The sequence below is a fragment of the Magnolia sinica genome, chromosome 3, assembly GCF_029962835.1.
Source record: "Magnolia sinica isolate HGM2019 chromosome 3, MsV1, whole genome shotgun sequence".
NCBI classification, from domain to species: Eukaryota; Viridiplantae; Streptophyta; class Magnoliopsida; order Magnoliales; family Magnoliaceae; genus Magnolia; species Magnolia sinica.
The window spans coordinates 75,892,671-75,964,759 of record NC_080575.1 but is presented as its reverse complement, the minus strand read 5'-3'; the positions used below and the strand labels follow the sequence as shown (position 1 = coordinate 75,964,759).

The 72,089-nt window shown below is 39.1% G+C and overlaps 1 protein-coding gene, 1 long non-coding RNA gene and 1 pseudogene across 3 annotated transcripts; 2 read left to right on the top strand and 1 right to left on the bottom strand.

Annotated features, from left to right (window-relative positions):
• Window positions 1-34,853: 34,853 nt before the first annotated feature.
• Window positions 34,854-44,421, bottom strand: LOC131238932 (E3 ubiquitin ligase BIG BROTHER-related-like; annotated as a pseudogene).
• Window positions 44,422-51,135: 6,714 nt separating this feature from the next.
• LOC131238566 (uncharacterized) lies at window positions 51,136-51,961 on the top strand. The gene is made up of 3 exons (XR_009167927.1): window positions 51,136-51,172; window positions 51,307-51,393; window positions 51,714-51,961. It is a non-coding gene; the product is annotated as an uncharacterized LOC131238566 (long non-coding RNA).
• Window positions 51,962-53,150: 1,189 nt separating this feature from the next.
• Window positions 53,151-54,185, top strand: LOC131238565 (origin of replication complex subunit 6-like). Of its 2 annotated transcripts, XM_058236240.1 has the most exons (3): window positions 53,151-53,351; window positions 53,594-53,683; window positions 53,830-54,185. In XM_058236240.1, exons 1-3 carry the CDS (start codon window positions 53,226-53,228, stop codon window positions 53,836-53,838), a joined length of 225 nt encoding a protein of 74 aa, XP_058092223.1. In that variant the 5' UTR covers window positions 53,151-53,225; the 3' UTR covers window positions 53,839-54,185. The 2 variants fall into 2 exon arrangements, with proteins under 2 accessions (XP_058092223.1, XP_058092222.1); XM_058236239.1 differs by lacking the exon at window positions 53,830-54,185 and having other exon boundaries at window positions 53,594-53,819.
• The last annotated feature ends 17,904 nt before the right edge of the window (window positions 54,186-72,089 follow it).

Genomic DNA, 72,089 nt, shown 5'->3' with positions numbered 1-72,089 from the left:
TTCTCCTCTTTGCAAATATCCTCCATTGCTGAATTTTTTCCAGCCCTCTATCCTCTTCTTCTCCCCTAGATCTAACCATCAAAGATCCATCATCACCATTGAACCTCCTTCCTTGAAGCTTAAGGAGCATGGTGGTTGAAGAATCTTGAAGATCCAACAAGTGGGTGAGCATGTAGGATAGATTGCATGATTCTTATTGTCATAGATCTTTTGTTGCTTCATATGGAGAGTGTAGGACTCACCACATCAATGGTGAAGGTCCACCACTCCTTGGATAAGGTCTTTTTAGCCATCACTTGCATGCATGTGATCTTGATGGGGCCATTCTCCATGGACCCCATCTTGATGAGATTTCCTTTATTCCTCTCTTCTCCACTTTCTATGGTTTGGATGTAATGATTATGTGGCCCACCTGATGTGCCATGCAACCAGAATTTTTAAATTTTGGGACATCCAGGCCCAAGTTGTTGGACACCCAGGCCCAACTGTGCTGCCTAGTTTTACTGCTTGATTTGGAAAGCCTTTGGGCCTGATTTTATGGATTTTCTTGGGGAGGTGCTGGGCTTGGGAGTTGTGTGACACATCAGGGTGGACCCCACCTTATGGAATCTATGATTTATTTCCCATTTATTAAATTTTTAGGCTGATCTAGACAGCAACATGTTGCTGTCCAGATTGCTGGAATTTTTTTTTGCTGTAATGTATGTGTTGTAGGCCTTGTTTGTGGTCTCTTTTTTTCTGATTTCTTAGACTTCTTTTTGAGGTATGGACCCCACCTAAAAGTATGCTAAACCTCACCTTCAAATGTCCCTATTTGATCACCCAAAAGGGTGGGCCAAGGAGGGTGGACGGTCCAGATTTTTCTGGACTGTCCAGCTACACTGTTTGCTGGAAAATCATAAATATCAGCCTGATTTTGAAATGGTGGGCCACCTTTGTGGATCCCACCTTACTGTATACTTGTATAGGAAGGTTGGCCTTGCATTTTTTCAAATTTACATAGACCTGGGCCCACTTAAATGGAGTGCTAAAGTCAGGGACAGCAGCATTGCTGCAGCAGGAAAATAAAAATCTGGACCTTGCTGTCCATGAATTGCATGAGTTAAATAAAATTTTTTTACTATCCCAAAAATCCTAAATTTTTGTAGGGAGGTGTCCCACCTATGGTAGGACCTATCCACATAATTTCAGGCCAAGGAATCCTATTTGGGCATCCAAAAGGGGGGGCCAACATACTGGACTGCCAGAAATTTCTGCTGTGCAGTCCAGCAGCATAGTCCCATAAAAATAATATTAAAAAAATAATTTCTAAGAAGGTGGGTCATATTTCTGGATGTCAACTTGTTTTAGGCTTGATGAGGGACCTTGGGTCCAAATTTTAGGAATTTTGGAGGCCCAGAACCCACCCATTGGATGGCCCAAATTCAGGACAGTTATATTCCAGCAATATTTCACCCTGGATAGATTGTATTCTTTAAATTAATTTAAATACTTTTGAGTATCCTAAAATTATGAAAATTTACAGAGAGGTGGTCCACCCATGGTGGGACTCACCTACAAATTTTTGGGGCCAATGGAGCCCTGTGTACACCGTGACAAGTGCTGGAATGGCTCACCACGTCCAGGTGTCCCGATTCACCAGATTTTCTTGATGGTCTGATTTATTTAAATTAATTAAAATACTTCTGATCGTCCAAAAATCACAAAATTTTTAGGATTCGTGGTCCACCTATGGGAGGACCATCTTGTAAATTTTCATGGCCATCGGGCCCCTGTACTGATCGTGGTGTGGCTTGCAAACTTGGGTCAGTTTTGGGCCAGATACTCAGGCCCGTAGGACTACCCATCACGGGACGCCCCTACCTTGGGCTGTTGCTGGGCCTGTATTCCAGCGGCATGGCCCACTTCTAATATGTGTTGTGCATTCCCCTCTCATCCGGTGGGACCCACTATGATATGTGTGGGTCACCATGGGCCAGTAACCCATCTGAATTACATAAATTTCTGGATTTCCAGCAGGCCCAGGAAGTGGGTGGGCTGGAATTCCAACAAGGGGCCCAAATTTACTCCATAGTTGATTGTTTTGGAGCTGTTGTGGCCCACCAGATTTAAGAGAGTGTTGCACACACTCCTTTCCTTAATTCCTTAGATATTTTTGGGCATAATTAGTGGCTCTTAAGGCTCACCTTTGTGGTGATGTTGTGGGTTAGCCTTAACCAGATTTTTGGTAGTTTATAGGCCCAATGGGCTGGAGACCTATTTCTTGAGCCCAAGATCGTGCAGGGCCAGACCTTATTATTTCACGGGCCCAACGGGCCGTCTATAGGCTGACCGTGTGTATTTATTAGCCGTGATGCCCTCATGAAATGCTTAATTATGGGCTGACTTGCGGGGCCCACATAAATGTATAGTGTGAAGGGCCTTGCTAAGTCTTTGGGCTGATGTGGTAAGGCCCACACTATTAGTATATGCCTTGCATATGTGTATTCTTGGGTTTATGGGCTGCCCTCAAGCCCACCATAATGTATGAATTGGATGACTTTTGTTTTGGGCTATTTCTTTAGGGCCCATTATGTGATATAGTATATGCATGTTTGTGTTAGCAAGTAGGCCTTGTGGACTCAGTTCTTTTGGATAGGCCCACTGATCTTGAGCCTATACTCTCCTATCTATTGTGATGGGCTTAGGGGCAATGATACACAAGAAGTCAGGCCCTTGGCTGCCCATTAAACTGACCTTGTACTTAGGCCAAAAGTGAGGCCCAACTCACTTGTGTTAAATGTGAAACTTGCCCATGTAAATGAATTACTGGGCTGCCCATGAAGCCCACCACAATATGTGGAATTATGACCTTTGTGGTTGGGCCCAAACCTTACTTGAGGGCCCACTATATGGCTTATGAGTTGGGCTTGGTGTATGGCCTACTAGTCCACACATTGCTTAGGCCTTAGGTCTTTCATTATATGGGTAGTGGTGAGCTACCTCTTGGAAACCAGTTGAGGTTGGATGTCCTCCTGGGTGATCCTAAGGTAAGCTCATAGGTTTCTCTATGGGTGGTTAAAGGCCCACCATAGACCTTAGGCTATTTATTTAAGGCTCAATGTGCATGTATGTAGAACCTACCTTAATGCATGTTTGGTCCAGGCTGTCCAAGCCTTGGATCGCCCGATTGTGGAAGCACTCTCTGCCTTGGGTTGCTGCTGGACTCACAATCTAGTAGGAGGCCTACTTGATCTTTTCATTATATATACACACTCTCCATCTGGTAGGGTTCCCCCAGTGAGTATAGTTGGCCTTCATGAGATTATTTCCACATACTCAACTAATTTCTTGACCTTAGTAGGCCCAGGAAGTCAAACGGGCCAAAAGTTTATCAAAGGGCCTTCGATGTACAATTTTATGGTTACAACTTTATTTGGCTGTGGGGCTCACCACATTGAGAACTTGTGTACGTGTTACATGCTTATGCTTTCTTATAATCTTTGGGCTTAATCAGTGCATTCTTTTGGGTCACTTTTAGTGATCTTATGAGGACCCCATCTTAAGATCAGAATTTTGGGACATCCAGTGAGCCCAGATTGGGCAGGGACATCCCAACTTGGCCCAACCATACATTGGGCCGACTTGAACCATTTTGATGGACTTGTGGGCTGAGGTAAGGATAGTATTGGGCCCTCGGTTGCCTACTTAAATTGCTAATTATTGGGCTGATGTAGTGAGGCCCATTTCATCCAAACTTAAACCTATTTTTGGACCGTATATTGTGTACGCGGGCTGCCCACCAAGTCCAACTTAATGCATGGATTCTATGGCCATTGGGAATTGGGCCTTGGGCCTTAATTCCCCTCTTAGAGCCATGTTGTTAAAAGTGGTATTATATCTTTTTATGGCCTATTATGAGGAATATATGTATGTGATTACTTTTATTTTTATCTTAAATGTAGGCCTTGGGCCTTTTATCCATATAGTTCATGGTAGATATGCCTTTTTGGGGAATAGTGGTTAAATGTCCCCATTATGGACCCCTCTAGGTCTGATTGTATTTAAAAGTGATTGGATACTTATCTTAGACAGTTGCTAGGCTCATTTCTATATTACTTAGACCCGTAGTTGTATGCTTAGTCTTGTGGGCTACCCCAGGTAAATGGGCCCCCACTAGAGGTGGGATTCCTTATAGATATTGTCTAAGTACCTAGTCTTGATTCCTTCTTGGATAGGAGGAATGTAATTTACTTTGTATATCGTCGCATAATGCGCCTAGACCCATCTTTATGGCCCATGTGCATCATTGTATGCTTGGATGACACTGTGTGTGTGGTTATGATTGTGCCATTGGGCATTGCATGCTGTCTTCTCGAGGGACGTAATATTTCCTCTTGAGCATGTTGGATGCTTGGAATTGATGCATAGTTGATTGTGTGATTCATGCATCTGGCATTGCATAATATGAGCATTATCACCCTTGCTTCATCAGGGTTGTAGCCTCCATAGATACATCATGGATGGCCATGTTTGGACACCGGAAATGTTACTTGAGCATACTGGGTGCATAGGATGCCCATGGGTGAAATTCCCAAAACTTCCATGGTACCAAGGATCTGCTCCAACGCCGTGACCGGGTGGAATATATGAGCGCACGAGGGCCTTATACCATTAGGCCGCGACTCCCACTGTCGTGTAGTCGGTTGGATAGGGGTGTGGCCTTACTCGCCTGATGTAAGAGGGCATTGCTAGGCTGAGTCTGACCAGCTCGTGAATGGGTCCGCTACCGTCAGGCCTTGCTGGTGATTGGTTGTCCACAGGCGGGTAGTGAGGTCTCTTACGCTCGTTTGACTGTGCGGGGTCTGTAGAGCGGCAGTCATCCAGCAGTGTAATGGACCCCGGTGATTTCCTTATGATTGGAAATATACTTGACATATGGTTTGGTTATGAGCACTGGCATTACTTGCATCGCATTAGTATTGACTATGTAAGCCCCTTCATGCATTGCCTTAGTATGGCGTCCAGTACTCATTGCATCATATTCATGATAAGCCTTGGTAAGGCTAGTGATATTCTCATTGAGTATGTCTCCTTCCTGTATCTTCTATTATTCTTCTGTGCACTATTATCACACACTTACACCACCCTCTAAGCTTCTATAAGCTTATGCACGATTGATGCGTGCAGGAGATCCTAGGCAGGTGTCGCAGTGGCAGAGTTTGGATTAGAGCTGAGCTTGAGGACCCAGTATTGCATCCTTCCTTTCTTCCTTCTATTATCTTATGTATGTCCTTTTGGACCTCATGTAAACTTGTAAAAGTTCAAATTCTTAGTGGATTTTGTGATAAGTGCCTTTTATATTCTCAAATTTACTTGTTATGATCTTGGGTATGCTCGTATTGGAAATGGTTATATTGTTATGAAAATCCTCCTTGTAGGATCCCAGGATCGGAACCTGCTTCAGGAGCCGAAAATGGGGTACTACGGAGGCTGTTGCGGCCAGAACCGGCCATCGGGTTCCTTGTGAATCCGGTTACCGAGTCTGGGGCGTGACATAGGTTTAGGTTTCGGTTTTGGTTATAAGCTATAGGTTTAGGGAATTTAGAATAGGTTAAGGTTTAGGTTTAGGAAATCGGGTTCGAGTTCGGGATCGGGTTTATGTTTGGGTTTTCAGGTTTAGGTTTAGGTTTAGGTTAGGGAGTTGAGATTAGGATTAGGTGTAGGTTTAGGTTTAGGGATTTGAGAATACATTAGGTTTTAGGTTTAGGTTTAGGTTATATGTGTAGGTTTAGGTTATAAGCTATGGGCTTAAGGAATTTAGAATAGGTTAAGGAATAGGTTTAGGAAATTGTGTTCGTGTTCGGGATGGGGTTTAGGTTTGGGTTTTGAAGTTTAGGTTTAGGTTTAGGTTAGGGAGTTGAGATTTGGATTAGGTGTAGGTTTAGGTTTAGGGATTTGTGAATACATTAGGTTATATGTTATAGGTTTAGGTTTAGGTTTCGGTTTAGGTTTTAAGCTATAGGTTTAGGGAATTTAGAATAGGTTAAGGTTTAGGTTTAGAAAATTAGGTTCGGGTTCGGGATCTAGCTTAGGTTTGGGTTTTCATGTTTTGGTTTAGGTTAGGTAGTAGAGATTAGGATTATGTGTAGGTTTAGGTTTAGGGATTTGAGGATACATTAGGTTTTAGGTTTAGGTTTAGGTTATAGATTATAGGTTTAGGTTTAAGTTTAGGTTTTGGTTATTTGCTATAGCTTTAGGGAATTGAGAATAGGTTAAGGTTTAGGTTTAGGAAATCGGGTTCGGGTTTGGGATCGGGTTTAGGTTTGGGTTTTCAAGTTTAGGTTTAAGTTAAGGTTAGGGAGTTGAGATTAGGATTATGTGTAAGTTTAGGTTTATGGATTTGAGAATACATTAGGTTTTAGGTTTAGGTTAAGGTTATTGGTTATAGGTTATAGGTTTAGGGTTAGGTTTATGTTTTGGTTTCGGTTTAGTTTATAAGCTATAGGTTTAGGGAATTGAGAATAGGTTAAGGTTTAGGTTTAGGAAATCGGGTTCGGGTTCGGGATCGGGTTTAGGTTTGGGTTTTCAAGTTTAGGTTTAGGTTTAGTTTAGGGAGTTGAGATTAGGATTAGGTGTAGGTTTAGGTTTAGGGATTTGAGAATACATTTAGATTTTATGTTTACGCTTAGGATATAGGTTATAGGTTTAGGTTTAGGTTTAGGTTAAGGTATAGGTTTAGGTTATAAGCTATAGGTTTACGTAATTGAGAATAGGTTAAGGTTTAGGTTTAGGAAATAGGGTTCGGGTTCGGGATCGGGTTTGGGTTACAGTTTTCAAGTTTAGGTTTAGGTTTAGGTTTAGGCTAGGGAGTTGTGATTAGGATTAGGTGTAGGTTTAGGTTTAGGGATTTGAGAATACATTAGGTTTTAGGTTTAGGTTTAGGTTTAGGTTATAGGTTTTAGTTTTAGGTTTAGGTTTAGGTTTAGGTTTAGTTTTCGGTTTTGGTTATAAGCTATAGGTTTTGGGAATTGAGAATAGGTTAATGTTTAGGTTTTGCAAAACAGGTTCAGGTTCGAGATCGGGTTTATGTTTGGGTTTTCAAGTTTAGCTTTAGGTTTAGGTTAGCGAGTTGTGATTAGGATTAGGTGTAGGTTTAAGTTTAGGAATTTGAGAATACATTAGGTTTTAGGTTTAGGTTTAGGTTATAGGTTATAGGTTATAGGTTTAGGTTTAGGTTTAGGTTAAGGTATAGGTTTAGGTTATAAGCTATAGGTTTACGTAATTGAGAATAGGTTAAGGTTTAGGTTTAGGAAATAGGGTTCGGGTTCGGGATCGGGTTTGGGTTACAGTTTTCAAGTTTAGGTTTAGGTTTAGGTTTAGGCTAGGGAGTTGTGATTAGGATTAGGTGTAGGTTTAGGTTTAGGGATTTGAGAATACATTAGGTTTTAGGTTTAGGTTTAGGTTTAGGTTATAGGTTTTAGTTTTAGGTTTAGGTTTAGGTTTAGTTTTCGGTTTTGGTTATAAGCTATAGGTTTTGGGAATTGAGAATAGGTTAATGTTTAGGTTTTGCAAAACAGGTTCAGGTTCGAGATCGGGTTTATGTTTGGGTTTTCAAGTTTAGCTTTAGGTTTAGGTTAGCGAGTTGTGATTAGGATTAGGTGTAGGTTTAAGTTTAGGAATTTGAGAATACATTAGGTTTTAGGTTTAGGTTTAGGTTATATGGTATAGGTTTAAATTATAATCTATGGGTTTAGGGAACTGAGAATAGGTTAAGGTTTAGGTTTAGGAAATCGGGTTCGGGTTCGAGATCGGGTTTAGGTTTCAGTTTTCAAGTTTAGGTTTACGTTTAGGTTAGGGAGTTGAGATTAGGATTAGGTGTAGGTTGAGGTTTAAGGATTTAAGAATACATTTCAGTTTTAGGTTTAGGTTTAGGTTTTAGGCTAAGGTATAGGTTATAGGTTTAGGTCATAAGTGTAGGTTATAGGTTTAGGTTTTGGTTAGGTTATAGGTTAAGGTTTAAGGAATTGGGAATAGGTTGAGGTTTAGGTTTTGGAAATCGAGTTCATGTTCGGGATTGGGTTTAGGTTTTTGTTTTCCCGTTTAGGTTTAGGTTAGGTTAGGGAGTTGAGATTAGGATTAGGTGTAGGTTTAGGTTTAGGGATTTGAGAATACATTTTGGTTTTAGGTTTTGGTTTAGGTTATAGGTTATAGGTTTAGGTTTAGGTTTAGGTTGAGGTTTATGTTTATGTTTAGGTTTAGGTTATAAGCTATAGGTTTAGGGAATTGAGAATAGGTTAATGTTTAGGTTTAGGAAATCAGGTTCCAGTTCGGGATCGGGTTTAGGTTTGGGTTTTCAAGTTTAAGTTTAGGTTTAGGTTAGGGAGTTGAGATTAGGATTAGGTGGAGGTCTAGGTTTAAGGATTGGACAATACATTTAGGTTTTAGGTTTAGGTTTAGGTTATAGGTTATAGGTTTAGGTTTAGGTTTAGGTTAAGGTTTAGGTTTAGGTTTAGGTTTAGGTTATAAGCTATAGGTTTAGGGAGTTGAGAATAGGTTAAGGTTTAGGTTTAGAAAATCAGGTTTGGGTTCGGGATCGGGTTTAGGTTTGGGTTTAGGTTTAGGTTAGGGAGTTGAGATTAGGATTAGGTGTAGGTTTAGGTTTAAGAATTTGAGAATACATTATGCTTTAGGTTTAAGTTTAGGTTGTAGATTATACGTTTAGGTTTAGGTTCAGGTTTAGGTTATAAGCTATAGGTTTAGGGAATTGATAAATGGCTGAGGTTTAGGTTTAGGAAATCGGGTTTGGGTTCGGGGTCGGGTTTAGGTTTGGGTTTTCAAGTTTAGGTTTAGGTTTAGGTTAGGGAGTTGGGATTAGGATTAGGTGTAGGTTTACGTTTAGGGATTTGAGAATACGTTAGGTTTTGTGTTTTGGTTAAGGTTATAGGTTATAGGTTATAGATTTAGGTTTAAGTTTAGGTTTCGGTTTCGGTTATAAGCTATAGGTTACGGGAATTGAGAATAGGTTAAGGTTTAGGTTTAGGAAATCAGGTTCAGGTTTGAGATTGGGTTGAGGTTTGGGTTTTCAAGTTTAGGTTTAGGTTAGTTTAGGGAGTTGAGATTAGGATTAGGTGTAGGTTTAAGTTTAGGGATTTGAGAATACATTTAGGTTTTAGGTTTACGTTTAGGATTAGGTTATAGGTTATAGGTTTAGGGTTAGGTTTAGGTTAAGGTATAGGTTTAGGTTTCGGTTTAGGTTATGAGCTATAGGTTTAGGGAATTGAGAATTGGTTAAGGTTTAGGTTTAGGAAATCGGGTTCGGGTTCGGGATCGGGTTTAGGTTAGGGCTTTTAAGTTTAGGTTTTGGTTTAGGTTAGGGACTTGTGATTAGGATTAGGTGTAGGTTTAGGTTTAAGGATTTGAGAATACATTAGGTTTTAGGTTTAAGGTTTGGTTATAGGTTATAGGTTTAGGTTTAGGTTCAGGTTTAGGTTTTGGTTTAGGTTATAAGCTATAGGTTTAGAGAATTGAGAATAGGTTAAGGTTTAGGTTTCGGAAATCGGGTTCAAGTTCATGATTGGGTTTAGGTTAGGGTTTTCAAGTTTATGTTTAGGTTTAGTTTAGGGAGTTGAAATTAGGATTAGGAGTAGGATTAGGTTTAGGGATTTGAGAATACATTTAGGTTTTAGGTTTACGTTTATGTTTAGGTTATAGGTTATAGGTTTAGGTTTTGGTTTAGGTTAAGGAATAGGTTTTGGTTTCGGTATAGGTTAAAAGCTATAGGTTTAGGGAATTGAGAATAGGTTAAGGTTTAGGTTTAAGAAATCGGGTTCAGGTTCGGGATTGGGTTTTGGTTTGGGTTTTCAAGTTTATGTTTAGGTTTAGCTTAGGGAGTTGAGATTAGGATTAGGTGTAGGTTTAGGTTTAGGGTTTTGAGAATACATTAGGTTTTAAGTTTAGGTTTTGGTTTAGGTTTAGGTTATAAGCTATAGGTTTAGGGAATTGAGTATAGGTTAAGGTTTAGGTTTAGAAAATCGGGTTCAGGTTCGGGATCGGGTTTAGGTTTGGGTTTTCAAGTTTAGGTTTAGATTTAGTTTTGGGAGTTGAGATTAGGATTAGGTGTAAGTTTTGGTTTAGGGATTTGAGAATACATTTTGGTTTTAGGTTAACGTTTAGGTTTAGGTTAAAGGTTATAGGTTTAGGTTTAGGTTTATGTTTTGGTTTTGGTTATAAGTTATAGTTTTAAGGAATTGAGAATAGGTTAAGGTTTAGGTTTAAGAAATCGGGTTCGGGTTCGGGATCGGGTTTTGGTTCAGGTTTTCAAGTTTTGCTATAGGTTTAGGTTAGGGAGTTGAGATTAGGATTAGGTGTAGGTTTAGGTTTCGGGATTTGATAATACATTATGTTTAAGGATTAGGTTAAGGTTGTAGGTTATAGGTTTTATGTTTAGGGTTAGGTTTAGGTTTCGGTTTCGGTTTAAGTTATAAGTTATAGGTTTTGGGAATTAAGATTAGGTTAAGGTTTATGTTTAGGATATCGGGTTCGGGTTCTGGATCGGGTTTATGTTTGGGTTTTCAAGTTTATGTTTTGGTTTAGTTTAGGGAGTTGAGATTAGGATTAGGTGTTCGTTTAGGTTTACGGATTTGAGAATACATTTAGGTTTTAAGTTTAGGTATAGGTTATAGGTTATAGGTTTAGGTTTAGGTTTAGGTTAAGGTATAGGTTTAGGTTTCAATTTTGGTTATAAGCTATAGGTTTAGGGAATTGAGAATAGGTTAAGGTTTAGGATTAGGAAATCGAGTTCGGGTTCGGGATCGAGTTTAGGTTAGAGTTTTCAAGTTTAGGTTTATGTTTAGGTCAGGGAGTTGAGATTAGGATTAGGTGTAGGTTTAGGTTTAGGGATTGGAGAATACATTAGGTTTTAGGTTTAGGTTTAGGTTATAAGCTATAGGTTTAAGGAATTTAGAATAGGTTAAGGAATAGGTTTAGGAAATCGGGTTCGGGTTTGGGATCGGGTTTAGGTTTGGGTTTTCAAATTTAGGTTTAGGTTTAGGTTAGGGAGTTGACATTAGGATTAGGTGTAGGTTTAGGTTTAGGGATTTGAGAATACATTAGGTTTGAGGTTTAGGTTTAGGTTATAGGTTTAGGTTTCGGTTTAGGTTATAAGCTATAGGTTTAGGGAATTTAGAATATGTTAAAGTTTAAGTTTAGAAAATCAAGTTCGGGCTCTGGATCAAGTTTAGGTTTGGGTTTTCATGTTTAGGTTTAGGTTAGGGAGTAGAGATTAGGATTATGTGTAGGTTTAGGTTTAGGGATTTTTGAATACACTTGGTTTTAGGTTTAGGTTTAGGTTATAGATTATATGTTTAGGTTTAAGTTTAAGTTTTGGTTATATGTTATAGGTTTAGGGAATTGAGAATAGGTTAAGGTTTAGGTTTAGGAAATCGGGTTCGGGTTCGGGATCAGGTTAAGGTTTGGGATTTCAAGTTTATGTTTAAGTTTAGGTTAGGGAGTTGAGATTAGGATTAGGTGTAAGTTTAGGTTTAGGGATTTGAGAATACATTAGGTTTTAGGTTTAGGTTAAGGTTATCGGTTATAAGTTATAGGTTTAGGGTTAGGTTTAGGTTTTGGTTTTGGTTTAGTTTATAAGCTATAGGTTTAGGGAATTGAGAATAGGTTAAGGTTTAGGTTTAGGAAATCGGGTTCGGGTTCGAGATCGGGTTTAGGTTTGGGTTTTTAAGTTTAGGTTTAGGTTTAGTTTAGGGGGTTGAGATTAGGATTAGGTGTAGGTTTATGTTTTGGGATTTGAGAATACATTTAGGTTTTAAGTTTAGGTTTAGGATATAGGTTATAGGTTTAGGTTAAGGTATAGGTTTAGGTTATAAGCTATAGGTTTAGGGAATGGAGAATAGGTTAAGGTTTAGGTTTAGGAAATAGCGTTCGGGTTCGGGATCGGGTTTAGGTTACAGTTTTCAAGTTTATGTTTAGGTTTAGGATAGGGAGTTGAGATTAGGAATGGGTGTAGGTTTAGGTTTACGGATTTGAGAATACATTAGGTTTTAGGTTTGGTTTAGGTTATAGGTTTTGGTTTAGGTTTAGGTTATAAGGTATAGGTTTAGGGAATTAAGAATAGGTTAAGGTTTAGGTTTAGGAAATCGGGTTCGGGTTCGGGATCGGGTTTAGGTTTGAGTTTTCAAGTTTAGGTTTAGGTTTAGGTTTGGGAGTTGAGATTAGGATTAGGTGTAGGTTTAGGTTTAGAGATTTGAGAATACATTAGGTTTTAGTTTTAGGTTTAGGTTTTTGGTTATAGGTTTAGGTTTAGGTTTAAGTTTAGTTTTCGGTTTAGGTTATAAGCTATAAGTTTTGGGAATTGAGAATAGGTTAATGTTTAGGTTTAGGAAATCAGGTTCGGGTTCAGGATCGGGTTTAGGTTTGGGTTTTCGACTTTTTCTTTAGGTTTAGGTTAGCGTGTGGTGATTAGGATTAGGTGTAGGTTTAGGTTTTGGGATTTGAGAATACATTAGGTTTTAGGTTTAGGTTTAGGTTATCGGGTATAGGTTTAGGTTATAACCTATGGGTTTAGGGAATTTAGAATAGGTTAGGGTTTAGGTTTAAAAAATCAGGTTCGGGTTCGGGATCTAGTTTAGGTTTGGGTTTTCAAGTTAGGTTTAGGTTAGGGAGTAGAGATTAGGATTATGTGTAGGTTTAGGTTTAGGGATTTGAGAATACATTAGGTTTTAGGTTTAGGTTTAGGTTATAGATTATAGGTTTAGGTTTAGGTTTAGCTTTAGCTTATATGCTATAGGTTTAGGGAATTAAGAATAGGTTAAGGTTTAGGTTTAGGAAATTGGGTTCGGGTTTGGGATCTGGTTTAGGTTTAGGTTTTCAAGTTTAGTTTTAAGTTTAGGTTAGGGAGTTGAGATTAGGATTAGGTGTAAGTTTAGGTTTTGGGATTTGAGAATACATTAGGTTTTAGGTTTAGGTTAAGGTTATAGGTTATAGGTTATAGGTTTAGGGTTAGGTTTAGGTTTCGTTTTCGGTTTAGTTTATAGGCTATAGGTTTAGGGAATTGATAATAGGTTAAGGTTTAGGTTTAGGAAATTGGGTTCGGTTCGGGATCAGGTTTAGGTTTGGATTTTTAAGTTTAGGTTTAGGTTTAGGTTAGAGAGTTGAGATTAGGATTAGGTGTTGGTTTAGGTTTAGGGATTTGAGACTACATTAGGTTTTAGGTTTAGGTTTAGGTTATAGGTTTAGGTTTAGGTTATAAGCTATTGGTTTAAGGAATTGAGAATAGGTTAAGGAAATCGGGGTCGGGTTCGGGATCGGGTTTAGGTTTGGGTTTTCAAGTTTAGGTTTAGGTTTAGGTTAGGGAGTTGAGATTAGGATTAGGTGTAGGTTTAGGTTTAAGGATTTGAGAATACATTAGGTTTTTATTTTAGGTTTAGGTTATAGGTTATAGGTTTAGGTTTAGATTTAGGTTTAGGTTTCGGTTTAGGTTATAAGATATAGGTTTAGGGAATTTAGAATAGGTTAAGGTTTAGGTTTAGAAAATCTGGTTCGGGTTCGGGATCTTGTTTAAGTTTGGGTTGTCAAGTTTAGGTTTAGGTTAGGGAGTAGAGATTAGGATTATGTGTAGGTTAAGGTTTAGGGATTTGAGAATACATTAGGTTTTAGGTTTAGGTTTAGGTTATAGATTATAGGTTTAGGTTTAGGTTTAGGTTTAGGTTATATGCTATAGGTTTAGGGAATTGAGAATAGGTTAAGGTTTAGGTTTAGGAAATCGGGTTCGGGTTCGGGATCGGGTTTAGGTTTAGGTTTTCAAGTTTAGGTTTAAGTTTAGGTTAGGGAGTTGAGATTAGGATTAGGTGTAAGTTTAGGTTTTGGGATTTGAGAATACATTAGGTTTTAGGTTAAGGTTAAGGTTATAGGTTATAGGTTATCGGTTTAGGGTTAGGTTTAGGTTTCGGTTTCGGTTTAGTTTATAAGCTATAGGTTTAGGGAATTGAGAGTAGGTTAAGGTTTAGCTTTAGGAAATTGGGTTCGGGTTCGGGATCGGGTTTAGGTTTGGGTTTTCAAGTTTAGGTTTAGGTTTAGTTTAGGGAGTTGAGATTAGGATTAGGTGTAGGTTTACGTTTAGGGATTTGAGAATACATTTAGGTTTTAGGTTTAGGTTTAGGATATATGTTATAGGTTTATGTTTAGGTTTAAGTTAAGGTATAGGTTTAGGTTTCGATTTTGGTTATAAGCTATAGGTTTAGGAAATTGAGAATAGGTTAAGGTTTAGGTTTTAGGAATCGGGTTCGGGTTCGGGATCGGGTTTATGTTACAGTTTTCAAGTTTAGGTTTAGGTTTAGGATAGGGAGTTGAGATTAGGATTAGGTGTAGGCTTAGGTTTACGGATTTGAGAATACATTAGGTTTTAGGTTTTGGTTTAGGTTATAGGTTTAGGTTTAGGTTTAGGCTATAGGTTTAGGGAATTCAGAATAGGTTAAGGTTTAGGGTTAGGAAATCGGGTTCGGGTTCGGGATCGAGTTTAGGTTTGGGTTTTCAAGTTTAGGTTTAGGTTTAGGTTAGGGAGTTGAGATTAGGAGTAGGTGTAGGTTTATGTTTAGGGATTAGAGAATACATTAGGTTTTTGGTTTAGGTTTGGGTTATAGGTTATTGGTTTAGGTTCTGGTTGAGGTTTAGGTTTTGGTTTAGGTTATAAGTTATAGGTTTAGGGAATTGAGAATAGGTTAAGTTTTAGGTTTTGGAAATCGGGTTCAGGTTCGCGATCTAGTTTAGGTTTGGGTTTTCAAGTTTACGTTTAGGTTTAGTTTAGGGAGTTGAGATTAGGATTTGGTGTTGGTTTAGGTTTAGGGATTTGAGAATACATTTAGGTTTTAGGTTTACGTTTAGGTTTAGGTTATAGGTTATAGGTTTACGGTTAGGTTTCGGTTAAGGTATAGGTTTAGGTTTCAGTTTAGGTTATAAGATATAGGTTTAGGGAATTGAGAATTGGTTAAGGTTTAGGTTTAGGAAATCGGGTTCAGGTTCGGGATCTGGTTTAGGTTAGGGTTTTCAAGTTTAGGTTTAGTTTTAGGTTAGGGACTTGAGATTCGGATTAGGTGTAGGTTTAGGTTTAGGGATTTGAGATTACATTAGGTTTTAGGTTTAAGTTTTGGTTATAGGTTATAGGTTTAGGTTTAGGTTTAGGCTTAGGTTTCGGTTTAGGTTATAAGCTTTAGGTTTAGGGAATTGAGAATAGGTTAAGGTTTAGGTTTTGGAAATCGGGTTCAAGTACGTTATCGGGTTTAGGTTAGGGTTTTCAAGTTTAGGTTTAGGTTTAGTTTTGGGAGTTGAGATAAGGATTAGGTGTAGGTTTAGTTTTAGGGATTTCAGAATACATTTAGGTTTTCAATTTACGTTTCAGTTTTGGTTATAGGTTATAGGTTTAGGGTTAGGTTTAGTTTCAGGTATAGGTTTAGGTTTCAGTTTAGGTTATAAGCTATAGGTATAGGGAATTGAGAATTTGTTACGGTTTATGTTTAGGAAATCGGGTTCTGGTTCAAGATCGGGTTTAGGTTAGGGTTTTCAAGTTTTGGTTTAGGTTTAGGTTAGGGACTTGAGATTAGGATTAGGTGTAGGTTTAGGTTTTGGGATTTGAGAATACATTTAGGTTTTTGGTTTAGGTTTAGGTTATAGGTTATAAGTTTAGGTTTAGGTTTAAGTTAAGGTATAGGTTTAGGTTTCGGTTTAGTTTACAAGCTATAGGTTTAGGGAATTGGGAATAGGTAAAGGTTTAGGTTTAGTAAATCGGGTTCGGGTTCAAGATCGGGTTTAGGTTTGGGTTTTCAAGTTTAGGTTTAGGCTTAGGTTAGGGAGTTAAGATTAGGATTAGGTGGAGGTTTAGGTTTAGGGATTTGAGAATACATTAGGTTTTAGGTTTTGGTTTAGGTTATAGGTTGTAGGTTTAGGTTTAGGTTTAGGTTTCGGTTTAGGTTATAAGCTATAGGTTTAGGGAATTGAGAATAGGTTAAGGTTTAGGTTTAGGAAATCGGTTTCAGGTTTGGGATCATGTTTAGGATTGGGTTTTCAAGTTTAGGTTTAGGTTAGTGTAGGGAGTTGAGATTAGGATTCGGTGTAGGTTTAGGTTTTGGGATTTGAGAATACATTTAGGTTTTAGGTTTACGTTTAGGTTTAGGTTATAGGTTATAGGTTTAGGTTTAGGTTAAAGCATAGGTTTAGGTTTCGATTTAGGTTATAAGCTATAGGTTTAGGGAATTGAGAATAGGTTAAGGTTTAGGTTTAGGAAATTGGGTTTGGGTTCGGGATCGGGTTTAGGTTTGGGTTTTCAAGTTTAGGTTTAGGTTTTGGTTTAGGTTAGGGAGTTGAGATTAAGATTAGGTGTAGGTTTAGGTTTTGGGATTTGAGAATACATTAGGTTTTTTGTTTAAGTTTAGGTTATAGGTTATAGGTTTAGGTTTGGGTTTAGGTTTAGGTTTCGGTTTCGGTTATAAGCTATAGGTTTAGGGAATTGAGAATAGGTTAAGGTTTAGGTTTAGGAAATCGGGTTCAGGTTTGTGATCGGGTTTAGGTTTGGGTTTTCAAGTTTAGGTTTAGGTTTAGTTTAGGGAGTTGAGATTAGGATTAGGTGTAGGTTTCGGTTTAGGAATTTGAGAATACATTTAGGTTTTAAGTTTATGTTTAGGTTTTGGTTATAGGTTATAGGTTTAGGTAAAGGTATAGGTTTAGGTTATAAGCTATAGGTTTAGGGAATTGAGAATAGGTTAAGGTTTAGGTTTAGGAAATTGGGTTTGGGTTCGGGATCGGGTTTAGTTTTGGGTTTTCAAGTTTTGCTTTTGGTTTAGGTTAGGGAGTTGAGATTAGGATTAGGTGTAGGTTTAGGTTTAGGAATTTGAGAATACATTAGGTTTTAGGTTTGGGTTTAGGTTATAGGTTATAGGTTTAGGTTTAGGTTTAGGTTAAGGTATAGGTTTAGGTTATAAGCTATAGGTTTAAGGAATTGAGAATAGGTTAAGGTTTAGGTTTAGGAAATCGGATTTGGGTTCGGGATCAGGTTTAGGTTTGGGTTTTCATGTTTAGGTTTAGGTTTAGTTTAGGGAGTTGAGATTTGATTTGGTGTAGGTTTAGGTTTAGAGTTTTGAGAATACATTAGGTTTTAGGTTTAGGTTTAGGTTTAGGTTTCAGTTTAGTTTATAAGCTCTAGGTTTAGGGGATTTGGAATTGGTTAAGGTGTTGGTTTAGGAAATCGGGTTCAGGTTCGGGATCGGGTTTAGGTTTGGGTTTTCATGTTTAGGTTTAGGTTTAGGTTTAGTTTAGGGAGTAGAGATTAGGATTAGGTGTAGGTTTAGGTTTAGGGATTTGAGAATACATTTAGGTTTTAGGTTTATGTTTTGGTTTTGGTTATAAGTTTTAGGTTTTGGTTTAGGTTATAGGTTGTAGGTTTAGGTTTCGGTTTAGGTTATAAGCTATAGGTTTAGGGAATTGAGAATAGGTTAAGGTTTAGGTTTAGGAAATCGGGTTCAGGTTCGGGATCATGTTTAAGATTGGGTTTTCAAGTTCAGGTTTAGGTTAGTGTAGGGAGTTGAGATTAGGATTCGGTGTAGGTTTAGGTTTTGGGATTTGAGAATACATTTAGATTTTAGGTTTAAGTTTAGGTTTAGGTTATAGGTTATAGGTTTAGGTTTAGGTTAAAGCATAGGTTTAGGTTTCGATTTAGGTTATAAGCTATAGGTTTAGGGAATTGAGAATAGGTTAAGGTTTAGGTTTAGGAGATCGGGTTTGGGTTCGGGATCGGGTTTAGGTTTGGGTTTTCAAGTTTAGGTTTAGGTTTTGGTTTAGGTTAGGGAGTTGAGATTAGGATTAGGTGTAGGTTTAGGTTTTGGGATTTGAGAATACATTAGGTTTTTTGTTTAAGTTTAGGTTATAGGTTATAGGTTTAGGTTTGGGTTTAGGTTTAGGTTTCGGTTTCGGTTAAAAGCTATAGGTTTAGGGAATTGAGAATAGGTTAAGGTTTAGGTTTAGGAAATCGGGTTCAGGTTTGTGATCGGGTTTAGGTTTGGGTTTTCAACTTTAGGTTTAGGTTTAGTTTAGGGTGTTGAGATTAGGATTAGGTGTAGGTTTCGGTTTAGGAATTTGAGAATACATTTAGGTTTTAAGTTTATGTTTAGGTTTTGGTTATAGGTTATAGGTTTAGGTTATAAGCTACAGGTTTAGGGAATTGAGAATAGGTTAAGGTTTAGGTTTAGGACATTGGGTTCGGGTTCGGGATCGGGTTTAGTTTTGGGTTTTCAAGTTTTGGTTTTGGTTTAGGTTAGGGAGTTGAGATTAGGATTAGGTGTAGGTTTCGGTTTAGGGATTTGAGAATACATTAGGTTTTAGGTTTAGGTTTAGGTTATAGGTTATAGGTTTAGGTTTAGGTTTAGGTTAAGGTATAGGTTTAGGTTTCGGTTTAGGTTATAAGTTATAGGTTTAAGGAATTGAGAATAGGTTAAGGTTTAGGTTTAGGAAATCGGGTTTGGGTTCGGGATCAGGTTTAGGTTTGGGTTTTCAAGTTTAGGTTTAGGTTTAGTTTAGGGAGTTGAGATTTATATTTGGTGTAGGTTTAGGTTTAGAGTTTTGGGAATACATTAGGTTTTAGGTTTAGGTTTAGGTTTAGGTTTTGGTTTAGTTTATAAGCTCTAGGTTTAGGGGATTGAGAATTGGTTAAGGTGTTGGTTTAGGAAATCGGGTTCAGGTTCGGGATCGGGTTTAGGTTTGGGTTTTCATGTTTAGGTTTAGGTTTAGTTTAGGGAGTTGAGATTAGGATTAGGTGTAGGTTTAGGTTTAGGGATTTGAGAATACATTTAGGTTTTAGGTTTATGTTTTGGTTTTGGTGATAGGTTATAGGTTTAGGTTTAGGTTTATGTTAAGGTATAGGTTTTGGTTTCGGTTTAGGTTGTAAGCTATAGGTTTTGGGAATTGAGAATAGGTTAAGGGTTAGGTTTAGGAAATCGGGTTCGGGTTCGGTATTGGGTTTAGGTTTGGGTTTTCAAGTTTAGTTTTAGATTTAGGTTAGGGAGTTAAGATTAGGATTAGGTGTAGGTTTAGGTTTAGGGATTTGAGAATTCATTAGGTTTTAGGTTTAGGTTTAGGTTATAGGTTATAGGTTTTTGGTTAAGGTTTAGGTTATAGTTATAGGTTTTGGGATTTGAGAATAGGTTATAGGTCCAGGTTATAGGTTATAGGTTTAGGTTAAGGTTTAGGTTTTAGGTTTTTGGATTTGAGAATATGTTTAAGTTATAGGTTTAGGTTAGGTTGTAAGTTAAAGTTTAGGGAATTGAGTTTAGGTTATAGGTTTTGGTTATAGTTTTTAGGTTTAGGTTATAAGTTTTGGTTGTAGGTATAGGTTTTGGGATTTGAGAATAGCTTTAGGTTATAGGTTAAGGGTATGGTCCCTACAAATACAGATATGAACACGGCCTGCTCCAATTGGCCAGGCCCTTCCAATGCTGTCCATAGGAAATGGACCGCTTCATCATGGTCATAACAGCGGTTCCCATCTTCCAGGGACCCCCACTCAACATCCGAATAGCTCCGACGAACATCCGGGTCTGCTCCATCAATTTCGAGTAAATACATAAACATGACCTGTCCAAATAGCCAGGCCACTCCAATGCTGTCCATAGGAAATGGACAGCTTTATCCTGGTCATAACAGTGGTTCCCACCTTCCAGGGACCCCCTCTCCACTTTCGGATAGCTTCGACGCACATCCGGGTCTGCTCCATCAATTTCTAGCTAATACATTTAGAAACAACATAATTATATCTAAAAGCATCTGGATACCTGGGGAAGGCCTCCCATATTCGTATTGTTGGTTACTCATCCCTTTGTCTATAAGCCACAATTGACCAACACTTTCTATTGCTACCTGTACTCTGAAACCAACACAAATATAACTAGGAAACAATATAAGGAATAAGAAAAAATGAATTTACCTATACACATCATTAAATGTTTCCCTATAAGGAGGTGATATTATATCTTTGATAGCCACAACCTGTATAACAAAGAAAAATGCAACCGATACAGTATGTTACAATTCAAAGGAGAAAAAAAATTTGTGGCTGCACCGATATTCTAATACATTATGAACAGCTGCCTACGTACCCAAAAAGTCAGATTGGGATCAAGCCACTACGTAGTTCTTTTTAATTAACCAAGTTACTAAAGGTCATAAATTTCATATTTAACAAAGTATCACTGAATGTCGTATCAAATTATTTCTGGTTGGTGTATTTAAAAAAATTCAAATACACAATCAATGCATATTCTTGTTACATCTCGTACTGCAACAAGGGGGTTCGGGATCGGGTTTAGGTTTTGGTTTTCAAGTTTAGGTTTAGGTTTCGGTTTAGGTTAGGGAGTTGAGATTAGGATTAGGTGTAGGTTTAGGTTTAGGGATTTGAGAATACATTTAGGTTTTAGGTTTAGGTTTAGGTTATAAGTTATAGGTTTAGGTTTAGATTTAGGTTAAGGTATAAGTTTAGGTTTAGGTTTAGGTTTAGGTTATAAGCTATAGGTTTAGGGAATTAAGAATAGGTTAAGGTTTAGGTTTAGGAAATCGGGTTTGGGTTCGGGATCGGGTTTAGGTTTGGGTTTTCAAGTTTAGGTCTAGGTTTAGGTTAGGGAGTTGAGATTAGGATTAGGTGTAGGTTTAGGTTTAGGGATTTGATAATACATTTAGGTTTTAGGTTTAGGTTTTGGGATTTGAGAATTGTTTTAGGTTATAAGTATAGGTTTAGGTTGGGTTATAGGTTAAGGTTTAGGAATTTGAGTTTAGGTTATAGGTTATGGGTTATAGGGTTTAGGTTATAGGTTATAGGTTTAGGTTTAAGTTATAGGTTTAGGTTTTAGGTTTAGGTATAGGCTTAGGTTATAGGTTATAGGTTATATGTTTAGGTTAAAGTTTAGGGATTCGGGTTCAGGTTTGGGTTTGGGTTCGGGTTTAGGTTATAGGTTATAGGTTTTGGTTAAGGTTTAGGTTTTGGTTATGGGTTTTGGGATTTGAGAATAGGTTTAGGTTATAAATATAGGTTTAGGTTGGGTTATAGGTTAAGGTTTAGGTTTAGGTTATAGGTTTTGGGATTTGAGAATAAGTTTAGGTTATAAGTTTAGGTTTAGGTTTAGGTTATAGGTTTAAGTTAAGGTTTAGGTTTAGGTTATAGGTTTTGGTTTAGGTTATAGGTTATAGGTTTAGGTTTAGGTTAAGGTTTGGGTTATAGGTTAAGGTTTAGGTTATAGGTTATAGGTTTTAAGTATAGGTTTAGGTTTAGGTTACGGTCTAGGTTTCGGTTATAAGTATAGGTCTTGGGATTTGAGAATAGATTTAGGTTAAGGTAATAAGTTTAGGTTAAGGTTATAAGTATAGGTTATAGGTTAAGGTTAAGGTTTAGGTTTAAGTTATAAGTATAAGTTTGGGGATTTGAGAATAGGTTTAGGTTAAGGTTGTAAGTTTAGGTTAAGGTTATGAGTATAGGTTATAGGTTAAGGTTAAGGTCTAGGTTTAGGTTATAAGTATAAGTTTTGAGATTTGAGAATAGGTTTAGGTTAAGGTTGTAAGTTTAGGTTATAGGTTAAGGTTAAGGTTAAGGTTTAGGTTTCGGCTATAAGTATAGGTTTTGGGATTTGAGAATAGGTTTACGTTAAGGTTATAAGTTTAGGTTAAGGTTATAAGTATAGATTTAGGTTATAGGTATAGGTTTTGGGATTTGAGAATAGGTTTAAGTTAAGGTTGTAAGTTTAGGTTAAGGTTGTAAGTATATGTTATAAGTTAAGGTTAAGGTTTAGGTTTCGGCTATAAGTATAGGTTTCTAATACAACAAAAAAGCTCATCACTTGTCCATCCTCTGTTCATGAAACAAAATGAAGGTTCTTCTCGAAACAATGCTGGGTTTCAAAATCAATTTGAAAGCACTATATATAAGTGTGTTTTGCATAAATGATAAAAGCCATATATATAAGATCTTGATGTCACCAAGGAATATATTAAAATCAATTTGAAGGCATTGTGGATAAGTGCATTTTGCAGATAAGTATGATAAAAGGGTGTGAAATACCTACAGAGACTGTCCACACATCACACAAACATATCATGATAGTTTTACATTCAAATAAACCATTCCATTCATCCATCAATTAGATGGATCTAGCAAATATAGCTAGTAATGAGGGCTTGCACATTCATTCCGAGTAATCATATACAACAAATATATAGGAGACCATAGGTACCTGCAGATAACATAGTCTTCCCAGCAACCAACATTAAGCTTCTTCTGAGAACTATTTATCTGAAACTCCAGAAAAGAACTTTCTAAAAGAATTTTAAAAAACTCTACCAAGAACTAATTATCTGGATCTATGAAAGAACCAAAAAAGAGAGATCATGACCATGTAGTTCCCTAGAAAGCAAGAAACAACTCACAATGCCATTCCCTTAAAACCATGAAAGAACCAAAACTAAACAACAACAAAAAAATGATTGAAGAACCACTCTAGCACAGGCAACCCCCCTTCTTTGAAGAAACTAATGACAGATTTAGTTTCAAAGATGGTAGCTCATGCTTAAGGAATGAATACCATTTTCTTTATGCAGCAATATCTACAAAAATCTTATTAGAGTTGCTTGTTGTCACAAACCCTAGGCCGGGTAAAGTGTCCTATATAAAACCATCCTTGTAATAACCTTCTTCTTGGTTTTTATACCCTTTTGCTGCTGGTTTGTGAAATGGCTAAGCTATATATCCTAGAGGGGGGGGGGGGGGTGAACAGGACTATGCCAAATTAAAAATAAATACTGCGGAATATGAAACAAAGAATAGATAGCACTATACACCAATCACAGTATAGGAATGGAAAGCAACCTAAAATAGAAACAAAAATTGTTCTAAGGACAACCTTACACCAAAAACCAAAGTTTATGGTAGGACAACCTTATTTCTAGAACAAATAAAGAAACTAAAGCTCAATGTAATAAAGAGATAGCAAAAATATAATGCTAAAATGTAAATCTTAACTATTACAACATTCACCACTGAGCTTGAAATGAAATGATTACAACATTCACATCCACACATACATTCCACAATTCTGAATGATAAAAGATAGGAAATATAAATCACACATCTACAACACAAAGAATTATAGTGGTTCGCCTGTGTGTTCACCAACTGTTAAACAACAGCCACACAGAATGCTACTCCACTCCTAATATCCTCACACAGGAGATATTAGCATTCACTATCAAATAGGTTTTCACAGGTTCACCGAAAACCTTCACAATTGTGTCTTTTTCAAAGGGCTTAGACAATTCAAAAACCCTCACTTCTGAGTTTTCTAGCTCTCCTTAGATAACCAACAACTTTGAGATTTTTCCGGCTCAACTTCAAATAAAACCAAACAATGTAAATTACGTAAATTGTAAAATACCTGATTTTCTCCTTTGTTATAGCAGCCCAGAAGAACCAAGTCGGAGTAGAGATTTGAATGTCAAAGTTCATCAATGTCCAATACTCACTTTATAATGGTTTTAGGTTCTAATAGATTTTAAATTAAAACAAAAGGGCTAGCTCTAATTGATTTTGATTCCAAAAAAAGGGAAACAACCATTCCTCTTTTAAAATTAGATTGGAATGCAAGAACCAAAATCAATTAACAAAGTTAAAGAACGAGAATATTAAATATGCACACTTAACTTAAATGGAGCACCGACTTTATCTCTCAGAAGACCGAATTAAATCAACTTGAATTGCTTGTTTTATTTTGAGATTTATGCTCTATTTATAGGTGAGCAAAACACGCCTTCGACTGGTCTAAGGACTTCTACGACTGGTCGTAGAACCAACATATATTTGAAAATTCAGGCGTGATAAGATTTGGGAGTTTCACGACTGGTCGTAGGTGGCCGAATTTCAACGTTGATCTTTGAGTCGTAGGTCTATGACTAGTCGAAGATGCAGTCGACATTGTTCCTACGACTGGTCGAACAGTCCCCAGGACTAGTCGTAGTCTAACAGAAAATATCCAAATTTTGCAACAAACTTACGACTGATCCAGAAATTTTTTAGATAGGTCGAAGCAGTGCTAGGACTAGTCGAACAAAGTCCAGGACTAGTCTTAGAACTGACCAAACACACATATAAAAAATATATGAACTATGTATCCAGAATGACCTACTCTAAAGGTCAACCTAAGGTCAGTTATACCTCAGGAGTGAAGTAAGGACATTGAACATAGGAGACAAGTGACCTTTGAAAGTAGTGAAGCTTGAAGTCTTGATGGAGCTCAAACTTGAAAGCTTCTTGAGATCTTGAGGTCGAAAAGCTTCTTGAGATTCTTGACTTGTGAATAGTGCTTGTCAAATAAAGTTGATCTTGAGTAGAGCATTATTCTTCCCAGATGTAAGCTTCATAACAGTGTCTTTGGCACCACAAATTTGACAACACAAAGGGCTTTAAACTATGGCACTTACAGTCTCCCCCTTCGTTACATTAGTGACAAAACACACTTTCAAGATATGTTACATAACACAGAATATCTGATTAAAGAATCATGCACCAGTCATAACATAGAATATCTGATTAAAGAATCATGCACCAATTGTTATATTTGATCAAAGAATCATGCACCAGTTGTTATATCTGATTAAAGAATCATGCACCGACCGTTATCAACCGGCATCCTGCAGACTTGTAAGTCAATATTCAGTCCACCTCTTCACATACTCCCCCCGAGTAACATACTTATAAAACACCATACAATACAATCTCCCTCCTCATGACAACATCCATATCCATATCCATAACATATCCATAACATATCCATACTCCCCCTTTTTGTCATAATAAGACAAAGGAAGCACAAAATAGATGACTGAGGAGAAATAATCAATGAGAAATATGAGAGGTAACTAGTCAAGATATAAGAACATAGTATAAGCAACACACATAATTCATAGACTGAGCTAAGTTAAAGAGAGTGACAAACTCAAAAACTAGTTAGGTAATAAAGTTATTACAGACCAGTAAACTGAAAAATACTAATCTGACCCAGATGAAGGAGCAGGAATGGAAGGATTAAGTTGATGCATGCCTTTGTTCAAGTGCCTAAGATATTTGCGCATATATTTGAACTATAAATCATGAGCAACAGACATGTTTTCCATCTTAACATTTAAATTCTCAACTTTATCTTCCAATACACTCAAACATGCATCAAATGAAGAAGGCTCATAATCTGGATCATTTATAGAATCAGACTCAAGTTCTTCAAAAATATCATCCATGTTAATATCATCAGGAGGAAGATCACTAGATTCTTCCTCATGTTCAGCTTCAGCACTGCCAACACCAACACCTTGGCTAGGAAGGAAATCGAGCTTCATCTTATTGATACTGGAATTGTTAAATATCAGATGATGGATAGGGGCCTCTCCAACCGGCATGTCAACTGACATATGTGTAGCCAACACAGTCATCAAATATCCAAACGGAATGTCACTGTGACTAGGATGGAGTCGAAACTGATAATGAAGTGACAAATCAAGGATGGTAAACAAATGTTAACACTACTGACAACAGAATGAAGAATACGAACCATGAAGGATGCCAATTCAGATTTATTACCCAACCGAGGATACAAATTAGACACAAAGATTTTGTGAAGAACTCTGTATTTGGGTAACAGATATTTTGAAGGAAGCGCATTCCCTTTATGCGTCCATTGTACATCCAAATTGCATAAGTCCTTAGTCAGTATATGTTTTTCAGTGACAGAGGGTTTATCAGATAAAGTATGGATGAGAATACCCTCATCATTCACTGAAATATCCATAAGGGCTAAAATCAAATGATGATCAACTTCAAATGGCCCTTCTCTTGTAGAGATAGAAAAAGTTAAATTTTTCAGTGAGAAAGCACATATGCATGTAAACATGGATTGGGCAATGGACCGGTATGCTGGCCCACCCCAAAGTAATAAGTTATTCCAACCTACAGATTGGAGCATAGGAAAAATATCAAAAGGATCAACTGATTAATATCTACTGGATGCTCAACAATAACATTACGCAATCTGATGTCCCGAACATATGATGGATCATCCTCAGGAGCCCTAAGATGACGCTTAGTGATAGGAGCCGATCTGGAAGAAGAAGACGGACCACGGGACGTTGATTTTCTTCATCTAGAAGCCATATGTAATAATGATTTCAAAAATATAAAGAGTTACAACGGATTGAGAAAAGGGTTTTCTCACATCAGATTTTTCAAAAGAAAAATCCCAAATCTCAACTAAATTCGAAATAAACAACTCCAAGAGAGAATTAAAAACAATCTAGACACAAATATACAAGCAAAATGCAAATGGAGCATTAACCTTGAAGATTTTGGAAGATGGGTTTGACTAGTCGTGTGTCGGCTCGTTGGAGAGTGAAGTTGAAATGAAGAAGAAGATGATTTCCCCTAAATTTTATGTGAATCCACGCGATTAACAACTAGTCGTGGATATACACAACTGGTCGTAGCATGACTGGTCGTGGATACTCACGACTGGTTAAGTACAGGCTAAAAAATCTGATTTTTACATATTTTTCAAGATTTGAAAACTAAACTAGAAAATATATATACTATGATACAAATAGACATAATTAATCATTTTAAAATGCACATGCCAAGATCAAATTTCATTTTATTAAACCTGCTTTTTTTGAGCAGTTTAGTGAAAATATCAGCACGTTGATTCTCGGTAGGGATATATTCTAAAGATATAACCTTTTCTTCAACTAATTCCTGAATATAATGAAATCCAATATCAATGTGCTTAGTACGAGAATGCTGAATTGGATTTTTTGAAATATTTATGGCACTGAAATTATCACAATATAATAAATAGAATCCTGTTTAATTGCATAATCACTTAGCATACGTTTCATCTAAACAAGCTGTGTACATGCATTACCAGCTACGATATATTCAACTTCAGCTGTTGAAAGTGATATAGAACTTTGTTTCTTGCTAAACCAAGAAACTAAATAGTGTCCGATATAAAAACAACCACCACTGGTTGATTTTCGATCATCAAGATTACTAGCCCAATCAGCATTCGAGTATCCAACTAATTGAACACTAGTCTCATGTGGATACCAGAGACCGAGATTAACAGTACTTGCGACATATCTTATAATCCGCTTGACAGCAGTCAAGTGCGACTCTTTAGATTCCGACTGATATCTAGCTCAAATACAAACACTTAGCGTGATATCGAGTCTACTAGCAGTTAAATACAATAGACTACCAATCATACTCCGATATAATTTCGGATCCACATTTTTACTTGCAGAATCTTTTGAGAGTTTCAAGGTTGTACTCATAGGAGTATCAAAGTTCTTACCATTCTCAAATTCAAATCTCTTAATCAAGTTCATCGAATATTTAGATTGAGAAATGAACATTCCATCAGGTTTTTGTTTTACTTGTAACCCAAGGAAATAATTCAATTTCCCAACCAAGCTCATTTCAAACTGAGATTTCATCAAATCTGCAAACTCAATAGTCATGTCAGTACAGGTAGATCCATAAATGATATCATCAACATAGATTTGTACTAATAAGATGTGATCCTTATGTTTTTTAATAAATAGAGTTTTATCAACACATTCCATTTGAAAATTATGGCTTAATAGAAACTTTGTTAGTTTCTTGTACCATGCCCTAGGAGCTTGTTTTAAACTGTAAAGTGCCTTTTTAAGACGATACACATGATCAACATTTTTGGAGTCTTCAAAATCCATTGGCAGTTCAACATAAACTTCCTCATGTAGATCGCCATTTAAAAATACACTTTTCACATCCATTTGGTAAATCTTAAACTTTCTAAAATACATAATGGATATAAAGAGTTTGATTGATTCAAGATGTGCTACTGGTGCAAATGTTTCATCATAGTCAATACCTTCAATTTGAGTGTAATCTCGTACCACTAGTCTAGCCTTGTTTCTAATTATATTGCCAAGTTCATCAGACTTATTTTTAAAAATCTATTTGGTTCCAATGATGTGTTTATCTTTAGGTCTAGGTATGAGATACCAAACATCATTTCTCACAAATTGGTTAAGTTCTTCTTGCATCGTAACAATCCAGTTTTCATTAGTAAGAGCTTCTTTTACGTTAGATGGTTCTATCTGGGATGTAAAACATACGTAATTGCATATATCCTAAAGTTGTCTACGAGTACGAACACCAGTGAGAGGGTTTCCAAGAATCTGTGGTTGGATGATCTTTAACAGTCCTCAGTTCAGAATTAGTCTGATTAGATGAAATATCAGATTTATCAATTACTAGTACTTCATCATTATCTGAATTTGAAACTGGTGTGTTTAAGTGATCATCAATGACCACATTGATGGATTCTTGAATCACACCGGTCCTTTTCTTTAAAACCCTATAAGCTCGATTGTTTAAAGAGTATCCTAAAAAGATCCCTTCATCACTCTTCATATCAAACTTTCCCAGATATTCACGATCTCGTAAAATATAGCACTTGTTGCTAAAAACTCGAAAGTATTTGACAGTAGGCTTTTCATCGAACCACTTTTCGTAAGCTATTTTATTATTACCTTTACTAGTGTAAACCCGGTTAATAATATAGCAAGCTGTATTGACTGCTTCAGCCCAAAGATTCTTAAAGAGCTTCATATTATTCAACATGACATTACCCATTTCTTAAAGCACTCTAATTTTCCTTTCAACTATACCATTTTGTTATGGAGTTTTGGGTGCTGAGAATTCATGTAATATTCCCTGGTCGCTACAGAACTTCTCAAAACTGCTATTCTCAAATTTAGTTCCATGATCACTACGAATCTTACTGACTTGAGAACCTTTTTCAGTTTGAATCCTTTTGAGAACCTTTTTTACTTCTTCAAGGGTTTCTGATTTGTCCCTTAAGAAGTTAACCCATGTATATCTGGTAAAGTCATCTACTATTACCAAAATATATCTTTTGCCACCTCGACTTTTCATCCTGGTAGGTCTTACGAGATCCATATGGAGAAGCTCGAGTGGTCTTGATGTGGTATTGGAATTCACCTTTTTGTGTGAGTTCCTTGTTTGTTTGCCAATCTAGCATTCACCACATATTTTATCTAATTTTTGAAGTTTGGGTAGACCGCTTATAAGTTCCCATTTTCTCAATCTATGTAAATTACGGTAATGTACATGTCTAAGACGTTTGTGCCACAAATCAGTCTCGTCTATTTGGACCATGTAACATGATTGATTAGATGAGTTGGATTCGCTAACAATATAGCAGTTTTCAGACGTTCTACATCTAGTTAGTATTACTGAACCCTTGTTGTTTAGAATCTCATAGCTTCGATTAGAAAACCGTACACTATGGTTATTATCATAAATCTGAGATGTGCTTAGAAGATTATGTTTCAGTCCTTCAATATACAACACATTTTTAATCAAAGGAAGGTTATAGAGTTAAACTGTACCTTGGCCCATAATCTTGCAGTTGTTGCCATCTCCAAATGTGACTGAACTGTCAGTCATGTCTTTAAGATTGGTGAATAAAGCCTTGTTGCCTGTCATATGCCTGGAGCATCCACTATTTAGGTACCACTTAGAATGGCTTGTTGCTTTGAAAGCAGTGTGGGCAACCAAGCAAGTGACCTTTGGAACCCATTTTATAACCATTTTGGGTCTAGGAGGATAGTAGGTCTTCTTTCGATTGTAAGAGTTATAAGTATGATCTAGTGAGTTAGACTTTAAAAGCTCCTTAAGTAAATCAACTATCTTTTCTACCAAAGGACTTTGGCTTTGCTTTTTATAGTTGATATGTTATTTAGGTTTTTGAAAAGATTTAAAGTTTATAGAAAACATTTGATCTTTCCCTTTTGAGTTTAAGATCTCTCCCTTTACAAATGTTGGAGAAGTATTCTTTGGTTTAGGAGGAACACTCTTGTCATAGCCCAGACCGGATCGATTGCCACATTTTCTCGATCCAGATAAGAGTTTTTCTAATTTAGGATTACCTTCGGCATATTTCCAGGTTTCCTTTAAACTCAAGAGAGAAGAGACTTCATGTTTTAGTTGATCGCTTTCAGATTTAAGATTTTCAAACTGGGAGGTTTTAAAATCTAAATCGTTTTTTCTCTTTTCAAAATAGTCTGAAATATGGGACTTTTCTAAAACAAGAGATTCATAAATTTCTTTGAGTTTAGAAAATTTCTCTTTTTGAAGTTTCAATTTCACACCAATTTTACAACTTTCCTTGTATAGGGCATTGTAAGCATCTTGAAGATCATATTAATTTTCATATTTACTATTCAGATTTTCTTCATTAGTCGAGTCGTCATTATCTGAAAAAGTGAATTTGACTAGAGTCATAAGGGCTTTAACATCATACCCTGGCTCAGTTTTAGAATCTTCTGATTCAGAAGAGACTTCAGAATCAGAGGACTCATCCCAAGTAGCCATCATACTTTTCCTTTTTGACTTGCCCTTATTAGGACATTTGTTAGCCAAATGCCCATACTCATGGCAGTTGTAACATTGACTGTCTTTTAATGATTTTCTAGTTTTAGGTTTAGGTTTCTTTTTATCAAATGCTTTTTGAAAATCAACCCTCTTTTTACTTTTAAAATTTTTATAAAATCTCTTTGCCAAAAGAGCCATATCATCCTCAGAGTTTTCTAAGTCAGAGTTTAAAACATTTTCATGAAAACTATTTTTAGAAGTTTTTAAAGCAATAGATTTACCTTTTGGAGCTTTAAAGGTTAACTTATAAGTCTGTAATGAGCCAACTAATTCCTTAACCCTCATATTGTCCATATCATGAAGTTCCTGGATTGCGGTTTCTTTAGAATTGAACCGTTCAGGAAGTGAGTATAGTATTTTAGCACATATCTTGCTTTCAGGAATTTTATCGCCTAGACCCCACATAGAGTTTACAATGTCATTTAATCTGATATAGAAGTCCATGAACATTTCATTTTCTTCCATACGTATTTCCTCAAATTTAGTTGTGAGGATTTGTATCTTAGATTTCTTGACAATTGAAGTACCCTCGTGTGTCATTTCCAATATATCCCAAGCATGTTTTGCAGAATCACAGGATATAATTCTTTTGAATTCATCTGGTGATAGTGCACAAGTAATTGCATTTAGTGCTTTAGCATTTGCACTACTCTCAGTTTTCTGAAGTGTAGTCCAAGAGAAATACGGTGTAATTTTCATAGATTTTGAACCATCAATCCCGGTTACTTCAGTGGTAGGAGGGGTCCATTTATTCACTGTGGATAGCCACACACTTTCATCCATGGATTTGAGGAAGATTCTCATCCTGGCTTTCCAATAGGCATAGTTGCAGCCATCAAAGGGTGGAGGCCTAGTGACTGATAGGCTATCAAAATTTGACATCTTTTATATAGCCGAGATCGTTAGCTAATCCAAATAAAAAGCAATAAGAGCAAGCTATTAGGCTCTGATACCACTTGAAATGGCCAAGCTATATGTCCTAGAGGGGGGGTGAATAGGACTATGTTAAATTAAAAATAAATACTGTGGAATATGAAACAAAGAATAGATAGCACTATACACCAATCACAGTATAGAAATGGAAAGCAACCTAAAATAGAAACAAAAATTGTTCTAAGGACAACCTTACACCAAAAACCAAAGTTTATGGTAGGACAACCTTATTTCTAGAACAAATAGAGAAACTAAAGCTCAATGTAATAAAGAGATAGCAAAAATATAATGCTGAAATGTAAATCTTAACTATTATAACATTCACCACTGAGCTTGAAATGAAATGATTACAACATTCACATCCACACATACATTCCACAATTCTGAATGATAAAAGATAGGAAATATAAATCACACATCTACAACACAAAGAATTATAGTGGTTCGCCTGTGTGTTCACCAATTGTTAAACAACAGCCACACAGAATGCTACTCCACTCCTAATATCCTCACACAGGAGATATTAGCATTCACTATCAAATAGGTTTTCACAGGTTCACCGAAAACCTTCACAATTGTGTCTTTTTCAAAGGGCTTAGACAATTCAAAAACCCTCACTTCTGAGTTTTCTAGCTCTCCTCAGATAACCAACAACTTTGAGATTTTTCTGGCTTAACTTCAAATAAAACCAAACAATGTAAATTACGAAAATTGTAAAATACCTGATTTTCTCCTTCGTTATAGCAGCCCAGAAGAACCAAGTCGGAGTAGAGATTTGAATGTCAAAGTTCAATGTCCAATACTCACTTTATAATGGTTTTAGGTTCTAATAGATTTTAAATTAAAACAAAAGGGCTAGCTCTAATTGATTTTGATTCCAAAAAAAGGGAAACAACCATTCCTCTTTTAAAATTAGATTGGAATGCAAGAAACAAAATCAATTAACAAAGTTAAAGAAAGAGAATATTAAATATGAACACTTAACTTAAATGGAGCACCGACTTTATCTCTCAGAAGACCGAATTAAATCAACTTGAATTGCTTGTTTTATTCTGAGATTTGTGCTCTATTTATAGGTGAGCAAAACACGCCTTCGACTGGTCTAAGGACTTCTACGACTGGTCGTAGAACCAACAGATTTTTGAAAATTCGGACGCGATAAGATTTGGCAGTTTTACGTCTGGTCGTAGGTTTCCTTTGACTGGTCGTAGGTCTCCTTTGACTAGTCATAGGATCCATTCGACTGGTCATAGGTGGCCGAATTTCAACACTGATCTTTGACTCGTAGGTCTACGACTGGTCAAAGATGTAGTCGACACTGTTTCTACGACTGGTCGAACAGTCCCCAGGACTAGTCATAGCCTAACAGAAAATATCTAAATTTTGCAACAAACTTACGACTGATCCAAGAATTTCTTAGACAGCTAGTCGAACAAAGTCCAGGACTAGTCTTGGAACTGACCAAACACACATATAAAAAATATATGAATTATGTATCCAGAATGACCTACTCTAAAGGTCAACCTAAGGTCAGTCATACCTCAGGAGTGAAGTAAGGACATTGAACATAGGAGACAAGTGACCTTTGAAAGTAGTGAAGCTTGAAGCCTTGATGGAGCTCAAACTTGAAAGCTTCTTGAGATCTTGAGGTTGAACTTGAAAGCTTCTTAAGATTCTTGACTTGTGAACAGTGCTTGTCAAACAAAGTTGATCTTGAATAGAGCATTGTTGTTCGCAGATACAAGCTTCATAACAGTGTCTTTGGCACCTCAAATTTGACAACACAAAGGGCTATAAACTATGGCACTTATAGTACGAGTACCAGCTAATGTTAGCTACCCATACCAACAACTGTCAACTAATATTATTTCTAATCAAGGGATTCAAAGAGCCATGAAAAAGATTAAAGACATTAAGAAAAAGATGTTTTCAACAACTGTTATCAAGCCAAAGTGCCTCAATAGGGCCTTTCCTTTGCCTTTCAATACAGTGGAGATGGTTGAAATGAAAAAGAAAGAAAATAAATAAATAAAATCAAAACTCCAAACAATGAGATCTGAAAGGAAAACAAATCTAGGTGAACAACACTTGTCAAAGATCCAGGCCGTTCATCAAGAAGGGTGCATTGTAAAATAAAATACAGCAGCATACACTATGGATTCCAAAAAGAATGTGTCAATGAAAAGCCATTCGATCAACATATTGTAATGGAAGAAAACTCCAGCATACCCAACTCATTAAAAAATTAAAAAGAAAAAGAAAAATAATGAAAAATAATGATGAACATGTGAATCAAGTGTTTAAGAGTGGAGGTCAGTGAACCAACTCCTTGTCTACTCATTTGATTTTGCAATTTGGAGGACCCTAAAACTCTTTTGCATCAACTTGTCCTAGCCAAAAACGATAGCTGTTATTCAAAATTGGCTTCTATAATGATAGAGGCCGGATGCTCTAGAAGGAATATCACCAAAGGTTGCTTTGAATAATTCAGTGGGCTATGTTGTCTGATGGAATTTGCAGCCATAAGATGTGAAGACTTTGAAAAAGGTTGCCAGAAGTGATAGATGATAGATGGAGTAGGATCTAAAGGAAACTGAAAGTTTTCATAAAGAATCCGGTTCCCATGCATCATTTACCTCTCATATACCAATCTTCCATATAAGAATATACTCAGTTAATTAATATGCATGCACCAACATTGATCATGGACTAGTTGCAAATGAAAGGTTAGCAAATATGAGAAGCATATGAGAAATAGCTGCATGTTGAACACATTGAATATGCAAATTTTAGCATGATAAATTTATCATGGTCGATAACTTCAAATCACCGACACAATCAATAGCTTATCTTAAGACCATAACAGCTAGTAAATTCCTTCAATCTCATGCTGTCAATAAATTTTAGTTTTTTAAAATCGCTCTTTAGATAAAATTACATGCTCTATTCCATTGTTATTCATTCATCATTTTGATTAAAAAAATTGAGACCCATATTTTGAACTGCAATTGTACATAACAATTGGAAGTTGAAAGAGGCCCAAATATAACAATGATGATACTTTGAATTGAGTGGCCCCCTAAATAAATAGACCAGTCTCCACAAATTGCATAGATTGGATTATTCTACAGATCCAACTGGCGAGCTTTTCCCATGCTGTTATCCATTTAGAAGTCATCAGATAGGATAGATAAGATAACCCAATTGGTGATATCATCTACAGAGGCCCGACCACAGTAGAACCCATCCCACAAATGGTTCAGGTGCTAATGGTGTCCAATGCAAGTGTAGTGCAGCAGTCATGGAAATTCATGTCATGCAATCCAACCAGATTTTGTCTAATTTAAAATACCATAGTTCAAGTGAACTCACAAACATTGATGTCGGCAAGGGCCATCAAGCGAACAACAACTTCTCGCTCCTCTACATCCTGAAGGGCCCTCACATATGCCTCATGTGAGACCTGACCCGAGTTCACATGTGTGCATGTGTGTGTGTGAGTATGCATCTCATGTATTTTGGTCCCGCGGTCCTACCGGTCAAATTTCGGCGACCCGCGACTTTTGGATAGTGATTGCGGTCACCCTTGAGTTTGGTCATGAAGACCCAACTCGGATTGACCCAAGACCTATGCCATTGTGACCGCATCGTCGCCGCGGTTCTAGCGCCGCATCTCATGCATAAATCCGGCGTGTCCATCGAAAGTTATGGGCCGCGCATTATTTGGACCGTTGATTGCATTTTTGGTGGGACCCACCTGATTGCACATTTCCCCATGTGCACTATTCCCCATGAAAGCCACCTTTTGCCTAGCAATAATGGCTTCTTTTCTCAAGAAAACCATGATGAGATTAACTTCTCTAGGCAATGATGAGCCACCCTATCCCATGAGCAATGATTATTTTCTCTTTTCAAAACTCATCTTTTTCTAAGAAAGTAATCATTCATCTTTAAAAACTCTCTCATCTCCCTCTCTCCTTCTTCATTTCTCTCTTCTCCTCTTTGCAAATGTCCTCCATTGCTGAATTTTTCCAGCCCTCTTTCCTCTTCTTTCCCCCTAGATCTAACCATCAAAGATCCATCATCACCATTGAACCTCTTTCCTTGAAGCTTAAGGAGCATGGTAGTTGAAGAATCTTGAAGATCCAACAAGTGGGTGAGCATGTAGGATAGATTGCATGATTCTTATTGTCATAGATCTTTTGTTGCTTCATATGGAGAGTGTAGGACTCACCACATCAATGGTGAAGGTCCACCACTCCTTGGATAAGGTTTATTTTAGCCATCACTTGCATGCATGTGATCTTGATGGGGCCATTCTCCATGGACCCCATCTTGATGAGATTTCCTTTATTCCTCTCTTCTCCACTTTCTATGGTTTGGATGTAATGATTATGTGGCCCACCTGATGTGCCATGCAACCAGAATTTTTAAATTTTGGGACATCCAGGCCCAAGTTGTTGGACACCCAGGCCCTGCCTAGTTTTGCTGCTTGATTTGGAAAGCCTTTGGGCCTGATTTTATGGATTTTCTTGGGGAGGTGCTGGGCTTAAGAGTTGTGTGACACATCAGGGTGGACCCCACCTTGTGGAATCTATGATTTATTTCCCATTTATTAAATTTTTGGGCTGATCTAGACAGCAACATGTTGCTGTCCAGATTGCTGGAATTTTTTTATGCTGTAATGTATGTGTTGTAGGCCTTGTTTGTGGTCTCATTTTTCCTGATTTCTTAGACTTCTCTTTGAGGTATGGACCCCACCTAAAAGTATGCTAAACCTCAGCTTCAAATGTCCCTATTTGATCACCCAAAAGGGTGGGCCAAGGAGGGTGGACGGTCCAGATTTGTCAGGACAGTACAGCAACACTGTTAGCTGGAAACTCATAAATATCAGCCTGATTTTGAAATGCTGGGCCACCTTTGTGGACCCCACCTTACTGTATACTTGTATAGGAAGGTTGGCCTTGTATTTTTCCAAATTTACATAGACCTGGGCCCACTCAAATGGGGTGCTAAAGTCAGGGACAGCAGCATTGCTGCAGCAGGAAAATAAAAATCTGGACCTTGCTGTCCATAAATTGAATGAGTTAAATAAAATATTTTTACTATCCCAAAAATCCTAAATTTTTGTAGGGAGGTGTCCCACCCATAGTAGGACCTATCCACAAAATTTCAGGGCCAAGGAATCCTATTTGGGCATCCAAAAGGGTGGGCCAACATACTGGACTGCCAGAAATTTCTGCTGTGCAGTCCAGCAGCATAGTCCCATAAAAATAATATTAAAAAAATAATTTCTAAGAAGGTGGGCCATATTTCTGGATGCCAACTTGTTTTAGGCTTGATGAGGGACCTTGGGTCCAAATTTCAGAAATTTTGGAGGCCCAGAACCCACCCATTGGATGGCCCAAATAGGATTCCTTGGCCCTGAAATTTTGTGGATAGGTCCTACTATGGGTGGGACACCTCCCTACAAAAATTTAGGATTTTTGGGATAGTAAAAATATTTTATTTAACTCATTCAATTTATGGACAGCAAGGTCCAGATTTTTATTTTCCTGCTGCAGCAATGCTGCTGTCCCTGACTTTAGCACCCCATTTGAGTGGGCCCAGGTCTATGTAAATTTGGAAAAATACAAGGCCAACCTTCCTATACAAGTATACAGTAAGGTGGGGTCCACAAAGGTGGCCCAGCATTTCAAAATCAGGCTGATATTTATGAGTTTCCAGCAAACAGTGTAGCTAGACAGTCCAGAAAAATCTGGACCGTCCACCCTCCTTGGCCCACCCTTTTGGGTGATCAAATAGGGACATTTGAAGCTGAGGTTTAGCATACTTTTAGGTGGGGTCCATACCTCAAAGAGAAGTCTAAGAAATCAGGAAAAATGAGACCACAAACAAGGCCTACAACACATACATTACAGCATAAAAAAAATTCCAGCAATCTGGACAGCAACATGTTGCTGTCTAGATCAGCCCAAAAATTTAATAAATGGGAAATAAATCATAGATTCCACAAGGTGGGGTCCACCCTGATGTGTCACACAACTCCCAAGCTCAGCACCTCCCCAAGAAAATCCATAAAATCAGGCCCAAAGGCTTTCCAAATCAAGCAGCAAAACTAGGCAGCACAGTTGGGCCTGGGTGTCCAACAACTTGGGCCTGGATGTCCCAAAATTTAAAAATTCTGGTTGCATGGCACATCAGGTGGGCCACATAATCATTACATCCAAACCATAGAAAGTGGAGAAGAGAGGAATAAAGGAAATCTCATCAAGATGGGGTCCATGGAGAATGGCCCCATCAAGATCACATGCATGCAAGTGATGGCTAAAATAAACCTTATCCAAGGAGTGGTGGACCTTCACCATTGATGTGGTGAGTCCTACACTCTCCATATGAAGCAACAAAAGATCTATGACAATAAGAATCATGCAATCTATCCTACATGCTCACCCACTTGTTGGATCTTCAAGATTCTTCAACTACCATGCTCCTTAAGCTTCAAGGAAAGAGGTTCAATGGTGATGATGGATCTTTGATGGTTAGATCTAGGGGGAAAGAAGAGGAAAGAGGGCTGGAAAAATTCAGCAATGGAGGACATTTGCAAAGAGGAGAAGAGAGAAATGAAGAAGGAGAGAGGGAGATGAGAGAGTTTTTAAAGATGAATGATTACTTTCTTAGAAAAAGATGAGTTTTGAAAAGAGAAAATAATCATTGCTCATGGGATAGGGTGGCTCATCATTGCCTAGAGAAGCTAATCTCATCATGGTTTTCTTGAGAAAAGAAGCCATTATTGCTGGCAAAAGGTGGCTTTCATGGGGAATAGTGCACATGGGGAAATGTGCAATCAGGTGGGTCCCACCAAAAATGCAATCAACGGTCCAAATAATGCGCGGCACATAACTTTCGATGGACACGCCGGATTTATGCATGAGATGCGGCGCTAGAACCGCGGCGACGATACGGTCACAATGGCATAGGTCTTGGGTCAATCCGAGTCGGGTCTACGTGACCAAACTCAAGGGTGACTGCAATCACTATCCAAAAGTCGCGGGTCGCCGAAATTTGACCGGTAGGACCGCGGGACCAAAATACATGAGATGCATACTCACACACACACATGCACACATGCGAACTCGGGTCAGGTCTCACAATCCTCCCCACCAACAAAGAAATTTCGTCCTCGAAATTGACAAAACTGAGACAACAAAATGCATAAGCATCCTCATATATATCAATCGTCAATTAAAAGAAGGAAATGCAAGAAATACAAGCAATCAATCATCGAACAAATAGGGATAACGCTCTTTAATCTCGGCCCAACAACTAGGAGATCTGCACGGTCTACCATCACGTGCCTCAAAAGGAGCCATGCAGTCTCACTATATCCTCAATAAACACCTTGCAAGCCGATCCATAGACCAAGAAGCACACACTGGAATGAAATGAGCCAACTTCGTTAAACGATCAACGATAACCTAGATGGTATCGTGCCCGTGCTGAGTCCTCGACAAACCTGCGATGAAATCCATCAATATGTGCTCCCATTTCCATTCTGAAACACTCAACAGCTGCAAGGGACTAGGGGTCTCAGATGATCGGCCTTAACACGCTGGCAAGCATCACACTCGGCCATAAAACTAGCGACTAGGAAAAAAAATACTGGCTTGACAACAAAACAAGCCAACAAGCTCAACATCAGCAATACAAAACTATTCAGCGGGCAAGAACATCTCACTAACCAAAATGGAACACGATAATATCATCGGCCTAACACAGCGATCTTTCCAAAAATGTCGATACTGAGAATCCTCTACGGCAGACTCTAATAGCAATCTGATCAAACAAAAGCCCTTGGATACAAAAGGGGTACGATGCACCAAAACACAAGACATACATACGGAGACAAGAAAAATACCCATAACGACTCCCTTAATAACTAAGGGTCCTGCGAAGTCGCGCAAAATCAAGCTTGAGGTGGCTGGGGAGGTGTCTGTCCCCTCTGCATCTGAGGTCTCTACTGTTGTGGAGGTCTACACTGCAGTCTCGGCTGCTGTCGGGGTCTCGGTGGTGGGAGCCACTGTCGCTGCCGCAAGGGAAGAGGGCACTCGCGCCTCTGATGCCCTGTCTGCCCACATCCATAGCAAACGCCAGTAAATGCCCTAGAAGAAGAAGCTGCTGCATGCGATGCTGATGCTCTGGCGGCTCGATAGGCTATGCACCTCTGCTGCTGTCGACGCTGCCGGGAGCTACCGGAGGGGGCCAAATTCAGGACAGTTATATTCCAGCAATATTTCACCCTGGATAGATTGTATTCTTTAAATTAATTTAAATACTTCTGAGTATCCTAAAATCATGAAAATTTACAGAGAGGTGGTCCACCCATGGTGGGACTCACCTACAAATTTTTGGGGCCAATGGAGCCCTTTGTACACCGTGACAAGTGCTGGAATGGCTCACCACGTCCAGGTGTCCCGATTCACCAGATTTTCTTGATGGTCTGATTTATTTAAATTAATTAAAATACTTCTGATCGTCCAAAAATCACAAAATTTTGAGGATTCGTGGTCCACCTATGGGAAGACCATCTTGTAAATTTTCATGGCCATCGGGCCCCTGTACTGACCGTGGTGTGGCCTGCAAACTTGGGTCAGTTTTGGGCCAGATACTCAGGCCCGTAGGACTACCCACCACGGGACGCCCCTACCTTGGGCGGTTGCTGGGCCTGTATTCCAGCGGCATGGCCCACTTCTAATGTGTGTTGTGCATTCCCCTCTCATCCGGTGGGACTCACTGTGATATGTGTGGGTCACCATGAGCCAGTAACCCATCTGAATTAAATAAATTTCTGGATTCCAGCAGGCCCAGGAAGTGGGTGGGCTGGAATTCCAACAAGGGGCCCAAATTTGCTCCATAGTGGATTGTTTTGGAGTTGTTGTGGCCCACCAGATTTAAGGAAGTATTGCACACACTCCTTGCCTTATTTCCTTAGATATTTTTGGCCGTAATTAGTGGCTCTTAAGGCTCACCTTTGTGGTGATGTTGGGGGTTAGCCTTAACCAGATTTTTGAAAGTTTATAGACCCAATGGGCTGGAAACCTATTTCTTGAGCCCAAGATCGTGTAGGGCCTGACCTTATTGTTTCACGGGCCCAATGAGCCGTCTAGTGATGCCCTCATGAAATGCTTAATTATGGGCTGACTTGCGGGGCCCACATAAATGTATAGTGTGGAGGGCCTTGCTAAGTCTTTGGGCTGATGTGGCAAGGCCCACACTGTCAGTATAGGCCTTGCCTATGTGTATTCTTGGGTTTATGGGCTGCCCTCAAGCCCACCATAATGTATGAATTGGATGACTTTTGTTTTGGGCCATTTCTTTAGGGCCCATAATATGATATAGTATATGCATGTTTGTGTTAGCAAGTAGGCCTTGTGGACTCAGTTCCTTTGGATAGGCCCATTGATCTTGAGCCTATACTCTCCTATCTATTGTGAGAGGCTTAGGGGCAATGATACACAAGAAGTTGGACCCTTGGTTGCCCATTAAACTGACCCTGTACTTAGGCAAAAAATGAGGCCCAACTCACTTGTGTTAAATGTGAAACTTGCCCATGTAAATGAATTACTGGGCTGCCCATGAAGCCCACCACAATATGTGGAATTATGACCTTTGTGGTTGGGCCCAAACCTTACTTGAGGGCCCACTATATGGCTTATGAGTTGGGCTTGGTGTATGGCCTACTAGTCCACGCATTGCTTAGGCCTTAGATCTTTCATTATATGGGTAGTGGTGAGCTACCTCTTAGAAACCAGTTGAGGTTGGATGTCCTCCTGGGTGATCCTAAGGTAAGCTCATAGGTTTCTCTATGGGTGGTTAAAGGCCCACCATAGACCTTAGGCCATTTATTTAAGGCTCAATGTGCATGTATGTAGAACCTACCTTAATGCATGTTTGGTCCAGGCCGTCCAAGCCTTGGATCGCCCGGTTGTGGAAGCACTCTCTGCCTTGGGTTGCTGCTGGACTCACAATCCAGTAGCAGGCCCACTTGATCTTTTCATGATATATACACACTCTCCATCTGGTGTGGTCCCCCAGTGAGTATAGTTGGCCTTCATGAGATTATTTCCACACTCAACTAATTTCTAGACCTTAGCAGGCCCAGGAAGTCAAACGGGCCAAAAGTTTATCAAAGGGCCTTCAATGTACGATTTTATGGTTACAACTTTATTTGGCTGTGGGGCTCACCATATTGAGAACTTGTGTACGTGTTACATGCTTATGCTTTCTTATAATCCTTGGGCTTAATCAGTGCATTCTTTGGGTCACTTTTAGTGATCTTATGAGGACCCCATCTTAAGATCAGAATTTTGGGACATCTAGTGAGCCCAGATTGGGCAGGGACATCTCAGCTTGGCCCAACCATACATTGGGCCGACTTCCACCATTTTGATGGACTTGTGGGCTGAGGTAAGGATAGTATTGGGCCCTCGGTTGCCTACTTAAATTACTAATTATTGGGCTGATGTAGTGGGGCCCATTTCATCCAAACTTAAACCTATTTTTGGGCCGTATATTGTGTACGCGGGCTGCCCACCAAGTCCAACTTAATGCATGGATTCTATGGCCATTAGGAATTGAGCCTTGGGCCTTAATTCTCCTCTTAGAGCCCATGTTGTTAAAAGTGGTATTATATCTTTTTATGGCCTATTATGAGGACTATATGTATGTGGTTACTTTTATTTTTATCTTAAATGTAGGCCTTGGGCCTTTTATCCATATAGTTCATGGTAGATATGCCTTTTTGGGGAATGGTGGTTAAATGTCCCCATTATGGACCCCTCTAGGTCCGGTTGTATTTAAAAGTGATTGGATACTTATCTTAGACAGTTGCTAAGCTCATTTCTATATTACTTAGACCCGTAGTTGTATGCTTAGTCTTATGGGCTACCCCAGGTAAATGGGCCCCCACTAGAGGTGGGATTCCTTATGGATATTGTCTAAGTACCTAGTCTTGGTTCCTTCTTGGATAGGAGGAATGTAATTTACTTTGTATATCGCCGCATGATGCGCCTAGACCCATCTTGATGACCCATGTGCATCATTGTATGCTTGGATGACACTGTGTGTGTGGTTATGATTGTGCCATTGGGCATTGCATGCTGTCTTCCCGAGGGATGTAATATTCCCTCTTGAGCATGTTGGATGCTTGGAATTGATGCATAGTTGATTGTGTGATTCATGCATCTGGCATTGCATAATATATGAGCATTATCACCCTTGCTTCATCAGGGTTGTAGCCTCCACAGATACATCGTGGATGGCCATGTTTGGACACCGAAAATGTTACTTGAGCATACCGGGTGCATAGGATGCCCATGGGTGAAATTTTCAAAACTTCCATGGTACCAAGGATCTGCTCCAACGCCGTGACCGAGTGGAATATATGAGCGCACGAGGGCCTTATACTATTAGGCCGCGACTCCCACTGTCGTGTAGTCGGTTGGATAGGGGTGTGGCCTTACTCGCTTGATGTAAGAGGGCATTGCTAGGCTGAGTCTGACCAGCTCGTGAATGGGTCCGCTACCGTCAGGCCTTGCTGGTGATTGGTTGTCCATAGGCGGGTAGTGAGGTCTCTTACGCTCGTTTGACTGTGCGGGGTCTGTAGAGCGGCAGTCATCCAGCAGTGTAATGGACCCCGGTGATTTCCTTATGATTGGAAATATACTTGACATACGGTTTGGTTATGAGCACTGGCATTACTTGCATCGCATTAGTATTGGTTATGTAAGCCCCTTCATGCATTGCCTTGGTATGGCATCCAGTACTCATTGCATCATATTCATGATAAGCCTTGGTAAGGCTAGTGATATTTTCATTGAGCATGTCTCCTTCCTGTATCTCCTATTATTCTTCTGTGCACTATTATCACACACTTACACCACCCTCTAAGCTTCTATAAGCTTATGCACGATTGATGCGTGCAGGAGATCTTAGGCAGGTGTTGCAGTGGCAGAGTTTGGATTAGAGCTGAGCTTGAGGACCCAGTATTGCATCCTTCCTTTCTTTCTTCTATTATCTTATGTATGTCCTTTTGGACCTCATGTAAACTTGTAAAAGTTCAAATTCTTAGTGGATTTTGTGATATGTGCCTTTTTTATTCTCAGATTTACTTGTTATGATCTTGGGTATGTTCGTATTGGAAATGGTTATATTGTTATGGAAATCCTCCTTGTAGGATCCCAGGATCGGAACCTGCTTCAGGAGCCGAGAATGGGGTACTACGGAGGCTGTTGCGGCCAGAACCGGCCATCTGGTTCCTTGTGAATCCGGTTACCGAGTCTGGGGCGTGACACCTCATCACTATCAAACGCTGACGGGTCGATCTCCACACCCAATTCATCCTCACTCGGGGCCCTTCCATGCACATCGAATGCATCCTCACCATCATCAATGCTCCCAACATCATTCCCATCATCATTCAGATCATCACCAGCTTCATCTTCATAAACATAACTACCACTATCAGAACTTCCATAATCGCTTCCATCACCGCCATTCATTCTAAGCATCATATACGCCCTTTCCTGGCCCATAAGCAACAAAACCCAATCAACAAAAAAGACAGAGAATGAAAGAAGGTGCTGATTCAAGAAAACCCAAACCCTAAACAGAATAACGGATCGAACCTGTTCTTGAAGTGTACGGGCGAGGGCCAGATCGGCATCAACTTAGCTTAGGCTGGTGAAGGACACGCAGGAAGGCTGTCGAGATGAGGGGTTGGATTCGGGTTCCGGTTCGGACTCGGAGTTATGGTTAGGGTTTTCTTCATTGGGTTTGTCGCCATGGTTAGATTCTTTGGCGTTCTCCATGTAGATAAGAAAAGAGAGAAGAGAACCCTAAAGCTTGGATCAGAGAAAGAGATCGAAGGAGATATGGGTTAGGGAATGGAGAGAGAGAGAGAGATATTTGGGATTTGGGGTTTTTTGGGCGCGACTCTGTTTTTGAGCGTGCGCCAAAATTTAGCCCGGGGTCTGGTATGGCTCTGTGGGCCCCACCATGATGCGTGTCTAACATCTACCCCATCAGTCAGATGCACCATCACATGGTGGGCCCAGAGATTAAAAATCAAATCAATCTATTACTTGTGTGAGCCACACCACATATAAAAGTTGAGAGGGGTTACCCTCCATTAAAACATTCATAATTATTTTTTGGGCCCACCAAGATGTGGTCCACAAATCCAGCCCATCCATTATGTGTGTGCCACTTGGATGAGGAGTCATACCAAGTTTCAGACACATAAAAATTTAAGGTGGTGCCCACCAAGTGCTTTTATATGTTTTAGGCATGTCTTCACCTGATTTTAGATGGTATGGCCCATCGGAGTTCCTTATACGGCTAATTTTTGGGATATCCCATAATTTAAAGGGGACCCATCAAATTCACAGTGTTGATGTTTGACACATGTCATGGTGGGTCCCACACAGCTTAACCTCATGGGGACGACATGGATTAAACACAAAGGTCAAGCTGTGTGGGCCCCACCATGACATGTGTCAAACATCAACACCGTGCATTTGATGGGTCCCCTTTAAATTATGGGATATCCCAAAAATCAGCCGTATACGGAACTTAGGTGGGCCATACCATCTAAAATCATGGGAAGAAATGCCTAAAACATATAAAAGCACTTAGTGGGGCCCACCTGAAATTTTTATGTAATTGAAACTTGGTCTGATTCCTCATCCAAGTGGGACACACATAATGGATGGGCTAGATTTGTGAACCACATCTCGGTGGGCCTAACAAATGATTATGAATATTTTAATGAAGGGTCACCCCTCTCAACTTTTGTATGTGGTGTGGCCCAAAAAAGTCACGGATTGACTTGATTTTTAAGCCCTAGGCCCACCATGGAATGGTGCATCTAATTAAAATGATGACAAATAAAAATCACTGTAGGCCATAGGAAGAATTCAAGGGTGGAAATCATTATTCCCACTGTTTCATGTGGTATGGTCCACTTGAGCTTTGGATATGCTTTAATTTTGGGCTCAACCACTAAAATGATCTGGAAAAATGGATTGACAGTGTTGATAAAACACTTACATCACTGTGGGCTAAAAATGAAGCATATCCAAAGCTCAAATGGACCACACTACCGGAAAGAGTGTGAATGGAACATCTGCCATTGCAAATTTCATGGGGGCCATAAAAGTTTTAGATCAATTTGATATTTGTGTTTTCATTTCATCCATGTCTTTATGATATTACAAACAAGTTGGACGACAAATAAGCATCACTGTTGGCCAGAGAAAGGTTTCAATGGTGGAAACATTATTCCCACGGTTTCCTATGGAAAAAATGAGTTATATCTCAATCTCAAGTGGACCACATTACAGGAAATAGTGTTTAATGAACGTTGACCATTAAAAACATTTTGGGGGCCATAAACATTTTGGATCAAGCTGATATTTATTTTTTCCCTTCATCTGGGTATTTATGACCTAGTCAACAGATTGGATGTCAAATAAACAGTACATTAGGCCTTGTGAGGATTTTAATAGTGGATATCCAATCATTTTTTTTCCTGTGGTGTGGTCCACCTAAGATTTATATCCCTATATTTTTTTTTGTAAATTACTAAAATGATTTGTAAAAATGGATGAACGGAATGGATGAAACACATACATCATGGTGGGCCCCACGGAGCACCGACCACCAGCCACGAGGCTGGTGTCAGGGCGAGTAGCCAATCCGTCTCCTAGTTTTTAAGTCTTATGGGGCCCACCGTGATGTATGTTATTTATCTACTCCATCCATTCATTTTAACGGATTATTTTAACAGTTGATCCAAAAAAGGAGTCAGATCTGTGTGCCCCACCATGATGTATGTATTATATCAACACCGCCCATTCATTTGGAGAGATCATTTTATGGGATGATCAAAAGAACGAGTCAGATCCAAATCTCAAGTGGCCCCACCACCGAAAACAGTGGGGACAGTGACACCCACTGTTGAGACTTTCCTAGGGCCACTATGATGTTTATTTGAGATCTATCCTGTTAATAAGTTAAAAAAAGACATGGATGAAGAGAAAAATCAAATATCAGCTTGATCCAAGACTTCTGTAGCCCTCTGAAATTTTTTATTAGTAAACGTTCAATCCCCACATTTTTTTTTGTGGTGGATCAACTTGAGATTTTGATCTACCTCATTCTTTAACCCATGCCTTGAAATGATCTATGCGGATGAATTCTTGTGGTGGACATTATTGTGAAACTATATAGGCCCCACCTAAATGACTACAGCTATGACCCCTGTTTCCTGTGGTGTGGTCCACCAAAGTCTCCTATCTGCCTCCTTTTTGGTATCATAACCTAAAATGATCTGTCAAAATAGATGGACAGAGTGGAGGTGTAGGAATTGCACGCGGTTTGGCAAGTGACCCCAACACCAGCAGTCCACGAGTTAAAGCTCTATAGGCTACGATGATGTATATGTTTTATCCACATCGTCCATCAATTTTTCTATATAAAGTTAGGGCATAAGCTCAAAAATGAGTTAGATTAAAATCTCAAGTGGACTACACCACAGGAAAACAATGATGATCGAATGTCAACATTTAAAAACTTCTCATGGCCTACTGTAACGTTTATTTCTCATCCAACCTGTTGATGACATCACAGGCATGGATGAAAGGAAAACACATATATCAGCATGATCCATAATTTTTGTGGCCCCAAAAAGTTTTCATAATTTTCCAGAGATTTGGATCTGCCCTATTTTTGACCTCATTGGCTAAAATAAGTTGGCAAAATGGATGGACATGGTAAATAAGACATACACAATGGATGGGCTAAATTTGTGAACCACATCTTGGTGGGCCCAAAAAATAAACCTTTCGATTAGTTTGAAAATTGTTTACAGCCTTTAGTGATGAAACTTTTCATCGCTAAAAGTCTCATCCACATTTTTTAGCTATGAAAATTTTCGTAGCCAAAAGTAAACCTTTAGATTTTTTTTAAAAAATTGTTTACAGCCTTTAGCGATGAAATTTTCATTGCTAAAAGTCCCATCCACGTTTTTCAGCTACGAAACTTTTCGTAGCTAAAAGTAGACCTTTGGATTTTTTTTCAAAAATGTTTACAGCCTTTAGCGATGAAAATTTTTGTCGCTAAAAGTCAAAAATTGTTTACAGCCTTTAGCGACAAAACATATGGGCGGCAAGGATATACAACACATCATCAAAATCTCACTTTTGCTATCTAACTTTCCAATTTTTCTTGTCAAAATACAAAATCTAGTTTTCTTTTTTAAAAAATATATATTTTTTTTTTTACAATTTGCCAATTTTTTTCACAAATTTGTTTAATTTTTTTAATTTCTTTTTCAAAATATCATTTTTTAATCTCACTTTTGTTATATCACTTCTCAAGTTTTATTGTCAAAATACAAAATCTAGTTTTCTTTTTTAAAAAATATATATATATATATATATATATTTATAATTTGTCAATTTTTTCACAATTTCGTTTAATTTTAAAAATTTTCTTTTTCAAAATATCAATTTTTTATCGAAATCTTTTTTTTTTTCAAAATTATCAACAGTTCTTTTTTTTTTTTTTTTTTTTTTTTTTTTTTAAAATTTAAATTTTTCTTAAACATTGTTAATTATTTTTCTAAGCTTCTCAACTATTTTGTTTTTAAAAATTCATAATTTTTTTGAGCTTTTAAAATTTTGACCTGAGCATTATAGACAGTCCTTGACGTTCTCTAATAGAGATGGTCCTTGATAGTCTCTAATAGAGACGGTTTGTGACAGTCTCTAGTAGAGACGGTCTTTGACAGTCTCTAATAGAGATGGTCTTTTACAAAGCTATAAGACGGCTAAGGACCGTCTCTAATAGAAACGGTCTTTAACTGTCTCATATTACAAGTAAAAGACGACCAATGACTGTCTTTAATGCAGACGACCAATGACCGTCTCAGATGACTGCATATAAGATGGTCGTCGACCGTCTCTAATGCAAACGGTCTTTGACCGTCTCAGATGACCGCATTTAAGATGGTCTGGGACTGTCTTAAATGATTTGTGGACGTTCAAATTTTTAAGACAATATTAGGGACGGTTAGGGGCCGTCTAAAATTTTAGAGACGGTTTATGGCCGTCTCTAAAGCGTCTTTAAACCAAGCAATTTTAGAGACAGTCCAGAACCGTCTCTAAATCCGTCATTTTTTTTTTCCATTTTTCACGTAGTGTTGATTATGGATTTTTGTTTTGAGTTTTCTGATGGATCGATATTTAGGTTAGGCTTTCGATTAGGGTTTTTCTGTTTTGGGACTTATTATTAGGGCTTTTTCAGTGTTTTTATTATTAGAGCCCTCACAGCTGATACCTTCACAGACATGGTGAAGGAGATGATGAACCACTATTTTGTTTGGGTTTTTCTAGTGCTTTTTAAAAAAAAAATAATTTATAATGACTATAGAACTTAGCAGTTAACCATCTGTATGGTATGAAGCCATTGCAAACTCATCGACTTCAGTTTATCATGCATGATTCATTGCTCATTTGGATCTATGTTGAATCATTGATTCAAGCTCTGTTATTATTGAGGCTTTTTTTTTCTCAGTTTTTTATTGGATCTGGTTGATTCTTTTTTTTTCAGACTTGTCCATATTTTGTATTCCCATGTGATTGCTTAAATTGCAAGTCATTTTATTTTCTACATTTCTTGCTTATATTTGGAGCAGTACTTTTCCAGTGCTATTTAAGGAGAGATTATATGTCATGTTTCTGTTTAGTGCATTTCTTGATGCTTATTTGATTTCTTGAATGTGTGTAGTAATATTTGTGTCAGCTGACTTCTTTGTTGTTGCTATGTAATAAGGCTCTATTACATTTCCTTGATCCAGAGAAATTCAATAATAAAGATGATTTTGTTGAAAAATACAAGAATCTAAGCTCCTTCAATGACACTGAGGTTTTGTCACTTACCTTGCACTCTCAGTTCCATGTGGTATATTCTGTTTCCATATGTAGTTGAAGTTTATTGGGTTTTTCTTTAGCTTGCTAATCTTCACAAGGAATTGAAGCCTCACATTCTTCGAAGAGTTATCAAGGATGTGGAGAAGTCTTTGCCTCCAAAAATTGAGCACATCCTCCAGGTTGAAATGTCTCCCCTTCAGAAACAGTAAGCACATTTCCCTTAGCTTGTAAGGGACTTCTTATAGCACTTAGTATGTTTGCTAACTTGGAGTGTGTTTGTTTATGGTTGCATCCTTTCAGGTATTACCAGTGGATTTTAGAACGAAACTTTCACAACCTGAATAAAGGAGTCCGCGGAAATCAGGTTTGCACCTATTTCAAATATTTAGGGCCCATTTGTCGTTGAAGAAATGAGCGCTTCTGATCCTTAAAAATCACTTATTAAGCACTAAATATGTTTGAGTTAATACTTAATTTGTTGCTTAATAAGCAATTTCCCCAATAATCGCAGGTTTCTTAAATGCCTAGGGGGTCATTTCCCAACTTAATAAGCAATTGGGTACTTCTCATTTAACTGTTTGTATGTTGGCCACCAATTGGTGGTCATAGTCATCCTTTAATTTTCTTTTCATTCATTCATTTTTTTTTTTTATCTTTTTGGTTATGAGCTATGACTCATCTATAGTGTGAACCACTGCTTTAAAAAGTTGAAATAGATGTACAAATGTGCCAACTGTAGAGTCAGTAGGACCTATTGAGAAAATTTTCAAGAAAATGAAGAGTGGTGATTATTCTAACTGTGAAAACAATTCCTTGTAGGAAAATTTTTCTTTCATGTATGTTTACAAAACAATTTTCTTTTGTTGGCATAAGCATTTCTCAATAACATCTTAGAAGTAGCAAAAGACTTACTGAATCACTGGACGTTGTCACCCATCTAAGAAGAAGTAAAAGTCTTATCTGAATCATTGATTGTTGTTGTCCACCACATAATGGTCTACTAATGAATGGGTGAACAAATTGGCAAAAGATGGGGCCTTGTGTCAAATTGGCTTTTTTCCCCCTAATAATGTTCACCCATTCATAAAGAAAAATCTAGAGAACTGTTTATCATTAATCAATTCTCATTTTGCATGCCCTCGGGGCAATGCAAAGGAGCCCTGTTACAAGGGTTGCAGGAAACTCACTCTCTTCAGTTAAAGGGAGAATATGAATAGGCGATTTGTATCTGGGCCCATTGTAGGAAGATAGCCTTGGAGAAATTATAATCACCAAATTTCACAAGCATGCTAATTTAGAAATGCCATTCATTCATGAATCCAACTCATTCACTAGTTAGCACACACCATTGTATGGTTGTTGGCTCAAAATCACATGGCCTGATGTTGCCTCAAATAAGTATACTGATTTTGTTGAGTTTTCTTCTTCTTCCTTTTTTTTTTCCTTTGAGCAGTCTTAGCACATTAGTGAAAAACTCAGGAACTTTTGATTGAGGGAAACCTGAAAACAATCTAAAGGGCCTCTTGCTTATTTGAGAAATTTGTTGTTGTTTCTGATTTTTCTGGAACACTATAATCTCCAAGATCAATTCATGGAGTTATTCTACCATAAATTTGTTTGCTCCCATGAGATGCTATGCTAGTTTCGACAAATGGTGAAACCCTTGCATAATGCTGGAATTGAGGTATGGTAGATCTTCCATTGTGAGCCATGCTAACTGATTGACATGTATTTAAATTTACTGTCTTCCTTTAATATATTTCTTCAAGATTATTTTTTTTCTCAAGCTTATATGAGAAAGTAATGCTATTAGTATAGGTCATTTTGGATGTGGTCTATAACCATAATAATGAAGCTGATGATAATCATCCTTATACTGCTTCTTTTCGTGGCGTAGACAATAAGGTAATTTCTGTGTGTCCTGTTTATTTCAATGCTTTACTTTGTCACCTAACTTGTTATGGACCATCAACTGAGATAGACTAAAGGTCGTTAAGGTTGTTTTGTTGAGACATGAGTGACAATCTTAGTCAAAAATGCCATGACTAGCTGAATCTCGCACTGGGCTACTTGCTTATGTTCTTTCTTCTTAGCAAATGCTTTAGCTCTTAAATGTTACAGAATTCAACTAAACATATGTACATATTCCATTTGCTTAAATATTTAACTACTGTATAATTGTCTTGTTGCTGATTATGATCCCTTTCATACTAATCTATTTACAGGTTTATTACATGCTCGATGTTGACAACAATTCTCAATTGCTTATTTTCTCTGGATGTGGTACTTCCAATCATTCCCTTCAATTTGTCCAGCCTTTTCCATCAAAGTTCTTTCTTATGACATCTTTTAAAGCCAACTCTATTAATATACTATTAAGCTTCAATTCCTAATGAACAATGCTAAGAGAATTTGTGGCACACATGCGATATTTGGGCCACCGTCATGTCATGATCACAGTGAAACAAATCATACCAAACAGAGCATGGGAAAGACTGTTATTTTCCATATACTCATATATGAGCAATAGCTGATTTCCTTCCACACAACATCCATAGAGCTTTACAAGATGCGAGTGTTGCAAAGTAGAAATCATGCCTATCTCATCCACAAACTGATACAACATCCATAGAGCTTTATAAGATGCGGGTGTTGCAAAGCAAAAATCATGCCTAGCTCATTCACAAATGGGTATGCAAATCTATTTACAATTGGGGAATTTTTGAACTGGGTTTTGCATCATTTGAGGTTGCCATCGGAAATAATATTAAGATGCATCTCTGTTTAATTAATTTCAGTCCATTCATAGCCCTTGATTACATACAGATCTTTCCTTTAAAGAAGGAAATAAGGAATGGCCTAGAGAAGCCCTCTTATGGAATTACCGTGATCTTTCCTTCAAAATATTTTTCTATAGATGATGTGGTTCTGTATAATTTAGGAGACAGGCTTCTTGAATGGAATTACCGTGAGCTTACATTTTTTGTTTTCATTTAAACAGTCAGGCAGAAGGGGCTATCTCTATAAGACATTTATCCTCTTTCTCATTGAGTGTCTTTTAAATATTTCTTTTGAGTTGTTTTTATTTATTAAGTAATGCTTTTCTATTAGCCTAATATTAAGCAAATCTAGCTGATTTGGTGATGTTCTTTTATTTCTTTTTCATTTTTATGAGTAATTGATTGATTTTTTTTTTTTTAAAATGTAAGAAATGCCTGTTGCAGGTGTTTTCATTGAGAAATGCTAGGACGGTTGAATGTGTGATTTGGGCACATGCCCTTGAGATTTGTGCCAGTCACCAGGTGGGGAAGATTCTGATCATATCCTTGCCTAAAGTCATGTTGGTCCACTTATCTGGTTAGTGGTTAGCCACATGCATGTGGTGAATATGGACCATCTGAAAGAAAAATGACTAGCAGTCTAGATTCCATGGCCCATCAATGAGTAGACCAGCATTATTTTGTACCTGGAATGTTATTGGTGGGATCAACCTGATGAAGGATGTCACATAAATGTGTCATGTTGGCACATGTGTGATGATTCACCTCTTGGATATCTCCTTGTTTTATTTATTATTATTATTATTATTATTATTTTTTGGTGTTCTCATTGTCTATGTGAGTGAGTTCACCCTTATATGAGATGTGAACAAACATAAATCACTCATACTTCCTTGTCAGCCTGCTTGGATGTATGCAATTTTGTGTAATCTTTCTTCTGTATGTAATTGAATAATAATGTTGATTTTCAGCTATAAGGATCGATTTCTTGCTGCTTTGCCAGCACCTTGTCGAGCAGGTGCTGACTTCAGTCGGCCTGTTTTCACAGCCACTGCATTCTACTTGTGTACAAAAAGACACAAGGTAGTTAATCATTGAAATCCTTTCTTCTCTTTCCATTTCAACCTACGTGATTTTTTAAAATGTTTCTTACGCTTTAGTGTTTACTTGTTTTGCAGCTTAAAGTAGACAAGATTAAGCTTATTGAGCTCTGTGGCACATCAGAATCTGAATTTACTAGTATAATACATGCTCCTGTTAGCATTTTCTTTATTTCTACTTTTATAGCATTTTTTTCTTATTGGACTTCCGAATCATGGCTGCAGGTTTCAACTTCTATGAAGGACATATGCTTTGATGCTTTCGGTATTACAAAGGAAAAGAAAGACCCAAAAGCTGTGAAAGGGCACACTGAGGTACATGTTTTTATTGACATTTTACCAGGCCAATCTCCCTGTTCTTCCACTGCACTTCCCACATGTTCCTGTAAACTCATTTTCCTTACAAATGAATGGTTTGCATACCTTTGAGATAGGTTTCTAATTTTTGGATTGGTAATCAGAACTATTAGATGCATTACTTAGCAAAAGGAAGTATGAGGATGATGGTGATGTATCTGAGGACTCGATTGATGATGAAGATGGACTTGAGGTGGGCATGCCCCTATAAGATTGCTATGTTATACTATCCCTAGATGGATGATGCATTTATTCATGCTAGTTTGAAAGATCTGATATATATGAATGTGCATTTATGCACAAACATATCCCTGGCCCTCTCTCACATTATGTACTATCACACACTAAACAATATCTGCTTTTGTGCATCAAAGAATGTGACTATAGAGTTAATTTGCATGGGATCTCACCTAACATGTGCCTTAGATAAGCAGAATTGTGACCAACATTATCACATTGAAGGTGGCGCAACCCATCTTTTATAAACTATGAAAATTCTGTAGAAGACAAGGAATTGAATTGTCTCCTTGAAACTAATGCTTGGGTTGTGGTAATAGTGAATGCTGAAAAGTTTTTTAGAAGATGAATTGTGACGGTTTGAAAATTACTAATGCTCTTTGTCATACATCAGTTGAGCTCGTGCCTTCCCACAAATTTGAACTAGTTGGGCTTCTTCTGTTGCTTGAGTTTGTAGGGCCACTGCTTGAAGCCACTGTTTTATGTTGTAGCAGAAATTGGTCGTTCTGAAACAGAACCAGCTTTAAACCTTTGAAAGATGGTTTTTATAGTCTTAGAAGATGTAGCAGAAAATTTGTAATTTTAAGAAACATGAAAGCATAATTCATCTTCTGTTTTTTCCCCTTTCCTCCTGTCCAGCATGTGTGTTATTGTGATTGTTGTCGTGTTTTATTCTTTACCACTTTGGCTGATGAGGTTTTTTTTTTTTTTAAATGTTTTATGTTTCAAATATTTAAAAAATTCAGGTTTTGATTCTAGCATGCCAGGGCCTCTCAAATCTATACAAAGACCTTTACCGGTGCTTGTTAGAAATCTTACGGTGCTTTTTCGTAAGAAGAAAGTGTCCAGAACTTACTTATCCCGGTGCTCGAAAGGTAATTTGTCAGCGCTTATTCGCGTCAAAAAAAGGCAGAAGTAGCGGCGTTTGGACAAGCACTGGTAAAGCTTTGTTAGCGCCGTTATAGCCTTTGCCGACATACCCAATTTTTGGCACTTGTGTAGCGCCGATAACTCATTTACTGGCGCTTTTAGGTGCTTTTAGCAACACTTGTGAGTGCCGGTAAAAGTCTTTCTTGTTGTAGTGTCTCCACCTCTCTTTTTACGTGTGAACTCATTGAATAATCTTATATGTGGCACTCTATTTTCAGCCCTTTTACAGCTTCATGTTGCTGCCCTTTTAAAGCCCATTGTCTTGGAATTTAAGGTCTCATTCTTCTCTATTTTCTTGCAGGCCCTTTTTTGGAGTGCTCTGTTTCAAGAGAACCTACAAAGGTTATATCAACTTGGACATTTTTTTGTGTCAAGGTTTATTCACTGTGCATTTTGGTGAATCTTTAGTATTGATGCTGGCTTTTCTCATATGCTTAAAATTGTATAATGTGTTACTACAATTTTATTGACTTGTGCTCCTAGTTGCATGTTTTTTGGTTTAAAACTGTTCCTAAATAAGAAAAAAATACCATTCCCAAAAATTAAGAAGGATTTAGAGTTGGGTTGGTAATTAAAAATTTGCGATGGTTTTCAACCATCCCTATTTTTTTGTGACACCCTATTTCAGGAACTGTTAAGGACCATTCTAAAATTGAAATTTTTGGAATGGTTTTCAACTGTCCCTAATTTTTTGCAACACCCTATTGAACCATGGTTGAAAACCATTCCTCAATGGTTCAGGAACAGTTTTCAACCGTTCCTAAATAGGAATTTTGGTGTAATGTCTACTATTAAAGGATGTTTTCTTGATAGTTATTTTTAATAGTTTTACAAGGTGAGGTGATGTAAAAGATGGGTGTGAATCACTCTGTATGTTCATCTTCTCGTAGTTTAGATTCTTTTTATTATTCTTTATCTATATTAGTTTATATGGTTAGATGGGTTTGTAACCCTTGAAGTCTTTATTTATACTAGCTTAGATGAGTTGATCTATCAGGGCATATACTAGCAACAATAAGAGACACCATTATTATAATTTTTTTTAAATGAACAGTGGCTATGGATATTAGTCGTAGCCCTAGTTTTGACAACCGTAGTTATTATTTACTTTGGCCTATTGCTATGGATTTCGTTCTAACCTACAAATATTATCTATAGATGTATGTACATTTCACTAAAGAAAGTATGGTTATGGATAAGACCATAGCCATTGGTTATATAGCTACGAATTAAATCTGTAGCCATTGCTTCAAAAGCAATGGCTACGGTACCAATGGCTATGATCTTGCTACGGAATACAACCGTAGCCATAGATCTTTAGCTATGACTTTTATCCATAGCCTTTGACCCTTTTTTTAGTAGGAAAATTTTTTGACATCAGGGAACTTAGCCATTTCTTTGACAAGTTGGATGGTTGTTTCTAAGACTTTCGGTTAACGATTTGTGGGGGAGAAATGGGTGAACTTCTCGTTCATAGGCACATGTATTCATTGAAGAAATGACCAGTAATAGGAAGACCAACCATTTTATATAAATCCTATATCATGATGCTGACCGTGCCGATGGGGAGGTGAAATGAGTTGGTAGTTCGTGTACCAATATGGTATAGATCTGGGTAATGGGGACGACCTCAGCGCATCAAATCAGGCCTCCCCAATCTGGAAGAAAGTTCTTGCCTTGTTGCCGTTTGTTGAAGCCAAGTCATGGTGGATTATCAGGAAAGGCGAGCTAGATTTTTGGAGGGACTCCTGGTCGGACTTGGGCCCTCTCCCCTCGTGGAGTTAGTTGCCTCTCTCTTCTCAGGTGCTACAAGTCTGCGAGCTTATTGGTCCCCATGGCTAGATTGACCCAGGGAGAGCCCGATCCCTCCTCCCAATAGAGATAATGGATCACATTACTGTGGAAGGTGTTTGTACATCCCCAGAGGGGAACAGAAGGATCTGGACTCCCTCTTCTTTTGGCAATTTCAAAGTGGAGTCTGCTTGGGAAATCCTCCGGCCAGTGGGGTTAAATATCCTAGGGTAAAATGGGTTTGGCATTCTCGGATTCCTTTGAAAATCTCTCTTTTCTCTTGGAAAATTATCCACAAATGGTGGTGACCAGAATTCAAGCGAAGGGTGTCCATATGGCCTCCATATGCGTTTGCTGCCCCTCTCAGCCTAGGGAGGAATCGACCATCTTTTCACAGATGGCATCGCGGTGAGACAGATTTGGTGCCACTTCTAGCCTTTCTTCAAGGCCACAGGCAGCTCGCCCCATTCAGTGTTGGGAAGAGCAACCTTGTGGTGAACTCCCAACTCCTAGGTCTCCCTGAATAGGCTATTCCTCTTGCGTGTTCTGTTGCCATCACTTCTTTTCTGGGACATTTAACCGGAAAAGAATAGGGTGAGGTTTGACAACCCGAGGTTCGATGCTCTTAGGGTAATTTCCAGGATTCGCTGCTGGATTCAGATGCTCGGTCCATCCCTCCCCCTCCCAAGATATCTCAGTAAGTAGTTCAACTCACGCCTAGCGCAGTTGCGCATATCTTCATTTAGCAAGTTGGCATCCCACCTTGTGGTGAAGTGGCAGCAGCTGAGTAGAGGCTGGCTCAAGCTTAATGTTGACGTTTTCGCATTGGGGAACCTAGGGTAATCGGGCGGGGGTGGCCTGGTCAGAGATTATGACGGGAACTTCATATTTGAGTTCTCTTCAGGATACGGCTCAGGGTCCAGCTCTAGAGTAGAATTTGTGCCATATGGGAGGTTCTTAAAAGATGTACAGATTTGGGCTTTTCTAGGATCGAGGTAGCAAGCGACTCCAAGTCGAGTGTGGCGATTCTCTCAAAGAACTCAACTCCAGCATGGTCTTTGAGTTACTGGTGTGCTAGAAATAGGGCCTTGAGGAATTCTTTAAATGTTTCCTTCATCCGCACTCCTAAGGAGGCTAATGCGGTGGTCGACAATCTAGCTAGGAGAGGTAACGCTTCCCAAGTTACTTCTCTTTTTACTGACCAGTTCGATCTCCTAGATATCGCTAAGGGCCTTCTATTTTTGGATAAGGTAGGTTTAGGTTACTTGAGGGAGAATTAGCTCCAGTTCTTTACACGATAAGTGAGGTATCGAGCTTTTTATGATGCTCACTTAAAGCCTCTGTAAATCTCCTTCCTTATTTATGAATAAGAAAAATCTTTTGTTAAAAAAATGAGTTGGTAGTAAGGCACCAATAATTCAAAAAGCCCTTGAATATGGTCACGTCTTGACAAAAATAATCAGACATGACTTCGATTATGTTAAGGAGGTTTATCTTGATCAGGATATCTAAATGCTTCTTGATTATCAATCTAGCCCAAGCATTATAGTAGTTACGCACAGATAAGAAGCCATGAGTTATAACATCCAGAATTTTCACGGTCAGAGTTTATACTCGTGCCCGAGAAAATCGGGTGTTGATAATGTATAAATTGGATGCTTTAAAAATCGCACCTTATTATTATTATTATTATTTCATTTAGATCACATCCCGATACATTCTTGAAGGTAACATTCACAAGAATAAAATCGACCATATTGATTATTTCATCAGAGTAAAAGAATTCAGTACATAATCAAATGCCCTCTCAATGGGAGCTTATTACATTTATCGAGTTTGCAGTAGAAGAATAAAACTAAATCATAAAATTATTTTCTTATTCTTTCAGTAAAATCTTCCATAAGGAGATGGTCCTCTAGGTCTTCAATCTGTACATCACCTGCATCATCTATACAGTTGGAGATGGTCAATGCCCTACTCATAGTGGTGGTTATCCTTTAGGATTCACAATGATTCAAGAGATTCTTAAAAGTAATGTAAAGGTTCTGATACGTCTTGTACTTCACAACTATAAGAGGTATCATTATGCACAAGCAACTTACATGAGATGTGTGACTAGCAAAGTATATGCGGTTCATCACGCTTAGCAATCACACTGTGAAAAATGATTTAAAGTTACCCGATTCACCCCGTATTCCATTCTAAGGAGATTCGCCGGCGTGTCCCACGTTTAACATGGATTTATGTGGTTATCCTAAGATGACGCAATACATGACTGGAAGAATTACATGACATGATTTGTTCATGGAGTGACTATTTACGATATCCAATCCCTAAGGTAATGTAACACGCATTATGAATTACTTACATCAATTTGTGCACCACTACCCATGATACATGGAATTACGTGTCACCCCAAGGGCCGCTACTGAAAATGCATTATGTCCATGATATTTATTTAATCGGTAAAAGGGGATTCCTAACATAGTACTTGCACCAAAGAGAGAAATCCATTAAATTATGGGAGCTTTGGAATTCCAAGACACATGTCCAAGCCATTAAGGTAAATAGCAGAAGGCTAACATAATAAAGGAGATGAGTAGTAATGACTAACTCAACAAAGAGGAGAGTAACAATGGCCAACTCAACAAAGAGGAGAGTAGCAATGGCTAACTCAAGAAAGAGGAGAGTGGCAATGGCCAACTCAATAAAAGGAGAGTAGCAAGGGCTAACTTAACAAAATTAGTAAATGCAAGGGCAAGGCTTGTATCCATTGTCCTAAAAATAATGAAGATCACCCATAATTAACATCATACCATAATTCCCAAATGGTAAATAATCATTGGTGGTAAATTAAATAATTGTTGGAAGAAAGTCATAGTAACATGAAGACATGTAAAAGGCAAGATAAATCATGTCAACTTAAATTAAGATAAGCTTTAAAGGAAAAACCCTCACCTCCTAAACTTGATCTTACTCTAACCTTATTAGATTTGTGTCACATGCTCCATCTCTAGCACAATTAACATGATTCTTCTAGTTATGATATCATATTATACATGTTACATGATTATGACCTTTTTTTTGTATAATGGTCAACATGAAGTTAGATTTTTAGGTTGGGTTTGAAATATTTCCTCTTTAATTATGGATTTTCATTCTGAGTGGGTTATGGATCTCAACCGATCCCCTTAATCCACAGATATGTGATATAGCATCCTTGAGTCAATTCAAATCGACTTGCTGACTAATTAACATGCTTACGCTAAAATTTAAAGTTTAATGGAAATTTCCTCTTTAAATGTAGTAGAATAGAATAAGAAAATTTGTGCCTTACCTGCCAAGATGGTTGACATAAAATCTCCTAACTCGTTCTTGACTCATCCGTTGGACTCAATAAATCGTAACTCGGTTTGATTTGTTCTAGAAAGAAGTATGCTATTTTTGTCTTAAGATGGGTAGAATCTAACCTTATAGAGGATTGCAGAGAGTAGTATAATAGGTTGATTCATCTCAACCTGGTTGGAGTTAGATGTCTTGGTATGACCCAGATGCCAAATTTGGCAGCTGCACCGAATTGGTTCGGCAGCAGAGCTCTCCTTGTCTCTCTCTTTCCCTCATCTCTCTCTTTCTCCCTTGTCTCTCTCTCTCTCTCTATTTTTATGTCGCTAGAGGGTCTATGAGGGGGTGTTTATGTAAAATTATGGATGGGGTTTCGTACCGGAGGGAGTTTCCGACTCCGGTTACAGCAATGTGTGACGTGCCTGCACTTACGACGAGGTGGTTTCGCTGGACAGTCAACCATCCATGTCATGCCTTTCTTATTCCCCTCTTAACCACACAGGCTACTTATTGATCTTGTAAGCCACGCTGTGATCGGTTACAATTCGAAGATGGTTGCCAGACGAACTTCCTACGGTTACTGCTTCCGGCGGGGAGGACGATCGTTTACAATGGCAGATTCTTAGCCATTATGTTTTCCTCCATTCTGATGATTGCTGATGGGTTAGATGGTCCCCTAAGAGCTTCTGGACGTGGCAAATAGAAGGTTTGGGGGTCCTACAGTCGATGGTTGTGCGGAAAAGCTTCCGTATGGTGCATCTTAACTTCAGGAAAAATGGGAGAATGCTGGGATTATCTCACTTCTCTCATCTCCTATTCTTGTTAAGAGGTGTTGAAAAATCCTCTAAGGAGGATTGGACGGTTTGGATCTGATAGAGGAGTCGAGCAAGAGAGTTCTGGTGGGAGGATTTCTCGCGCACACAAGTTCTTCAGAAGTTGTTACAACATGAGAAACTTTTCACATTCTGGTTTGGTTATATATAATAGGTGGCGTCCACTGGGATGAGTGTCATAAAATCCACTTCATTCATCAGCTTCGCAAGGTTGTGTTGGGCCATGGGTGCAAATATTAAGCATATCGAAGTCCATCTTAAGAGATTTCCTACCAAGTGCCGAAACAGATTTAATCCCCATAAATGGTCCACTTTTGATAATTCGAGCTCAATTTTTAGGAAAATGTGTAGTTAAGATAGGCAAATGATTAGGCACAATTTGGTGGTTAATCGATGGTGGAAAAGTCCTAGATCTAAAATTTCACCTTTTACGTCTAAATGAAGGAGTTGGCTTCTACGTTCCACAGTATAGGATCTTGGATCGGGGCCTAAATTTTGTATGATATCGTAGTCATATGAGACCAAGGTGTGATCCAAATTTGAGTTGCGATGGACAGAAGGAAGTAGTTAGATCTGAAGATATAGGTTTATACAGAGTTTTTTTATTAAAAAAAAAATTAAGAAGAAAGAGCTTTCCATTCATAGCGACAAAATTACATGAGCTAGACATTTGGGCCCCTTCAGGAAAAAAAGGACCTGACAGGGGCCTATCGTAAAGACAAGCAATAATGGGAATGGACAAAAAGGCCCTGGAAACAAAATACAAATAGGGCTAAACAGACAACCGAGCCTAGCTACTCAACGAAAAACCTTCCTGAGCCCAGCCGAATAGCTCCAAGGCCCACTTTATTGAGGAAGAGGTTGCACCTGGCACGTTGGGGGAGAAGAGAGTACTACCTGATAAGAGAGGACACCTAAGAGCTACTGCCTAGACAGGCCATACCATCAGCAGGGTCATTACCTTCTCTAAAGATATGTGAGAAGATCACCTGACCATTCATACCAAACCTCCTGATGCAAGTCACCCAGTACGACCATTTCCAGCCGGGCTTAACTGACCCATTCAAAAAATCCATGACTAGTTTGCAGTCGGACTCCACAACTGTTTTCTGAAGGCTTAGAAGAGAGCAGAAAGCAAGGCCATCGTGAATAGCTCTCAGCTTCACAAAGACGTTAGATCCTGGCCCGTAGCCTACTGAAAATCTAAAGATGAACTCACCCTTATCACCTTTACAGATGTCGCCTCCCCCAGAGGGGCTCAGATTCCCTCTCACTGAGCCGTCCACGTTGAGTTTGAACCACCCCATTGGCAGTTTCTCCCATCTCAGCAGGAGAAGCTCTAACCCGGCGAGCAGCTGATATCCCCAAGTCAGCCATAGACAAACTGCTAGCAGGCGGATGAAAGATATCTAGGAAAAGGTTGGTTAAAGTTGACATCCCACATTTCACTTTTTCCCTAATGGTCGGCACTTGGATCTTAACCTCGTCAAATCTGGCAATGTTCTGAGCCTTCCAAAATTCCCATAGGGTGACGCACGGGGCAATTTTCTGCAAATGGGAGATTTTATCATTGGTGTGAGCTGCGTTCCACCATGCAGTCAGCGTACCTTCGACAGAGGAGTTAGATTTACTAACGATCCCAAAAATTCCACCGAAGAAAGCCCAGATCGCAGCCGCTATAGGGCTACTGATGAAGATATGGCTCAGGGACTCCACCGATCTACAAGTGGAAGAAGAATTTGTGCTACAATCACAACAGGAGGCTAAAGACACACCATGCTTCTGAATTTTCTCATTAAGAGGGATTGCCTTATGTAGGAGATGCCAGGCAAAAATGGAGATCTGCGGGCGCAGGCAAGTGTGCCAAACCCAACGTAACTAGGCCTTGGGTGGCTGATTCACTCTGCAGAGGTTCCATGCTAAACTTACCAAGAATTTGTCGCTAGGGGAGAGTGGCCAGACAAGGGAGTTTGGGCTGTCCGAAAGGAAGATACAAACCTGGAAAAGAAAATCCACAATCTACTGCAGTAGAAAATCATAGGTTGAGAGGGGAGGGGGGAGGGCCTGACGTTCTCAGGACTTTAGTTGACCCTGGTCGACAGAAGCTGCAGGGGAACTTGATGCGAGGCTAGCAAGGACAGTGGCCCCAACCCTTTCCAGTTATTGGCCCAGAAATTACAAGTTCCCTGACCAATTTGCCATCGCAAATGATGGTCCAGCAAGGGCATATGCACGTAGATCTTCTTCCACAAAGGGGAGGTGAAAGCAGAGGATCTGATCGGGCCCAAAGATGAGAGGTCCGAATGATACTTCGAGCGCACGAAGGATTTCCAAAGGTTGCCTTCTTCCTTGCATCTGATAGCCCATCCCAGCTTCAACCTAAGAGCTTTCATGGAATCAGTTAGCAACCTTACTCCCAGACCTCATTCTGATGTAGGGAAAATGATGGATTTCCACCCTATCCAGTGAAGCTTCTTCTTACTATCAGCCCAACCCCACAAAAAGTTTACAAAAAGCTACTCCAGCGAAGCTAGAACTTGAGTGGGAATAACCCTGACTGCCAAGGTATGAATCGGGATGCTACTGAGAACATGACGGACCAGGACTAGTCTGCCTGCCTGGGAGAGGCAATGCACATGTCAGCCACTAATTCAGCTCTCAATCTTGCTGATTAAGGGATGGAAGGAGCTTGGCTTCACCCTCCCGAAAGCCAGCAGGACCCCTAGGTAAATCAGGGTCGAGTTGCATTTAGCAATGCCCAACAATCCCTCGATGGTCCTGATTCTGGAGAAGGAGATTTTATTAGAGCAGAAAAGTTGTAAGACCCTACCTGAGTATCCATTTTGTTCCTTTAGGTCCCGTAGTCCTACCAGTCGAATCCTTGTGACCCATGACCTGTGAATTCTGTTTGCGGTCATCCTTAAGTCCCATCATGTAGACCTGACTCGAAACCTATGCCATTGCGACCGCATTGGCACCACGGTTCCAACTCCATGTCTCATGCATAATTCCGATATGTACATCTTAAGTTATGGGCCACACATTATATGGGCCATTGATCATACTTGTGGGACCCACCTAGACCCTTCCACGTTTCCCCATGTGGGCCCCACCCTAGTGCACTATCTCCCATGTAAGCTACCATGATTGCCTAGCCTAGCCTACCAATTATGAGTCTCTTTTGTAAAATAATCATGAGATTTCTTTTTACTTCCCCATGTATTTCTCTTCCCTAAGAAAGTCATTTTCCCAAAACCCATCATTTCCCTCCTAACTCTACTACTACTTCCCTCCTCTCTCCTTTATTCGCTCTCATTTCTCTCTTTCTCCTTTCCTTGCTAGGTGGAACGTAGACCCCTCCCTCCAAAATCCAGCAACATCTCCCTCTTCTCTCTCCCAATCCCACCACCTAAACCCCATCTCCACCATTGAAAACCTTTCCTTGGAGCTAGAAGGTCATCGTGTTGAAGAAAAGAAGAAGGATTTTAAGGTGGGTGCTCTTGTAGTTAGGATTTTCTTTAATTCCATAGATGCTCTTTCCCTCTTCTTCCATCTTAGAAGCATGTGGGGCCCATCAAATGATGATGGAGGCCCCCATGTCTTTTTGGGTGTGGCCAATGGCCCACCCCTTTGTGCATGCATGATCCATGCTTGGGCCATCCTCCATGGACCCCATCATGGTTTTCTCTCTTATGTTTAAGGATCCTTGGGTTATCTAGACCTTTGATCCTTGGTGAAGATGGCATCTCCACCATAGATCTTAAGTAGGAAGAGTTATACTCATGTAGATCCATGTAAATCATGAAATAGTGAATGTGTGTGGTTATGTGATGAGGGAAAGGGCCTCAATGTGGCAGAACTCCTTCCCTCGTGGCCAGATCCTTTTTATTCCTTTTTTTATCCCTTTATTTCTGATGTGTGTGGCCCACCTTGTGACCCGACAAGATCCAGACCGTCTAAGGAGAGTGGACGCTCATGGCAGTCCACTCTGCCAGTGCCCAAATTGCCCACAAAATGGTCACATGCATAAAAATTTTAGTGTGGGAAGGGTTTGGATATTTGTGGGGCCCACTGAGGTGGTCCATATCACAATTTTTATAGGGTGATTTCCCCTTTTAATAGTGTTTATATTTAATTTATTTAGGCTATATGTTACTGTCCAAAATTTAAGGACAGATTTTTTGGGTTGTCATGAGCGTAGATTTTAGAATGTTTTAAGGGGTGTTTGATCCCCATTAATAGGATATTCTTAGAGGTGTGGACCCCACTTAGATGCATGCCAAGTTTCACCTCCATCTGACCTCATTTAGGCATCCAAAAGAGTGGGCCAAAGGGTTGGACAATCTAGATTTTTCAGGATAGTCCAACAATATTGTTTGATAAAAACTTAAATTCATAAATTTTTCTAAAAGGATTGGGCCACTTTTCTGGACTCCACTCGATATACACATGTTAAGGGATCTTGGCCCCTTATTTTTCCAATTGTTTGGAGGTCCTGAACCCACTCTAATAGAGTGCACAAGATGAGGACAACAATATGTAGTAGCATAATTTTTTTATATAAAGAAACCATTATGTCATTGTAGAAGTTTTTGGGTCCCAACCCATTGTTCATTATGACCATCTTATTGGGGCCCACCTCTGATGTTTTAGGGCCCACTGGGCCATGATTTTTGGGGGCCACCAAGCTGGGTCAATAGCCCTACTGGACGTCCCAGCTGGGTTGACGTCCAACATGGGCTGATCGTCCCCATCTCTTAGGCTCACCATGATGATGTGTTTCATCCAATTGGTGTGGCCCATATGGGAGTGTCCACCCCTGGTGGACGTCCACTGTGGAACCCACCTTAATGTATGTGGAGCCCACCTTAATGTATGTGGAGCCCACCCACAAGGTAAGTGCAAAGTATTCAATACAATGCCATCATCATACAATACCGAAAATACTGGTAATCTACAAATCGTACATTATCGGAATAAGCAGAAAGACTGACAAGATCATGAATTATCAGAGTAAGCAGAAATACTGACAAGATCATAAATCATAAGATAACAAAGTAAGCAATATAGAATAGTTATGCAAATAAGGAGTCATAAAAAGCCAAATATCAGATGCCGAGGATGCGATGAAATATACAATTCCTAATGAGTTCACGAATAGCGTCAGCCGTATCTAGACCATATAAATATAGAAACGTAGTAACCCAAAATCCCATATACGGTGTGAATGGAATGACCATGCCGGAGTGTGAAGTCAGGATGATAGTACATAGTATCGCAGGCTATGGGGTCTATCACAAGGGACTTCTATCCAAACCAGTCCCATTCCTTAAGCTGGTCAAACTCAACCTAGATATTGCCCCCTCACTCAGGCGGGTAAGGTCACACCCCCTCCCAACCGACCACGATACAGTGAGAGACGCGGCCTCCTGGTATTCGGCCGTCATGCGCTCGTATACATCCACTCGGTCTCGACATTGGGGCGTCCTATGGTACCAAGAGGTTTTAGGAATTTTCACCTAGGGCCATCTATGGCAGCCCGATGCTAGAACAAATTTTTGGTGTCCCATCTGGCCATCAATGACATGCCTATGGAGGCTACAGCCCTGATGTCACTAGGGCGTACAGTAATCACAACACAATACAAGATGCATTAGTCATACAATCCAGTCATGCATCAATCCTGTGCATGCCATGCGCTCGTGTGAGATAACCTCCGCCTACCAAGGAGTCTCATAACAACCTGCCTAATGACATATGCGATGGTCAACCACATCTTATAACAAACATGCAGATAATGTGTATGGGCATGTATCATGATGTTATGCTGTCACATACTCATAATCAGTATTAATAACTAATATTGACAATCGGTCTCAACAATGTGGACATTTAACCAACATTGCTCCCAAGGAATAGCCCACATAGAGCCTAACATATAGTGGACTCACACAAGGGCCAAATATACAACACCATGGCCTCACTCAAGTGTGGAATACGCATTACAACGAGCCTCAAATACGGGCCGAATGCATATCACAATGAGCCTCAACTACGGGTCATATATGCATCATATAGGTCTCAACAATCAGCCTTCGCAATCGAAATCGGCCTCAACCATCGGAATCAACACTCATAATTGACCTCGATACTTAGTACCGATAATCAACATCGATGATTAGCACTGACGATTAGCATCGATAATCGGTACCGACAACTAGCATATATAAGCAAGGCGGGGTCCATAGATGGACAACCAATCAACCATAATGTAAAGATTGGCTCTTGGCCGTGGTTATATCAAATCCGATAGCACGGACCCATCCGTCTAAGGCGAATGGGGCCCACTTATTTGGGTTAACCCACGAAGAGAATGGCCTAAGAAGGCCTAATAGAAGGTCACAACGAGGACATCTAACCGTCATTGCCCATCAATGTGGACATCTAACCAACATTGCTCCTAAGGAGTGACCTACATAAGGCTAAACATATTGTGGGCCCATGGCCTCACATACAATCACGATTGTCCTCATTTACATCACATCGGCCGCGTCATGTGGGCTAACATATATCACTTTAGGCCTCATATAAGGGCTACATACACATCACTATGGGCTGCATCACATGGTCTTATTACATGCCACAGTGGGCTGCATCTCCTGGGCCTAATACACGTCACGGTGGGCTGCATCTCATGGGCCTAATGCACATCATGATAGCCGTATCGCATGGGCCTCGAATACATCACAATGTCCCATGACATATGGGCCGAAAATACATCCCAGTGGGCCGCAACACATGGGTCTCATATACATCAAATGGGCCACACTATGTGGGCCTCATATACATCAAATGGGCTGCATCACATGGTCCGCACCAATGGGCCAATATACATCAAGTGTGCCGCGTCATATGGACGTAGAATACAACTCAATGGGCCACGCCAAAAAGGGCCACAAATACATAACAAACGGACCCTGCACATGGGCCTAATATACATAATAGGTGGGCTTTGCACATGGACATATCATATCAAGTTGGGCCGCACCAATGGGTCTCATAAAACAAAAGTGGGCCTCAAATATACAACAAGTGGGCCTCAAATATACATTACAGGTGGGTCCAATCACATGGTCGGGCGGTGTGGATGAATCACATCCATCAAGGTGGGATCGGTAGAAGGACAACGTGGACATAAAATACATATATCATGGTGGAGTTCGCATCATCGTCCAAACATGTCCAGCACCGTCTAGATCATCTAGAGCATGTGGATGAACAAATACATCATGGTGGTCCTTGCACAACAGCACAACAGATGGACGACTGGGTGTGCACCTACATCAATACAAGGTGGGCCCCACATGTTACTGATGAGGGTCGAATATTGCATATTAGATCCCAATTATTACCTGATTTTACATACATTATACTGTTTAACGCCCTGCTTTAATCTTGTTTGTGATGCAAGGTGTATTTAGGAGCATGGACTACAAAAGGGTGCTAAAAGCATGGATTTAACGATCATAATTCACCAAGGCAAGGGACGGACCCCAGGAGACTAAGATCGACGGATTTACACGCTAGTGATCCAAGAATTTTGAGAAATTGAGGCTCAAGTGGGCTAAAAGTCAGCCAGAATGCTTGATCACAAGGTTTTCACCATCCGTTCAACTTGAAACTTTATATATGGCCCGATGACCACAAATTAGCGATACACGTCAAAATTCATCCCTTGGATCATGTATAAGTGACCCGATGGGCAAGATCAGAGAATAACCATTAAGAAAGTTTCTTGGACATCCTTGGGCGATCGGGATCCAAACTAAACCAATGGAAAGAACACAAAAAATGGTGGATATTCGCCAAATTTCACTTCTTTTGGATGGTATAGTAGGGAGGAACGAACGACGGACTATTCTAGAAGGGAGAGTGGCAAATTTGTAAATAAGCAACATTCCATATGCATGCACGTAAAGGATAATAGAGGGTTGCTTCAACGGTGGGTAGTGCCTCATTACAGGTGGATAGAGTGGCCCACATAGAGTTCAGATTTACTTCATACTTTGACTCATGAGCTTATATGTTACTGAGAAAATGATGAACGGAGTAGATCCTTGAGAATATCATCAGAAGTGGGCCCCACATATTTTATTTTTTTGAACAAAGCATCCAAGCAGTTCCCTTCTGGCGCAAAACGTCCATTGCTTACTACTGGGTTTTAATAGTGGGCCCCACCCATCATCACTTTTCATGATCTGGATCATCCAAGATGTCCCATGGGGCGGCAGCAACCCATGCCTAGGTGGCAGAATTGTAAAAGATCACGAAGATTGGTTTTCAGCTGTTCAAACTAGGACGGACGAACGCTACCATAGTGGGGTCCACGTCTAATGGGTGGACGATTTAAATGTAAAATATATACATTTATTGGGTGGCCCATTACAACCCCGTCCTAATCAGTTTAGCACTGTCCAGATATGTCTGGACGGTGAAGGATATAACACATGCTTCATCAGGGTCCACCATCCTGAGGGACGGTTTGGATAATACACCTACGTCAGGTGGGGCCACGTCCAGTGGATGGATGGTTGTGATATTACAATACCTTATGGTGAGGCCCACGTGTTGACGTCCGAGCACAGCAGCACCTTGTTGCTGCTCGTCCATCAGATGGATGGTCTGTACATAACATATACGTTATGGTGTGGGTCCCACCATAATGTTTAGTTTCCATCCCATCCTATGATAGGGTCACACAGACCTTGATAAAGGTGAAAAAACAAATATCATAAGCATCCAAAACTTTTGGGACCTAAAAAAAAGGTTTCAAGGATAGGCATTCAACCCCTGCTGCTTTGAAATGTGGACCACCTGAGTCCCATGCATGGCTGATTTTTGGGGTGACCCACTAATTAAAGGAGACCCATCAGGTGCACGGTGTGGATGTTCAACACACATCACGGTGGGGTCTATAGTGGGGCCCACCATCGCACCTACGTCCAGCAGTGGACGCTGGACGTCAGCAGAAGGAAGCCCCACACTAACATATTTTTATAAATTTTAGTTTTTCTGGGGTTTTTCTTAGGTGGGGCCCGCATCAGAAGAATCCACCCCACTTATTAGATTTTACAGCCCATAACAGATCAAACAAGCCCAGTATTGAGCATTTTTCGGTGTATAGAAACATTAGGGTAGATTCCAATGGTAACAACACTATTTTCTATGCTATGGCCCGCCAGATAGTCGGATTGCCTTCATCTTTCGGCTCAACGCCTAAAATGATTCGAGGAATGGAATGGATGGTGTGGATTAAATCCATACATCAAGGTGGGGCCTGCATGAGTGGCCCACTTAAAAATCTCAAATAAAGCTAATATTTTTTTTGTTTTATTTTTCACGTGCAGACACTTGTCTATTCAAGCTTCACTGAAGCACGTCCAGCGTTCATAGACGCTGGACGGACGACGTGAATTATCTCATCAACGTGAGTCCCACATGGACGGCCCACTTGATTTGGATCAATCCAATATTTATGTTTTCTTCTCACCATAGGGAAGGGCCCACATGGCTTACACGGCCATGGGGTTCATTTGATGGACGGTTTAGATACCACATACAATCATTAAATGGGCCACAAATAAAGGAAGGAGAGAGAGAAACACCCACCTCAAGATCTTCTCCTACAATTTCTACCATTATGCACTAACGCCCTTACGAAGCTTCCTCAACGGTGGAGATGATGATATAAAGGTTGGATTGGTGAGGATCTAAGGTGGAAGATGGTTGGAACTTTGGGATGGGTTAGACGTCCATGGTTCTTGCAAATGGAGAATGAGGAAGAAAGAGAGTGGGAGAGAGAGATGAGAGAGAGAGAGAAGTTATGGCTTGTTATAATGATGTAAGGCCATCATAAATGCCTAGGTAAGGGGAAGTGTTGACTTAAGAGGATGAGCCATTATTACTTATGTAAGGACATGGCACCTAGGGAATGGTGTCATAGGGGTAGGTAGGTTCCACAATGTGAGGTCCATAGCCATTATAGTCCGCGGACCACAATTTCTGATCTAAGCGTCGCTTTGACGCATGAGACGCGACCTTAGAACTGCGGTGACGACGCGGTCGTAAGGGTATAATTTTCAAGTTGAGCCGACTCTGATATATGGGACACGACTCATAATCGCTCGCAAATGCTGATAACAGATCGCGGGTTGCCAGAATTCGACCGGAAGGACCATGTAAGCCTACGGAACTGTACGAGCTAGGATATGGGTCTTACAGCTCTCCCCACCAAATAAAAATTTCATCCTCGAAATTTACTATTACGCAGGACAAAGGGAGGGAAGAGGAAGCATTGACATAAACATATACAAGGCACAATCAATTTATAAACAAATGGAGATTGCGTTCTCTAATCTCAACCTCGCCCTCCCAAAATGCATTATCAACACTATGATGATCGTATTGAACCTCGGATTATGCAGTCTCGTAATCTCAACGGTAGGGGACTATGTCTGAAATCTCTAAGTTATTTGAACTTGAGGATCTAACCGTTCTAAGTTCTCAACAATCATACAGTGTAGGGCAGCTATAAGAAGAGATGTGATGTTTTATTCAGATATTACCAACTTATGCTCTGATACGAACTTCTGTCACGCCCCAAACCCTGAAATCGGATTCACAGGAATCCCGGTCGCCGAATCCGGTGCCGACAGCCTCTGTAGTACCCCATTCTCAGCTCCTGGCATCCATACGCCAGATTCCGATCCTGGGATCCTACAAGGAGGATTTTTTTTAATGTACATTTAACTCGTAATAACCATATTCACAAGTATACCCAAATTACAAAGACAACATCATCATCACATATCCGCTAATATAAACATTTGAGTATAATACTGAAAGGGAAATACATAGATTGAAAGTCAAACTCTAGAAGACCGCTCCACGCTCCAAGCTCAACACTGCTGCAATCTATCATCATCTGCACGCATCTATCGTGCACAAGCTTATAGAAAGCTTAGAGGGTGGTGTAAGTGTGTGCACAAGGTAAGTGCAAAGTATTCAATACAATGCCATCATCATACAATGCCGAAAATACTGGTAATCTATAAATCATACATTATCGGAATAAGCAAAAAGACTGACAAGATCATGAATTATTAGAGTAAGCAGAAATACTGACAAGATCATAAATCATAAGATAACAAAGTAAGCAATATAGAACAGTT

What these genes read in the sequence shown, in the direction of transcription:
- LOC131238565 (XM_058236239.1), top strand. Translation starts at nt 53,226, where the DNA reads ATGTTGATTTTCAGCTATAAGGATCGATTTCTTGCTGCTTTGCCAGCA. An exon ending in TGTGTACAAAAAGACACAAG is followed by an intron (nt 53,352 to 53,593) that starts GTAGTTAATCAT and finishes TCATGGCTGCAG; the next exon opens with GTTTCAACTTCTATGAAGGA.